Raw genomic sequence first — 71,015 nt, forward strand, 5'->3', positions numbered from 1 at the left:
GGACACTTACAAAAATTCAGCCAAAAATCTCATACCAATCTAAGCCAACGCAAAAAATGACTAAGAGTGGCAAAAACTCCAAAAAAGCAAAAAAGATGGGCCTAATCACGGTGAGAACCGGTGGGACACCCTCACCGTCGCCTGAGCCATCTGCCTCTAACTCTCCGAGAAGAAAAAATCTGCGCGAGGGATCTCCCTCCCGACGGGTTCACCAAGCTGGGAACTCGCCGAGAAAGAGCGATGCTCATAAGGATAGCCCTTCGCAAAGCATACATTCAACTCCTCCCACTGTTCCTTCGACTGAAGAGGTGGCAAGGGTAGTGGCTGTCTGCATGGAGTTCATGAAAGCCCTGGGTGGACGCCTCCCATCCGTGCATACTACTACTCCTTCACCCCCGCCGAAGCCGGAAAAGGAAACTGACCTCGGGAGCGGAAGGGCGGTTTCCACTCTCCAAGGGAGAGGGAAGCGGAAGGGCTGAAAGCCTGGGCAAGACAGGATGGGAACGACGAGGGGACTCCGGATACTTTAAAAATTCCCATGTCCGAAACTCAAAGGACGCCCCAAGCAGCCACAACGCTTCTCGCCGAAGCGTTTACGAGCGCCTAGGGGAAAGGGAGAAGGACAATCACAGTCGTCTCACCTATCCCGAAGGCTCTCACCCAGAACTGTCACGCGGAGGGACACCTCACTTCCACCTCTCCGAGAGGGAAGAGTGAGGTTCCTTCGGAAAGACAGAAGGGAAAAGCTGTGATGGTTCCTACCAGTTCACCTTTCCAGAGGTGGATACTGGAAGAACATGTGTCGACGGTCAAAATTCCGGCACACATCACTTACGATGGTACTTCGGATCCGAAGGACCACATAGCCTCTTACGAGGGGCATATGTACCTTAACCTCAGGTCCAAAGCTACCTGGTGCAAATACTTCCCCACAACCCTTAAAGGTGTTGCACAGTCGTGGATCACCAAAGGGTTGAAGGAAGGCTCTATAACAGGTCGGAGTCATCTCGCCAACAAGTTCAAGAGCAAATTTTCCACGGCTAACCGCCGAGAGAAAACCACTGCAGAGCTTATGGGCCTGCAGCAAGCGGAAGACGAAAGTCTCCGAGATTACTTGACTCGCTTCAGCAACGAGTCGTCCAGAATCACAAGTCTGGACCAAAGCCTAGCCGTATTTGCACTACGGAACGACCTACAAGCTGAAAAGTTTCTGGATTTCATGGTCATGCATCCCCCGCAGACCTTGGAAGAAACCCTCGATGCTTCGGATAAATTCATCCGAGCCGAGGAATGGAACAAGGCCAAGCTGCAATCTCAATCAGGGCTTGCCAAGCCAAATGGGCATCCAGCCGAAGTTCCAGGGTCGAGGAAAGGGAAGGCGAAAATCTCAGAACCTCCCTCGGCCACTGAGCCGAAAAAGGACAAGGCTCCCTATCTGGGAAAATTTGAATCTTACACCCCTCTCACCTTACCACGTACTAAGATCTTTAGTGCGACGAGAGAAGAAGGAAGATTCAAGAAACCAAAGCCGCCTCCTTGGCATCAGAAGAAAGGGAAGGATCATTGGTGCGAGTTCCACAAATCCCGTGGACATCGCACCGAGGATTGCCTTCAGCTGAAGGACCAGATTGAAGAGCTAGTCCAGAAAGGGTATTTAAAGAAATATGTAGCGGAGTGCCGCGAAGAAAAGAAAGCTGAGAGAGATTCTCGGCAGGATCTGGATTACCACCGGAAAAGGGATAAACCTCCCGAGGGGGGAAATCATGACATCCTAACCATTTCTGGGGGTATTTCTCGTAATGCACTGAAGCGCCATCTGAGGGGGCTGACCCATCAGATTCATCATGCCGAATTCCAAAAGCCGCGGTCTCCGGTGCCGAACATGATGTTCACATCCGAAGACTGCAGGGGGGTGGTATACCCCCATGATGACCCATTGGTTATCATGACGAGCATTGCAAACCACAACGTCTATCGGACACTGGTAGACGGTGGCAGCGGGGCGAATATACTTTTCCGAAAGGCATTCGACCAGCTGAAGTTGGAGAGCAGGCACCTAACTCTAGTTCCCTACCCGGTAACTGGATTCAACGGTTCTTCTTCATATCCAGATGGGAAAATTCTTCTTCCCGTCAGCCTCGGCCAAGAACGAGCAAGGCGAAGCATCATGGCCGAATTCTTGGTCATTGACGCCCCATCAGTGTACAACGTCATTATGGGGAGACCCCTCATCCATGATGTTCAAGGAGTTTTCTCGACGTATCATCAAGCAATGACCTACGTTTCAGACGAAGGACGCTCTGAAAAAATCTTGGGCAGCCAAAGAGAGGCCCGAGAATGCAATTTCCTCAAACCATCCAAGAGTCGCCGCAATGACAAGGATGATGAGAAAGAAAAAGAGAAAGAAAAAGAGCGAGGTACCAAAAGGCCGAAGGGCCTAAGTGCTTCAGCCCAGGGATCCCCATCTAAAAGAACATCTTTGGGGACTGGAAAGGCTAGTTCTTCAGCTGGGCCGAAAGACTCGGAAGAAGATCAGCCGAAGCAAGGAAGGTCTGCTGATATTGACAGTAGGCCCGAACCAGAAGAGCCTGGCTCCAAAGCAATGGAGTCAGATGAAAAAACTGAATCAATACCGTTGACCGAAGGAGATACCGAAAAATGTGTCAGCATCGGACTAGGGCTCGATCCGAGTCTCCGGGTTGAGTTAATCCAACTCCTTCGGAACAACCGAGATGTGCATTCTCAGCATCTGACATGCCAGGGATTGATCCGAACCTTATCTCTCACAAGCTTAATGTCGACCCAACATGTCGGCCAGTTAAGCAAAAGAAGCGGAATTATTCCGCTCAAAAGAACCAAGACATCGCGGCCGAAGTAAAAAAACTTCTTGACGTAGGGTTCATCGAGCCTTGCCAATATCTCGAATGGCTGGCGAATGTGGTGATGGTTCAGAAAGCTAATGGCACCTAAAGAATGTGCGTTGACTTCACGGACCTAAATAGTGCCTGTCCGAAGGACTTCTATCCCTTGCTGAGAATCGATCAGTTAGTTGACTCGACAAGTGGCCATGCTTTGCTTAGTTTCATGGACGCATTTTCTGGGTACCATCAGATCTTCATGCACCCCGATGACAGAACAAAAACGGCATTCGTTACAAGTGCCGGGTGTATAACTATAAGATGATGCCCTTCGGCTTGAAAAATGCCGGAGCGACATATCAGAGGTTGGTGGACCAAGTGTTTGCCGAAAAAACGGGTCGTAACATGGAAGTCTATGTTGACGATTCCATCGTCAAAAGCAAAGAAGAAAAAGACCATGTTGCGGACCTAGCCGAAACGTTCGCCACTCTTAGAAAGCATCAAATGAAGCTGAATCCGAAGAAATGTGTCTTTGGTGTGAAGTTAGGAAAATTCCTCGGCTTCATGGTCAGCAAAAGGGGGATCGATGCCAATCCCGCCAAAGTTCAAGCAGCTCTCGACCTTTCCGAGCCGAAAACAAAGAGGGACGTTAGCGTCTCACTATGAGGATGGCTGCCATGTCTAGGTTCATCTCAAAAGCCTTGGAAAAAGGGTTGCCCTTCTTCAAAGCGCTCAAACTTCCAAAATCTAAAGAGCTCATATGGGCAGAAGAGCAAAAGAAGCCTTCCAGCAGCTCCGAGAGCCCCTGGCTAATCTCCCAACGCTGGCAAGACCAGCCGAAGAAGAAGTCTTGTACTTATACGTGGCAGTTAGCCCTGCCACAGTGAGTGTGGTGCTGCTGAGAGAAGAAGAAAAGGTTCAGCAACCAATCTACTTCGTCAGTCATACTTTGACTGACGCCGAAACGCGCTACCCCTTACTCGAAAAAGTTGCATATGCAGTGGTGGTGGCAGCTCGGAAGTTAAGGCCTGATTTTGACTCACATCAGATAGTGGTCTTGACAGATCAACCGCTGGAAAAAGTCCTCGGCAAGGTTGAAAAGTCAGGCAGACTAACAAAGTGGGCCTTCGAGCTCACTGAGTTCAGCATAAGCTATCAGTTGAGGGCAGCCATTAAGGCCCAAGCCTTAGCAGATTTCCTAGGCGAATGTTCCTATCAGGAAACACTCGATGAGGGAAAGAAGATCTGGACTGTTTTCACGGACGGCTCAGCCACCGTGAATGGTTCGGGGGCAGGGGTAGTGATCACCTCTCTCGAAGGCAAAAACTTCGAGTATGCACTAAAATTCTCATTCAAGGCCTCTAACAACGAAGCCGAATATGAAGCAGCAATTTCTGGCTTAGAGTTGTGCATAGCCCTCGAAGCTGAACATGTCTGTTTGAAGACAGACTCTCAGCTAGTCGCCAATCAGATCCGAGGTGAATATGAGGCTAAGGAACCCTCCATGATCTCCTATCTCGCCAAAATCAAAAAAGTTATGGCAAAGCTGAGAACTTTTGAAATTGAGCTAATCCCAAGGGGTCAAAATACTCAAGCCGATGCACTCTCCAAACTTGCAAGTTCATCTCTCACAGAGTTGAACCTATCTGTATATGTGGAAGTGCGCCGAAACAGAAGCATCGACCAAGAAGCTGAGGTCTTATGTGTTGGGATCGAACCGAGCTGGATGGATACCATCCTCGCTTATAAACTTCAGGGAGAACTTCCCGAAGACAGAGTCTTGGCCGTGAAACTGAAAGGAATCGGATCAAGGTTCATCGTCTATAACGGGGAACTCTTGAAAAAATCCTTCTCAGCCCCACTGCTGAAGTGTGTGGGTCCAACAGATGCAGATTATATCTTTCAGGAGATTCACTTCGGCATCTGTGGAAACCACATCGGGGGAAGGACCTTGGCCCACAAAGAATTAAGGGCGGGATACTATTGGCCAACCATGATTTTGGACGCCAAGGAGCTGGTGTGAAAAATGCCAAAAATTCGCACCAGTCATCCATTGGCCGTCGCGAGACCTTCAGCCAATCCTAGCTCCTCTTCCCTTTGCTCAATGGGGATTGGATATCTTGGGACCCTTTCCTGAAGCTCCTTACCAGAAAAAGTGGCTAATAGTCGGCATTGACTATTTCAGCAAATGGATTGAGGCCGAAGCAGCTTCAAACGTAACTGAGCAAACTGTCAGGAAATTTATCTGGCAGAATATCATCACTCGCTTCGGTATTCCGAAGGTTTTTGTCTTTGATCATGGAAGACAATTCGACAACCTGCCGCCGAAGCGGTACACGGATCAGTTCGGCATTAAGCTGGCATATTTGGCAGTCTGTCATCCTCAAAGTATTGGCCAAGATGAAGCCGCGAATAAACAAATACTCAACGCTCTCAAAAAGAGAGTTGAAGACCAAAAGTCCAAGTGGGTAGAGGAACTTCCTGGAACTCTGTGGTTGCTTCGGACAACCGAGAAAGAGGCAACGGGGCGTTCACCCTTTGAATTGGTGTATGGATCCGAAGCTGTTTTACCAGTGGAAATCGGTTCAGAAAGTCTTCGAGTCAACTAGTTCTCAACCGAAGAGAATGAACATCTCATGAAAGAGTCTCTTGATTTCCTAGACGAAGTCCAAGATTCGGCAAGAGACAGAATGGCAGCATACAAACAAAGAATCAGCAAGTTTTATAACCGAAGAGTCCAAGCGAGGCTCCTTAAAGTTGGGGACCTTGTTCTTCCGAATGCTGCTGTTGTCCAGAAAAGTCGCATCCATGGAAAACTCTCGGCTAATTGGGAAGGGCCTTATGAAATATTTGATGAGCTCCAGCCAGGAACTTATCGACTTCGGCAGTTAAATGGAACCGAATTGAAAAACCACTGGAATGCTGATGTACTTAGGAAATTTCATGTGTAAAAGCCCAATGTGAGAGAAAAATCTATGTAACTACGTTTTCTTCAAATCAATGAAAGGCCTTTGAGCCGCCATTAGTTCAAGTTTTTGTTATGTCTTCATTATTTCTGTCTTCATCGTTTTTGAAAAATTCAAGGTTTACACCCGGTGCTGTCCGAAGTATTGCATAGTGATGCACTATACTCCGGCAAGCTGAAGAACCTGCCGATATGGGGGTAACAAATAGAACCTCGAGGTATTGCATAATGATGCACTGTACCTCGGATGGATCTGTTGGTCTCGGCAAAGAGGCCATAGGCTCGTCAAAGACATAACCAAAAATAGGAATTGATAAAGGGCCTGAAGCATTGCATAATGATGCCCAGTGCTTCGGCGAGTCAATTCCGGGTGATGATTACACCTCAGAAATACTGCATAATGATGCCTTGTGCTTAGGATGATCTTTGCCCTGGCAATGTGTCCAAGATAGTCGTTCCCTCGGATGAATTAAAACCAGGCAGAATATAAGAAACAAATATAAATGTTCAAACTATTAAGTTGCAAAAATTTATGCTAAGCCCAAACGTTCGGCTACGCTGAAAGAACGAAAGCAATAAACTCAGAACTCTGAAGACTTTATCTTCGAAGTTCTAGGGGGGTAAGAGGTACTCACATATCAAGCTCCAAGCTGAAGCTCAATACTCGGGAAATTTCAAGCAAAATCCGAGTAAAATGGGCAAGGCATAAAGGAATAAGAAAAATTTTCAGCTAAATATTTCCAAGCCGAAGCTTTGTACTTAGCCAAATTTTGAAGAAATTCAAGGAAAAGCAACTAGATTCAAAAGCTACTTAGACGGGAAAAATGAGAAGAAAGAGCTGAAATTCTATTCCATCCATTCAGAAAAGTTAGAGCTACAAAAATTCAAAGTCGGCAGCCGCCCACAAAGCGGAAAACACAACTGCCGAAAGTACACAAAAACAAGATTATAAAGTTTGTACAAGGTAGACTGAAGCAAAAGACAAGCAAAAGCAGAAACGGAGATCATCAATTTAAGCGCAATTCGATCCACAAGACTCAGAGGACAGCTGCCCGAATTCCTATGCTTCAGAAGTTCTTCTTCTGTGTAAATGCGGGTCTTGAGAAGTTCCTTCGCATCCTCAAGCTCAGACTTCTGAGCCTTCAGAGCTTCCTTCAGCTTTTGATTGGCAGCGGCCAAGTCACTCTACTTCTTCTCAGCCTCTTCCCGAACCTGAGCAAGCTGGCTCTCGTGGTCAGACATTAGGAGCCGCCGAGGCTCAGCATCCTCTTTTAGCTTCGTCTCGATCCGGACCTTGAATTCAACAATGCTTTCGGCCCCGTATTCCTGGATGAGGGCATGACCCTCCTCCAGCCAAGGAAAAATGGTCCTCTCCGGGTTTTGGCAGACTGAGAGGAAGTTGGCGCTCATGTCTTGCATGTCCATCTCAGCCCAGATGCCTCCTCTTCGGCCCTAACTTGCTTCAGCTCCAGCAAGTTCAGCTCGGGCTTCAGCCACTTCTGCTTTATCTGCTTTGCTCTTAAGCTCATCATACATTTCCACAGTAAGGAAATGGTTGTGCACAGCCTGTAAAGACAACAATCGCAGCTTAGCAGCTAGCCGAAGTCCAACACTTAGAAGAAGTTTCACAAAAAAAAAAAAAAAAAAAAAAAAAAAAAAAAAAACCGAAATAGTAAGTGTTGGAAGGTTACCTGCATCAACACCCTCTGATTCTCCATAAGAGGGTTCGGCACCTTCTCCAAAGATTCAGTGGCTCCGGTAGCAGCACCCAACATCCAAGCCCTGGCCCTGTCCAAAGTCGAGAGATTGTTCAGATTTCCAAAATAAGTGAGAGCTGAGTCATGTCTATCCTCAAAAACTGCTCGGGCATGTGCTGGAATAGGAACCATGGGCGCCAAGCCGAAACCCATCTCAGCGGATTGAAAGGTTTTGAAAGAGTTCGCAGCTGAGCTGGAGGGGATATCCCTAGGCTTGAGCACTTCAGCTTCAGCTAGCTGAGGCTCATTCTCATTAACAGCAAGTCCAGGATCTTCAACCTGGACACTCAACGCGTCTGCCTCGTGCCGAACCTCCTCAAAAAATGGCTCGGCGACATGGCGAGGAGGCGAAGAGCTAGTTTGCAGCTCAACCACCTCAACTACAACTTCCCGAGACGGGGAAGTGACTTCTGTGGTCGTCTCTTCCTGGACCTCCTCAAGCCGAGGTCTCTTAGCAGGTATCTCAGGCGCCCTGAACTGGCCAGGACGAACCAAGGGTCTTCTTCTCCCTCCAGCCATCGGTTCTTCAGGAGCAGGCTCGGGGACAGGGAAGGCTTTGGCTAAATCCTCTCTCTCTACTTCCTCTTCGTCGGACTGAAGCAGAAGAGATAGAAGGGGGCAGATACATGTGTGAGCCAATATAAAAAAAAATAAAAAAAAACACACATAAAGTATACACACAGGTCTCACAGCCGAAGCCTTATACTTAGCAAATTTACACAAGTCAGACAAATCACAACAAAAGATTGATAGAGTTTCTACAATGGTTCAAGTCCTAAACATGCTGAACAAGTAGAATGAGACATGCATCCGAAGATTTATACTCGGCGAAAATTCTTACAAGTTAAGAAATCTGGGTATAACATGCATACTTAAGCTGAAGCTACACACTCAGAAAAACTGTAGAATTTCTTATGAAGTAAAGTAGCCGAAGATCTTTACTTAGAGCAATTTCTCGAAAATTGAAAGTGCATTAGGAAACTCACCGAAGTATCTAGCAGATACTCGTCGTTGTGGGCCTCTTCCTTATTTGTTTCCTCTCTTCTGGCCTCAGCAGCTGAGGCAGAGGGCCCTGCTTCGGTCTGCGTAGTTGAGGCGGCTTCAGCAACAGCAACTTCTTCAGCCAAGTGGAGGAAGAGGGGGTCAATCTTCTGATGCCAGGCCTTCTGACTCTGATACTCTAAGGCGCTGACAATTTCAAGTTTCCTCGGCTGGAGGGCAAGTGGCTGATCTTTAACCTCTGTTATCTTCAGCATATAAGTGAGTGGTTCCCTCTCGTCGCTAATCCCGAGCACTTTGTAATCAATGCCCGAGTTCGCTTCGTACAACTCTGAAAAGTTAGAGAAAACGAAGATGAGTTCAGCTGAAAAAGTTAGGTTCATAAGTAAAAAAAAAAAAAAAAAAAAAAAAAAAAAAAAAAAAAAAAAAAAAAAAAGAGAGAAGAAAAAAGAGCATAAAAAGACTTCGTCCCTAACCGAATTCCCCTTAACGCCTTGGTATCTTCGGCTAAGGCTGACGACAGCGAGCATCTTCTCCTGGAAGATGTAATGAAAACAGGGCAACCAAGTGCTCGGCACGTTGGCCATTCGGCCAGTAACAATCATTTTATTTCGGCCAAATAACTCCATTTGGCGATGATCAAGTTCATTGAACTCATCAGGGCCGATGCTTGACATTCCGGGGTCTGGTTTTCTCAGGTAGCGGGGGGCCCCAAAATAATTCGGATGAGCTTCATCCGAGGGTACTCGAATCCAGATCCACTACCCTCTCCAATTTTTATCCGATGTGTCGTTCGGATAAGATGTGAGAAATCCCCTCTCATCTTCTATTTGCCACCACCCTAGTCCGTGCCATCGGCTAGATTGGGTGTTCGGCGCAAGTTTGTGGATGCACCGAAAACAGTGAACGCTCGGTTCAAATCCACAAAATAAACTGACCCAGAGATAGGTCATGATTCTTCGGACACTCAATGGGGTCAACTGAGATAAGGATATGTTGTATCCATTCAGCAATTTGATTACGAAAGAGTGAATAGGAAATCGGAGCCCATTTTGCAATTGTCGGGTGTAGACCCCGATGTACCCAGGTGGGGGCCGATGAATCCTGTCATCGGCAATAGGCATTCTACACCAATACCCATCCTCTTCCATGATGCCGTAATATATCTCGAGTTGTTTGGCAAAGTGGTACTAGGCGTCGTTCTCGATCCACCAAGAATAGGGCGCAACCCTCATAATGCCCTCGTTATCCTGGACCGAGGTCCACTCCCGTTCTTCGGGAGTCAACGGCCTGGATGCCGAAGCCGCGCTTCGGCCAGAGGTACTGGCCTCAGCTGAATCCTTGGGTGGACAGCTGGACAAAGGCACTACCCTTAACCCGCCGCCACTAGAAGTAGCGGCCTGAGCGACCCCAGCGTTAGGGTTTTGGCTGCTGAGAGGCGGCATCATCGCCAAAGGGCGATTCCGCCTCAGAATTAGCTGCGGCACCTCCTCCTCTTCCTCCTCGGCACTCGACTCGGGCCTAATGGGCTCTTTTCCGCGGTCGCCGGACATTTTCAGTTGGACGGAGGTTCGAAAATTGCGAAAAAGGAAAAATATTTCGAAAAGCAAAGAAAACCGAAGCGAATTGCTAGAAAATTACCTTCTTCAGACTCGGAATTCGCCGATCTACAAGTTCGGAGAGTCGGATTTTGAGTTTAAGGCTTCGGATTGCAAGAAAACAGCGAAAGAAAAGTTAAGGCGTTGCTCGAGTTTGGGAGACAATTGGATTTTAAGTGGCGAAATGGAGATTAAGGGAGTTCAAATCACTCTTAAGTACGTCCTGGGATCCAGTTTCCGGAATTAAAGAGGTATTAATCACCCACTAAGCACTATTTCAATTCGTGGCTACTCAAAATTCTTCCCACTTAATTGCAACCACCAAAATTAACTTCCCATTAATTTCTTTCCACTTCCCCATTACTCTTAATTAACTGTCATTGAAGTTAGTTAAGTGCAAATTAACGATTATTAAACCGTACAAATTTCTCAAACGAAATTCAAATTATTTTCATTTATTTCCCTCCAAATCTCTCGACAGCTGAAAACCCGACCCGTTATCCTCACGAATCGGGTCTGGGGGGGCAAGTTGTTTGGGGTCCAAATAACTTGTATTTGGGCCCAGTCCACAAATGAAAATAAACAAAGCCCAATAGGCAAGGTCCAACCCTCTAACACATGTGCCAAGTCAAAGTCAGCGGGGCCCAATCAGATGGCAGCCCAACTGATTCCTCAAGCCCACTCCATTCAATTAGACCAAGGTATAAATGCTCTATGTTGCCTCACTTACATTCATTCACTTATATCGCCTCAAGCATTAAACACTCTTGCATAGCAATTCTCTCTCCATTTTGCACTCGTACTGACTTCGGCATCGGATAAATTAATAAATTAATAAATTAAAATAAATCGTTTCAAAATAAATAAATAAAATAAAAATTAGGAATGATTTTTTGTTTAGTAATTTAAAAAAGCTCAATATCAGTTGAGCACCTGATATAAAACAACACGGGATATATGTATGTTTAGGAAAAAATTAGTATAAGTGGAAGTTATGTGGATCGCTAAACCACGCTCCCCTATTACTAGGTAATGCTCTCTTTTTGACAAGTATGTATGAACTTGCCCTCCTTATAAAATAGTCTCATATGGTCCCGTGTCACTATAATTTCATTATTCAATTTCCATATACTTTACCACATGCAATTGTACCTCCCTGACCGCCCCATTACAAACACGTCGTAATTCAAAATATTTTAAAAAACATTCTGCAATATAGTACGTCATTGAAGTTGCGTACGTAGTAAGAAACACCTGGAAATTTTGGAACTCCAAGGGGGAAATGCCTGGAATTTCCAGATCACCGTTTCCCCCTTTGAGTTCCAAAATGCCTGTTTAAACTTTTTTCCGTGAATTTATGTTTTCATATTAAAATTATTTTCTTAAGAAAAGCTTGGAAATTTTGGAAGTCCAAAGGGGAAACGCCTGGAATTTACATATCCCCTTAGAAGATCTGAAAATTCTAGGCGTTTCCCCGTCGAAGTTCCATAATTTCTAGGCGTTTGCCTGTTTAAACTTTTTTCCGTGATATTATTATTATTATTATTAGTAGTGGTTGTTAGTGAAGATCTAGTGGTGTGTGGATGTGTTCTAGTTTGTTTTTTTTTTTTCTAATTTGAATTTTATTGATTTTAGAAGAGAAAAGTGTGTAAATGTTAATGTTTTTGTCAGAATAGTGATGAAAAAGTGGAGTAAAAAGTGAAAGATGGAAGGAGATTGGTATATTTTATAAGAAGGGTAAATAGGTCCACTCAAAATAAAATGGGAGCGTTACTTGGTAAAAAGAGAGCGATGTTTTGACTATATATTTAAAAGGAAGTTATAGAATTTTATTTTATTTTGTTTTAAGTTACTACGTATTTATTTGGAGTTGTGGCCTTGTCAGAGTTATTTGGAAGTGATTTTAAAAAAAAAAAGACATGAGAATTGAAAGTTGGGATTTTGGAACTTTGGAGCAAATTTATCTTCAATACCATGAGGTCAGAACTTTGGGCCATATTTGTAGCATAAATTAGGCAGACGTGTACACTAGAAATTCTACGTACTTCACTGTTGGAAAAAAAAGTTTTGCTTGCCAAACATGAATAACATAACTAAATATTCTATTCAAACTATTATAAAATCACATTTGAGCCTTTTCATGATTTTGCAGATTGCACAAAGTATCTACAAATACACCTTTCCGGTTCAATAGTTCATTCCATCGCAGCCAGAATTCCAAAAATTTGGAGCAAGACTGCCTATAGAGTTCGACATCTGATAATTTTAAGATAACTTTGAGGACACAATATGGTGTTTAAGTCACCAGTAACATGGGCAGAATTCAGACATAGCTGTCGATTAGAGACTTCCTCATCTCATCGACAATGGCACTAGGTTGGGCTTCCCTCAATTTGAAAACACTCTCAATCACTGAAAGTTCTGTAGCAGTTGTGTCGGAACCACAGAATGCTGTCCAGTCATTCACCGTCAAACCAGCAGCAATTACTTCGCTTCCTCGGTTAACTGTTCCAGCCACCAGGGGAACCTGAAGTAGTGTAGATAGCTCATCCAAATCTTGAATTGAGGTGTGAGGATGGACCTGTGATATAAATAAATGGTCGCGTCATAAAAGATTTAATTTGTGTGAACAAAAATTTTTAACTGTCAAGAGTCGAAGGTACATACCAAACCACCTTTGTTAGAGAAAGCACAATAACTTCCCACAAGAATGTTTCCAGCAATTGTTTGCCTGAAAACCTCGACACCAAGAACATCTGCAATTATCTCCTCGGTTTCCTGATAACATAAATCAAAAGGCATAATCAGAGAAAAATTCAGCGAAGTAATGAAAAAAAGGCTCAAGCAAATATGAAATTCCAAAAGAAATACACACCTTATCAAGATCAGTGTGGGTGAGAGCAACATAATCATTGCATGCTATGCAATTTCCTAGAGCAGATAGCTTTTCTTCAATGCGTTGAACAACTACTGAATCAGGAAGACTGTTCCTTAAGTGCTGGAGTTCTTGATGACATAAAAACGAAGCATACTATCAATACTTAGTTTCAGTTCCCAAAAAAAAAAAAAACAAATTCAAAGGAAAACATAGGGAAAATTAAAAAACAAAAAATTGTGTAGCATATGTAAACACAACTCAGCCAGCAAGCAAAGCATATGGATAACAGGACCTGAGTCACGGTGAATCATGAAAAAACCAGCATACAAAAATTATAGAATTTGTATCTTCTCAATAAATAAGTGTCTTATAAACATCCATGCCAGACTAAAAGTCTACAAGTGTCAAACCACAAACAGTTCTTTCCTTAATAACCGAATTAAGTATCTAATTGTCACAGCTATTTGTTTCAGTGATGCCTTCTCACATCAAAATCTACAGTCCTATGTGCAGCAGAACCCTCCAAACATCCACAACCCTAAAGCCAAATACTACTAGTATAACATAACAAGCAAACAAATCAAATTTAAATTTAGGCAACATAAGAGTACCACATCCATTGGAAGGATATAAAAACTACATGATACTATTGAAGTATGTATGGTACTTGTACAGAAGAACAAACCCAGAAAATTGGAAGGGAGTTTCGACTATAATGGGGTGAATTTAACCTGGTGTACACTAGGTGATACTGATCAGAGACAAGTGCTGAATATAGGAATTCCTCAAAAGAAAAAAACTGCTTCTTCAACCATCAACCTTAAACCTCATAAAGAAACCTTTCCCACCCCCACCCCCCCCACCCCACAATTTTTCTCTTATCTCTAATTTTGCAATTCTCTCCTACTGCTACAAGTTACTTCCAACAAGATTGGGACTAAAAGGCACAACAGAACCTTAAAAACTCATCAAGCCTCACAGTATTAAATAACAGCCAGGCTTATTATTGCTACATATATGTACATTAGTAATCGACACAAGCACAAAAAACATGGAAAAGATATTATCTTTCTGAAAGAGTTGTTTCATATCCTGTAGATTAAGAGGTTATGACATCAGTAAGTCTTTCCTCCTTTAAAATGTAGTATACCTGGATAATCAGCTTAATGTTCAGATAATTTGGAAAAGAACATTACGGCATAAACAAATAAAACCTAGATTTTAGCCGAAGAAAGACATGGTACTGATGAAGATCACAAGTTAGCTATTTGATGATGGCAACTAGCTGGAAATCCAAACATAGATAAAAGCATTGAAGAAGAATCAAAGCACAGATAGACACATCTTATCGATTAATCACACTCACCCTGGTCAGTAGTCGAGTGAGGCACAAGAAGCCCGTTTTTGTTTCCTGCCATGAAACGAAGAAAGCATAAATAACATCTACATCAACCAATAACAGCTCCATTCATAGAAGACAAGAGAATACAGCAAAAAACAGTAATCCTTACCCGCACACATTCGGCCAATAATCCTAGTCCCACCAATAGAGGTCTTTACAACGGGAATATAATCCGCCAACTCGGATTCAAATGTACTGCAAACACACAACAATTCACAGTGTGACTATCAAAAATTAGCCTTATCACAAAATAACCCAAACCAAAGGAACACTAAACCACTAATAATCTCAGCAGCTTAAGCAAGCAAACCTGTAAAAGTTCTCAGACCCGCCGATTGCGACCAAACAATATGCATTAGTCAACTTAGAGAACACACCCACTTCACAATTGTTCTCAAATTGAAGCCCTACAAAATATCCATCATAAACACATTGAAGCAAACAAAAATTGACACTCAAATTCTTCCAATGCTTGAAAAAATTGACATAAAACCCATACAGTAATGCAATTTACAATAGAGAGATAACAACACTATATACATTAATTGAATAACATTAGCAAATACAACCCAAAAAAAAAAAAAATCCCAGGTCATGAAAAAGAGTAATATTACTGTGTAAACCAAACAAATTATTGAAAACACAACTATAAATATTCATTGTTATTTAATGTAGAAAGAAATTAAAAATTTATCAATCAAACTCATATAAATAAATAAATAAAATCGAAAAAAATACAAAAACACAAGAACAAAAATTGATTAAAATCAGAGAGAAAGAATTGCTTACTGGTAGCCATGATTAGACGATTGGAATAAACACAAGAAAGCGCAAAGGCAAAAACAGCTGCAGAAAATTAACAAAAAATAAAAAAGATAATAAATTTAATTAAATAACAAAACCCTAGAATGGAAAAAATAGAAAGAAGTTTAAAAAATCTTACAAAGAGAAGAAGGCGAAGGAGAAACAGAGGAGACGGTGTGGGAAGAGAGAGAGATGGGGCGGCGCGCGGCGGAGAAAGGTGAAATCGGGGAAATTTGCAGGAGTTGAATGCCAAATGTTTATGGAAGGGTTAAATTGGTAGAGTTTGTAGCCGCTTTATAAATGCCGCCTTTTCGCCTTTTTTTTTTTTTTTTTTTCCTTCTATTTTTTCCAACTAAAATATAAAATATAATTAGGGTACTACTTACTTGATTGATTGTGGTCTACCTAGGTGTGTTGTACTTTTTTAAATTTCTAGGGTGGTTAACGCGCTTGATATGCGCTATATTTATCCGTGTTTGGAAGCTTCTTTTGATTTGACTGTATGTCATAAATTTCGTTGTTGACAACATTAATGAGGGTAAATGTATGAACATGTTTTTAGGGGTATAAATATTTCGTACACTATTCTTAAGAGTTTTAAAAAAAGACAATTAACATTAATAAGGGCAAATAAATAAATAAACATTTTAAAAGATATAATTATCCAAAAAGTATTTATAAGAGTTATCTCATACTTGTAAGAAGGTAGGTATAGGAAAATATTTTTACATTTATATGATAAAATTAATGATATTAATCGTTGGTTATTACAATATTTGCAGCGCGTTATATGTGCGGATGGCCACACCATGTGACCACATGTAAAATACGTAGAAACAAACTAACCCTTGTAACATTGACCGAGTAACCTCAGTAACACCGACGAAGTAATCCCTGTGTGGCCAATCACATATAAGAATTTGTGATAAACAAATATTGTCATAAAAATTTATATATGGCTAGTTATACCGTATGGCCATCCATTATGGGATTACTCTGTTATGGTTACAGGAGTTACTGACATGGTTACAAGGGTTACTAGAGCAACTATAATGGTTGGCTAATTCATTTAACAGTTTGTCATGCCACATCATCTTTTTAAGCTACAACAATTCTAGCTATTTGTTACTCTAATGGTTAAGCTAGTTATAAATTAATGAAAAAATGGAAAAGAATAACCCCACCTTTGCTTGATCTTCCGAGAACAATTCCACCTTTAATTATTCCAGAAATAATCCCACCTTTGACATGGATCTTCTTTTAACGATCCTTGACCGGTTTGTAACTGGTTTTCTTAGGTTGTTAGCCATGTGTCGACTTTTCATAAGTGTATTTTATTTTTTATTTAATAAATTTAAAAGAAATTAAAATAAAAATCCTTTGTCAAAAAAAAATTAAAATCCCTCCAACCCAATCCCCGGCAACCCCCACCCTTTCCCAAGAACACAACTATAAAAGATGAACGAACACCGAGTTTGTTCAGGTGGTAAGGGGTTTTTGGGGGTGGTGGGCTATGGTGGTAGCCATGGAAGGGGGTGAGGAGGTTGAAGGTGAGAGATTTAAAAAAAAAAAAAAACATGTTTAAGAAGTTGTAGGTCAAGATCGTTAAAAGATCTATGTCAAAAGTGAGATTATTTCTAGAATCAAAGGTGGGATTGTTTTCAGAAGACAGAGTAAAGGTGGGATTATTCTTTTTCATTTTTCCTAAATTAATTTATTTTTAAATTAATAATTATTTTTATCTAATAAATATTTACCAAGCTAATTAGCTCTACAAAGCTAATTTGCTTGCCAAATCTAATCAACAAGATGTGCAACAATGGTATAGCTACTAGCTTAAGATTTTAAAAATTTGCAAACTAGTCCCTTTTTCCAACCATTGGAGTTGTTCTTAGTGTTGTAGGGGTTAATTTGTTAGTATAATAAAGCTACTATGTTAGTATTGTAGCGATCAATCTGTTAGTATAATAAGGGTTACTATGTTAGTGTTAGAGGTTACTTCGTTTTTTGCTGGCGGACATACAATGTAATTTATCGCACAAAAAATATGCTGATGTAAGAGTGATTTGTTACAAAATTAAATATTAGCAAGAAAGATAAAATAAAATAAAATTAATTAAGTTCCCTAAAAAAATATGTTTCCATTTTATGTGACCATTTGTAAACTACAAATATTTACTGTAGAATATTTTTTAAAATTTTTATATGATTTTAGGTGTGTTCTATTAACCTGAATTTACACTTATCTTAATAAACTCTAATTTACTAAAGTAAATATAGGTTAAGAGATAGGTTATAGAGTGAGTAAAATTTTGCTACTTATAGTTACAGATTACACTTTTTGGTTTTTTACTTCCTCAATTCTTTTTTACTTGGCCCGCTTTGACTTTTATATTATTTATCACCTTTCCTTTGACCGTCTTTTGCGATTAATATGTAAGGAAAAACATATTCATTTGGAGTGTTTTTAATTTCATCTCAATGAATACTATCATAATATATAACTTTTATAATTTTGACTTAAAAACAATTAAAGTTATTGATCGTTAAAATTTTACATTGACAAACGTGATAAAAGAAATAGGTCAAGTAAAAAAGAACAAATGAAGTATTTACTTAAAAGAAATACGTGTTCCCCAAGTTAATGCGGTCTAAGGATTGTGTGATTTGTGTCTCACCCCCTCTCTTCACTTGAGGCGCAAGTAAAAAGGTGGTTTTTATTTTTGGACTCGCAAACCAAGTCAAAGAGTGTTTGCTCTACGTCCAAGTGTTTTCTTGGAGACCAAGGGAACTTTTCAAAGTTCCAAGTAGTATGAGCATCTACTAATCCACGCATTTGCAACTTGTGACTTAAAAATTGCGTATTAGCCCATCTATTATTCCTCCACATTCCACAATACCTTTTTCGTTTTAGATTATTTTTACTATACTAACATTTAATTGTTATCTGTGTACACTTCTAAGGTATCATCCGTACAAGTTAGTACAAGAGAATAATTGTTAACATTTGTACATACACAACATGGCTTCTGCATCCTGTCAAAAAAAATAAAATAAAATAATAATAAAAAAAAAACCATGGCTTCTGCATAAATATTATTGTTATTGATTCCATTGAGTTGTGAAATTGTACACTTGATAATGGAATGGTAATGTAAATGGTATAATTGTACTACATACGTATACAATACAAGTATACTTTTGATTCCGACATCAGTAGCGTTAAGTTATGAAATTAAAGGTTGCTTTCCATACTAAATTACACACACCGACACACTTCATCGATTACTATAAGAAGCTAGCATGCATCTTTCCCTTTAGATCATGCCAACTCGGGCAAACTCGCCACAAGCGAATTGTCTATTGAATTGGCTGAGAAATCATGCCTTTAGATCATGAGATTCATGACTATCGAAGAAATCATCTGACAGCATAAGTATTAGAGCATCAACAATGGTTAGCTACACCCCTTTTAGTTTTGACTTGCTACATCATTATTCCCAAACTACATCAATTCAAGCTACAACCTTCACAATAGCAAGCTAAGATTTTTTTAAAAAGAGGAAATTAATGCCAAAAAAATAATCACATACAATTTATTCCTTTTATTGGACAACACATGCTTTGGGTATTGTTAAAGTACATAGCTCTGTTTCAACAAAGCAACATCTAATGTAGCTCCACATTGGCAAGCTAGTAGGTTAGTAGTTACAACTATTAAATAATTGCAAGCTAAGACTTATTTTATACCACTGTCCACAATGGCTAGCTATATATACATGTAGTTTTGGGTTGTCACATCATTATTCCCCAAGGTACGTGATTTAAGCTATAACCTTTAAAATAGCAAGCTACTTCCATTTGTAATAAATAAACCATAAAATAAATAAAAAAAAAAAAAATACATAAAAGTATTAAACAGATCAATATATGTGCATTGGATGGTGTGAACTAATTTGGCCTTAGCTACAACCTATGTAGCTCCACAAATGGCCAGCATATAGCTCTAATTATTTAAAAATTGCAAACATGTCCTTTTATACAATCATTGTAGATGCTCTTACTTCCAAATTAATTTAAGCCTATGCTAACTCAATCAACTCTTGTACTAGACAACAGAGACACCGAGTACCGTATGTCAGTATTTGGATTCAAATAATAAGCAACGAATCAAGCCACATGAAGAGAAATTGTCATCCATAGTAGTTGTTGATTCAAACAATCTCAATTTCTTTCAAGGAGATATGAAATCCCATGCGTTTCTGCCTTTTAAACGAAAAAAAAAAAAAAAAAAATCTTTCATCTGCCAGCCTCAGCTCCAAGACGCCTTTCCCTTTGTCGTTTCTTGGCATCTTGCTCCGGTGATCTGGTAGATCTAAGTCCTTTAGTGGTTGGTGGTGGCTTGTGGTGAAAACCTAGATCTAAGAGATTAGTAATTGTGGTGTTTTGAGAGAAGAGGTTAGTAATGGTGGTGGTGTAGTGTTTTGAATGAAGGGCGGTAAATAGGTGTGAATGAGGACCGGTTTTTATATGAGGGGTAAGTTTGTACTTTTAAGTTTAATTTTACGGGCGTTACCCGGAAATTTGCGGGCAAACAATCCCCTATATGAGCGAAGTTGATATTAATTAATTCTCCAAAACTCAAAATTCGATGTAATGAACCCCTGAAGACTAATCAATTCAGCATGCTAGCAGTAAAGTGCCACAGGGGTTCAATATCGGTAGCACACATATATGGGGTTGTTTACAGTTGCAGTAAAGTGCAGTAAAGTGCTATCAAAGACTAATCAACCACAGGGTTGTTTGCCCGAAGTTGATAAGGCTATGCCACTGCACCAGTGTTGCAGATATACCGTGCAGGAGTCCCACTAGTTCTGATTGCCTCCTCTACTCTCTAGAACTCACAACTGGAAAATAAAAAAAAAAAAAAAAAAAAAAAATTAACTACCTAAAGTGCTGCCCAGGGGAGCAAATAATGACCTATTGAAGTGGGATTGAACTGTCAGGAGGAATTGGTAAAAAAAACTGCTGGTGGCAATATAAAACCTATGGAAGCACACATAAATTTCACGTTTTGGTATTATATTACACAAGTCAGTAACAGCTAAAATGAGTTAGTACAATGTAATTTATCATTGCTAACTGCACGTCATGCTTTTCTAAGTTGATTACAAACTTTTCCAATTGCTGATAGCCTAGATGTAACAGAAAAGAAATCACCTGCACAAACACAAAAGATTGGCAAACAACATTACCATTATACCATAACAGTAGAGGACTAGAAGTGATGCTCAAACATAGCATAAATTTGATCAGATAGGAATGACCCGGGGAAAACTAAAATCCAAATACCTGCTTCCATCTCCAAGTATACAACTACTGTCACAGCTTTGATAGCAGCATTGCAAGCTCTTCATCAGATACCTTGCCTTCTATACACGCTCCTAAAGATGCAGCTAGTCTCGCAGCCAACTGGTGCTTACACTAAAATAAACCAAGAACTTTGTTATTCCTAAAACCATTTATATAGTTCATAATAGCACAACTTTAACATAACCATAGAGGTTCAACTTACACAAAGCTGTTCCCCTCGATTCACTATATCATAGAAAAATGAGTAGCATCCACAATAATGCTCGGCGAAACATAAATATTCTTCCTTCTTCCGAGATTCTCCAACAACCTAATCAACATATATGACTGATATGAGACCCTTATTTTCAATCAAATTCCACAATTATTGATTTAAATCTACCAAAAACTTCATATCATCCTAAAACAATCCAGGGACATTATTTGATCACATCTAGATAAAATTAAACATTATAATCATATCAATCATACAACCCCATTATAATAATGGAATTGAACTCAACTTGTAAAATTACTGCATCAAAATTTGCAACCCTCACCTCCTAGTTATCACATTATTAGTTCAAATTACACTATCAATGTGACTATTAATTTCAAACCGCGAGGTGAAATTAATCGACGGACCTGAAATATAGAGCGACCACTGGGTTCACCAGAAATTCTTTTAACACCTTGTTGATCCACAATCCTTGTAGCTCGCTCAAAATTCTTCCCGAACAAAAAATGCAACCTGGGTTTTAATTGTAAGCACAAATTAAGATTACCCAGATTACGAAATTTAAAAAATTAAAGGATAAATAAAAAATGTAATACTAGTATCAAATTACGAAGATTGAGGAAGAAACTTACACTCCCAGTTGATCATCGGTCACTATTTTACATCAATTTTTTCCATTGTTAAAATTTGTCGATTCCATTGTTCAAGAAATCAAAGATGACAAGAACAAATTGAAGTGAAATTGGGGTAATGTAGATTAATGAATTTACGATTGATAAAAAAGGGGGTTTGTTTATAGTAGAACCTGAATGGTTGGACTCGATATTCTTCCATAGTGCTTCAGCCACCATTGTTGTTGAATTCATTTTCGCAATTTTTTACTTTCTTTCTTCGGAGCGGGGAAAATAACTACTAGGAGCACATTTTTACTTGAAGCAGTTTGAACTTTGAAGGTACGTAACCCTATCCTTTTTCTTTCTCATTAGATAATGGCTTATTTTGCTACTCCGTAATGGAATCGAGTTCAAATAGATTTGTCAAATTGAGATTTTGAGTCAACAGGTTGGGTTCGGAGTTAAATTTCGAATCGTGCTAAAAAAACCATTCTCAAATAGTGTAAAAATATATTTTATTACTTAACACAGTTTTCATCTTCATTCGTTCCAGAATAATTGACACGTTGCTAAATACAAAGTTGGACCACTAATAAAAAAACATTTTCTCCCTCACTACCCCTACGTACGGGCCCTACCCCCACTTGTTATGTTTTCTTACAATATAAAAATACCCCTACCCTCACTTGTTATGCTCATAATCAACGTTGTGATAAAGATAAGTTTGCAAGTAGAAGTTGCAAGTTATAGGTTACCCATATGGGAAAAAGGGATGGAAGTTGAATGATTTGGAGTTAAAAAGAAAATGGGAGGAGGTGTTTGACCTTTTTTTTATTATTTTGATTTTTTGGACCAATAAACGTGCGACATGTGGCATATAAGAAAGATTTAAAAATATTAAACCTTTCAGCAGGTTGCCGGTTTTCGGGACTAAAGAAAGAAAACGCATATGAAAGTTGGGACTATTCAAGGTATATTGGACAAAGTTGGGATTATTAATATGAAATTTTTGTTTTTTCTAAGTGCATAATTTGAACCATTAATTAATATTCACAAATTTTTATATGTGGTTGGTCATACAGTGTGTCCGGGGGTTACTTTGTCGGGGATTACTCAACCGGTCAGGAGTTACTCGATTAGTGTTTGGTGTGTGTCAGCTTGCCACATGGTGTGGCCTGACGCACCAAAAAAAGGCTGTTAATCTAATTATTATCTTGGTTATTAATCATCAAAATTAGAATACGTATTTTGAAAATATACAATGAGACAAATGTATCAGATTCCGATAACATGATTTGATGACTATATATTATCTTACACTTTTACGGACCAAACAGGGATTGCAAACAAAGAATAACTGCGACCTCTTCATCTTCTACAACCTCTATACCCCTTGTTCTTTGACAAAATTGTACAATCTGAGTTTTAGATAACCATAATATACGTTACCAACAATGCTGTTTTCGAAATCACAACTAACAACAAAGAATTAAAAAAAAATGATTCCCACACACATAAATCAGATTTCGAACCATAGGGTGAATAACATACGAAAGAATGACAAAAACAAAATTCATTTACGAATTTTTATTGGGATTTTAGGCCGGATTTGATAATACATTAGCAATTAACAATTACTTTGGGAATGGGTGGCTAATCTATGACATGAATAAAGAACATTGAGGAACATAGATGAATAATTTTAATTTTGTGATTTTTTATTATTAGTATAATTTTGAAAATTAATTAGTATTATAAAAATAGATTTTCATAATTTATAATTATGCATTTCTAAAAAAAAATGTATTAAAAAGGAAACATAATATAAATACAATTGTAATACATCATGGACATTAAAAATAATTCAGAATGAAATCAAAATACTAAATACAGGCCAATCAAATTTCGCCATGTCAATATATTGTGGTGCCTTTTTTGAGGATTGACATTATAGAATTTTCACGCTAGCTAGTTACCATTGAATATTTGATAAAGTCCATTACAAGCAATAATGCATTATAAAAACTTGCCCACTAAACCTTATTTCTATTCTACTAGTACGTAATGCATGCATTAGACAGTGTAACTATTATAACCGTAAGACCTAATCAACACGTACGACGGACCAATTCTCATCAAGTTCCCATTTATCACCATTTCATATATATCAATATATCTTTTTCATGCATATGTAACACTCCTAATTTCTTTCTTACAAGCAAATACAGCTTCATTCTATTATACTAAATCTCCTTAATTAACTCTCTTCCATTCAAACTAATTAAACATGGAAAAACTATTAACATTTATTTTCTTTACCATACTATATTGTCTTTTCTTTCTCCCTACATCAATTATTTCCCAAACTCAAAACATTTCTTCCTTGTGTAATGGCATATTTTTACAGTACACGTACACCCGGGGCGAGCAACTCCCCCCGAACATCACGGCCTCGGACCCAACAGACCAACCATATAAGTTCCAATCAACGCTTTATATCCAAAACAATGGCTTACAAGAGTTGAAGTCATGGAAAGCTTTTGTAGGGTTTCGACACGGTGAACTTTTAGTGTCTGCCTCTAATGCTGTGCTTCTTGATGGCTCACCTTTACCTGCTAATGTTTCGAATGACACCGTTTTTACTGGCTACCCTACGACGGACTTAAAGACCGCGGTAGAGACTGCCGGGGATTTAGCTCAGATGAGTGTTCGAATTGAGTTGGTTGGTACTGAGTTTGGTGTTTCACCGGAAGATTTTCCTATGCCTTCAAATATTAGCCTTGCTAATGATGGTTTTATATGTGCTAGTCCTACTATGCAAGGTATGAAACCATAATCATAGCTTAAATTTTCAAATTCGATATATGTTCTATTAAAATAGTCGGTTGAGTTATTAGTTTTGGTGGAGATTTAATTTAATTTTTATACTCGATATATTTTAACAAATTAGAAGTCAATTACATTAGTTAAACTTATAACTAATTCATAATCGTTCCACTTTCCTACATCACTATAGCTCTAGAAATCTTAATAAATCTATTTGATTTCTTGCCAAGTTGCCATTATGTCGTGTTTGATCTGGTCATTTGTAACTTAATACTTATAATAACATTTGTGATTTTAAATAAACTAATTTACGCAGTACAATATAAATAAAATCAAAGTAAGATCAATAGGTCTTGGTCGAATATATACAACAATGTGTCAACAAGGTAAAAGTCATAGTAGAGGAAATAGCTTTAGTTATACCATGTAAAAATACAACCGGTTGTACAGTGTATTGTTTAACTACGGAGTATATACTAAGAGTGTTAATCACCCTTGATTAAATATAGAATAATTAGCTATTTGCAAAGTTGACTTTCTATGACTAAGTTTGTTGTATACAATATACTTTTCATTATTGTATACATAATAAATCTTGCCATGAATGCAGCTATATATGTGCTACGGAGTACTAATATATAAGCCATTGCATATTGCTTAGAAATGTTTTTGGAAGACAATTATAATCCTCTATTACGTTTTTTTTCATGGTCATTTATATATGCAGGGAACACTAGTATGTCTACATGTTGCATACGAGATCCTAATGCTAAATCAACCATAAATGCAACAGAGCAATTCCTACCTCGACAAAGTGGAGATTTGAGCATAATGTACGATGTTATATCAGCATATGAATCGAACTATTGGGCGCAGGTGACTATTTCAAACCAAAATCAAACAGGGCGCCTAGACAATTGGCAATTAAGTTGGGAATGGATGAGAAAAGAGTTCATTTATTCTATGAGAGGCGCTACACCTTACAAAATAGACTCCTCAAAATGCATCTTTGGTGACCAAGCTAAATTCTACCAAAGTCTTGACCTTTCGAGGGCCTTAAGTTGTGAGCATAAGCAAACGATCATAGATCTACCGCCGACTTTGGCAAATGATCAAACCCTAGGATCAATCCCTTATTGTTGTCGAAATGGTACAATTTTGCCTTCAACCATGGATCCAAGCATGTCTATTTCCGCCTTTCAAATGCAAGTGTACAAGATGCCACCTGACCTTAACGTGACCATTTTTAACCCGCCACAAAATTGGAAGATCAACGGAACATTTAATCAAGACTATCAATGTGGGAATCCAATTCGAGTGAGCCCTAGCCTCCTACCTAGCCCTAATGGCCTCCCGGTACAAGTGGAAGCAATTGCTAGTTGGCAAGTGGTGTGCAATAAGACACGAAGTAGCACAAGACCCCCAAAGTGTTGTGTGTCATTCTCCTCTTTTTTCTATGATTCCGTTATCCCTTGCAAAACATGTGCATGTGGTTGCCCTAATCCGAGACAAGAACAAGCTTGCAATGACACCGCGGATGCAATTGCCTTACCATCTTACGCCCTTTTGATTCCATTTGAAAATCGAACTAAAATAACCACCGAGTATGCAAGACTAAACCATATACCCATATCCAACAATTTATTACCTTGTGGTGATAATTGTGGAGTCACCATTAATTGGCATTTGTCATCGGATTATCGAAAAGGGTGGACTTCTAGGGTTACACTTTTCAATTGGGGTGATACCAATTTCTCCGATTGGTTTGTGGCCGCGGAGCTTGACAAGGCCGGAGGTGGGCTAGAAAGGGTTTATTCCTTTAATGGAAGTTCTTTGCCGGGAGATAGTAGCACAATTTTCATGCATGGTTTTCCAAGTGGAAATGATTATCTTCTAGGGCAAGTAAATGGATCCAATCCAAACAAAGATCCTAAGCGTCCGGGTACTTTGCAATCAGTGATTTTGTTTGATAAGAAGAAAACACCGGGGATTAATGTGGCTCGCGGTGATGGTTTTCCGACTAAAGTCATCTTCAATGGTGAGGAGTGTTCTCTTCCTACAATATTACCAATTAACTCGGCTTCCATGGTTAGTTCTACTAATGGCATGTATAGCATGCTTATAACCTTGGTTCTAATGTTTATGTTACATTAATGGTGAGATTTTATTTCTACAAATGAGACTTAAGTTTATTTTAAGAATAATTTATTTTAATTTAATCATGATTATCATGTACTGTGTATGATGGGAGAATGAATGGAAGTCATAATATAATGTTGAGGGCAACATTCATGTATATGACTGAAAAATCGATTGATTTGGATGTATCATATTAATATTAATATGTTATAATTTGAAAAGTAGTAGTAATCAACCAATACAAATAGTTTCAAAACACTAATGATTAATTAGCTCACAATTATCATCAATTGTGAACCCTAATAAATAATTAACTTATTCTTTGTACAATGCTTTATAGTAATTAAGATTACCTAAAAAATTAATATGTTCAAAACTTCCTTCTATTTTGTACCATTTCAATCAAAATTGAATGTGGTATCATTGTAACATAAATCATGTACATAACTCTCATATGTATTATTCGCTTGCTCCTCGATTGATGTAGTCTCCCCAGAGTTACAAGTATCCAAACCCTCCTCACTTTTAACATTGTTTTTCAGTGAATATGCATGAACTTTTGTTGAACAATAAGCATATGAAACAACAGGATGATATATAACATTACCACCATTTTCAACATGATGATGAAGTCTCAAGTTTTGAGGATGTGAATTCAAACTTGTGAAATCTCGTACTTGAAAAGATGACGAGTTTAGAAGAACTTGTGCTCGAAAATTATGCACATCTATAGGAGATATAAAAGTCTTGCCTTCATTTTGATGTTGGGAAATTTGTTCATATCTCTTATCATAAAGACGATATTTCTGCATCAAACCATTATACTTGTATAAAATTGTGATGCATCACAAATGAAATATAATTTAAATCTCTCAAATTGTAGTACTAATACCTGTAGCTGGCTAGCAACAATTTCTCTAGTTAAGCCAGGAACATTCATTATTTCCAAAATCTTTTTTGGAACTACCTCTGCATTCTGTTATAATTTTTAAAAGAAATAATATAGATCAGTAAACATGAATGTGTTCCAGAATTATAGTATAATAATACTACTACTTTTTTTTTTTTTATTTATTTATATTACAAATTAAAGGAACAGCAATAAGGAAAAGAAGCATATTATTCTTCAAAAAAAAAAAAATGATAAAAAATAATTAATTGTTTTCTTATTTGCAATAAAAACAATAATATAACAATAGTGGAAAATGATAAAAGATTTCTAATAACATGTTAAAAATTAGAAACATTATTTATTTTCATTTTTAAATAAATAAATGTTTAATAAAATTTTCAATTTTACAAATTATGGTAAAATATCCAACTATTTGCCAATTAATAACAATTCTTATTTTGTTGACAATCTCACTCTTTAGCCCTGAAGTTTGAATATACTCCGTAATATAGACACTAAAATTTGTAATATATTACAATGTATAATGTAACACATATTTCAAATGTTTGCTTTAACACATGAACGTTGGAGTGAAAATTAAATATTCTACTTTTGTTCAGTTAATTTTAATAAAGTAGTAAAAATGTTTAAAATACTCCTATGTTTGTTAAACATATTATTTTGGGATATTCTCAATGGTAACCCCCAACTTCTGCTACTATACATACCAACGGTAACCCCCTTTTTTTTTTGGATCATACAATATAACCCTATTGAATTAAACTGAACTGAGCTGAAAGGATCAAAACAAAACTGAAACGAACTAAACTAAATTAAATTGAATAATTATTATTATAATTAATTAGTATAATAAAAATTATAATTAAAAAATTACTATAATAATTAATGCATAATTATAGTCAAACTTTTTTAGCGGAGATTTTTAATTTTTTTTGGAAGATTTAGCACACATTTATTTTTTATAAAATGTGTTGTTGCTCATAATAGCAATTTGAGACACAAGCAAATCAACGAAACAAATGAAAACTCTAACCGGAGATAAACAAACCACATTGCAAAAATAATACAAAGACAAACAAATAAAAAAACCTCTAATTGGACTGTTGGATTGAATCGAATAGAATAATACCAGTAGTACTTCAAATATACACCAACCCATTAAGAAATTTTTTTTTTCAATAAACAAATTTCACATCACTAATTCTTTGAATAAAGTCGATATCAATTCATGTTTTTGCAAATATTATCGGTAAAAGTAGTGGGGGTGGTCATGCAATTGAAATGAAATTGTATTATCTATTCTTTTATATATTTTTATGTTATTACTAGTATAGTTAAACACACAAACGGATATGATTTCATTATAAAAACTTCAAAAGTATACTCACGTATCTAAATTATGTTTCATATTCATATAAGTGGAGGTTAACCTATTAATTGATTAAAGTTTTACGGTTGTAACCATCCTTATGAAGCTTTGATTATATCCTACATATTAGTAGACTTTTGCTTTCTTAAAGGCAAGATTTGTGTGATATTTACATGTATATATATAATTAAAACAATAACAGATTTTTTACAAATGGTTTGATCACCAAGAAGACGAGAAACCCTTTTAAGTATTGAACTTTGTCCAACCAACCTAGCTACATGCATGGTTCTTTAAACAGAAAAATCACTATTGTATCGCATTATTTTTTTTATTTTTTGGAAGTAAACCTTAATGGAATATAGATATCATCAACATTCAACAATACATCTAATTTTTACCCAATTAATAATTAAAGGATGTGAGTTATGTTAAAGATACTCAGGTGTGTTTGTACATAAATTATATGATTAGATATTTAAATTTTGTTCCTAAAACCTACTAACTCCCTTTTTTTTTTTCTATTCACTTACTCCATACTATTTATTGTGTAAAGTATAGAAAATTTTGACCATCCATTGCTACAAATGTACAAATCTAAAATTATCACTTGTGATTGTGTTAGAATTGTTTCATTGTGTAATGTCCAAATATCTAATTTTCATAATTTACTTTAGTATGCAATTAAGGATATAGTTGGTCAAACACTCAAACATGCATGTTGGCCACTGCACAAGTTGCAAGTGAGTAGAACAAAGACGGAGGAAGCATATATGTATCATACAATCTACACCATGGTTTTTTCAACATTAGTTTCTTAATTTAATTTATATACTAATCACTAATGAAATTCATCCATGATACAGGTCACATATAAATATATATTGTCAAGTCATACTCTATATATCATATTAAACCAATGAGCAACATACATATATAACATCTTTGAGTTTTTAAATTGTCCTGCTTTAATTGTCAATTTGTTAGGAATTACGTACGGTTTGAGTTTGTGTTTGAAATTATATTATTCTTTTAATAAGAAAGTAAAATAAACAAGTAAATAACGAGTTTATTAGAGAACTTACTTGCACTCCCAATCTGATTAATTGCTTCTACAAATTTAGCATGAAGCTCCTAGACCCTTTGTTTTTTCTTCGTAGTTGCATCATCATTTACTAGTTGTTTGGGTCCAATTTAGTCCAATTGGGCCTAGTCATTAAATGATCCAATTAAAAGCCCAAGGTCAAGGTTCAACTCTCCAACTGTGCTAAAGTCAAAGATCAGTCCTCAAGGCAAGTCAATTGGGCTAAGGCCCAACTTCTCCATATATGCAAAGGTATAAAAGCCATCAATATTACATTCGTACATTCATTCAAACAAAGCCTCAAGCAATTAATTCTCTTGCATAGTGCTCTCTTTCTACACACTGTAGTGACTTTAGCATCGGAGGGGCCTTCCTCGGCAGCACCCCCGAGGCTAGTTACGTGTGTTTACTGTGCAGGAAACCTTCGGCCCAACATCACTTGGACCGAATCCAGTCTTCTCCACTTCATCGGACCTTCGACAAGGTCCCATTGTTTTCACCCGAAACAATTTGGCGCCGTCTGTGGGGAAGACTTTCAAAAATCTTTAAGCCAAGTTTCTAACCAAAATCATCTTGCAATTATCTTAGTAGCAATGGCTAAGAACCGCAAGAGCAAAAGCCTCCGTCAAGGAGCAGGCGAAAAGCCTAAAACCCCTACACCATCACCCTCACCGGACCGGAACTCTCCCAAGGGTGCCACCTCGGGGGGAGGATCATACAGGGAGGATTCCCTTTCTCCCGTAATTCATAACTCTCATCATAGGCCGAGTCACTCTCGGTCTAGCAGGGGTCAGTCCGATCATAGGACACATTCAGTGCCCCAAAGCCAACCATCGACTGTGCGCTCTCATTCCCATACTCAGCCGAGGACCCCTTTGACGGGGCCCAGCTCGGAGGAGGTGGCAAGAGCGCTGGCAGTGCTCATGGAGGCAATGAGGGCACAAAATATGCCGCCACCTCGTGATCGAACTCCTCCACATACCCGGCATCAGCGGAGGAAGCTAGACCATGATGGTGGGAAGCTTCCTTCCTTCCGGGAACTGGAAGAGTGGGAAGAGGATACCTGTAAAACTGAAAAAGAGAGGAAAAAGAACCCTCAATTTTTCAAAGGATCCTCAACCTCCCGACCAGAAACGCATAAGAGCAGCAGCTCAGCTTCTCGGCCAGAATCTGCTCACCGAGAACAACCTGAGACTGTTCGCCGAAGCGTCCTCGACCGACTCGGCGGCAAGGAACCGAGCGTGCACAGTCGCCTCTCGTTCCCTGCGGCCGAGGCCCATACTTCCCAGCCAGGGACGAAAACCACTCCTACCTCTCTAAGAGGGCGGAGCGCGGTCCCTTCGGCCAGGAACAAGGGCAAGGCCGTTATGCTACCCGCCAGTTCGCCATTCGAGCAATGGATACTGGAAGAGCACGTGCCCACGGTTAAAATACCGTCGCACATCACATATGATGGGACTTCGGATCCGAAGGACCACATTGCCTCGTATGAGGCTCATATGCATCTTTGCCCCAGATCCGAAGCGACTTGGTGCAAATATTTCCCAACCACTCTCAAGGGGGTCGCGCAAGCATGGATCTCCAAGGGAGTAAAGCAAGGCTCTATAACAGGGTGGGATGATCTGTCCTCCAAATTTAGGAGCAAGTTTTCCACGGCAAACCGCCGAGAGAAGACTACTGCAGAACTCATGGGTCTGCAACAGGGGGAGACCGAAAGCCTCCGAGACTATCTGACCCGTTTCAACAACGAGTCATCCAGCGTCTCTCAGCTGGACCAGGGGCTAGCCGTTTTTGCAATGCAGAATGGCCTTCAGCCCGGGAAGTTCCTAGACTTCATGGTCATGCATACCCCGCAAACCTTGGAGGAAGCTCTGAATGCCTCGGATAAGTTCATCCGAGCCGAAGAGTGGAACAAAACAAAAACCCAACCTCAATCTGGGGGAGGGAAGCAAAAACAAACACCCTTGTCTGAAGGCCAAGGCCATAGGGCAAAGGGAAAGGCAAAGGCCTCGGAGCAATCTTCGGCCAGCGACCCAAAGAAGGAAAAATCTGCCTCATACACAGGCAGATACGAGTCCTACACTCCGCTCTCTCTTCCACGCGCCAAAATTTACAGCGTGACGAAGGAGGAGCAGAGTTATCGAAAGCCGAGACCACTCCTAGAGTGGTATCAGCGAAAAAATAAAAATCAGTGGTGCGAGTTCCACGAATCTCCGGGACATAACACTGAGGAGTGTATCCAGCTGAAGGACCAGATAGAGGACATGGTCCGGAAGGGATACTTGAAAAAGTACATCGCGGATCACCGCGAGAAAAAGGAGTCCGAGAAGTCAGCAAAGGACTCTCGGCAAGACCTCGACTTCCCCCGGAAGAACAGTAAAAAGCCAGAGGGAAAATTCTCTCCAATCAATGTTATCTCGGGAGGAATATGCTCTCGGAGGGAGCACAAGCGACACCTTAGGGCTCTGACCCACCAGGTGAACAACGCTGACATTCAGCCTCCCCAGTCGCCGGTGCCGAACATGACGTTCACAGCCGCCGACTGCCGGGGGGTAACGTTCCCTCACGAGGATCCGTTGGTGATCATCGCCATGGTGGCCAACCACGACGTCAGTAAGGTCCTTGTTGACGGTGGCAGCGGAGCAAACATTCTGTTCCGAAAGGCCTACAATCAAATCAAGCTGAAGCCCAAGCACCTTACGCCGGTACCCTACCTGGTATCCGGGTTCAACGGGGCTTCAACTTATCCAGATGGGAAGGTGACACTTCCTGTCACCATCGGCTGCGATGAGGCAGCCAGGAATGTCATGATTGAATTTTTGGTCATTGACGCTCCTTCAGTGTACAACGTGATTTTGGGGAGACCCATAATTCATGAGATCCAAGGGGTCGTCTCAACTTATCATCAGCTGATGATTTACGTCTCAGACGCTGGCTTCCCCGAAAGGATACAGGGCAACCAAAAGGACGCCCGAAGGTGCAACTACCTCAAGCCATCCAGTAGTCGCCCAGATGACGACAAGGATGAGGAGGAGAAAGAAAAAGAAAGAGAGCCAAGCACAAAAAAGCCGAAAGGCCTAAGTGCTTCGGCCCAAGGATATGTACCCAGAGAAAAAGGGCCCGAAAGGGAAAAGGCTAGCTCTTCAGCTGAACCAAAAGACTCAGAGAGCCAGCCGAAGAGCAAAATGACTGGGACACCTGCTGACATAGGTAGCAGGCCAGATTCTGAAGAGTCCAGTCCATCAGCAATGGACATGGACCAACAGACCGAAACAGTTGAGTTGGTCGAAGGAGACGTTGAGAAATGTGTAACAATCGGGATGGACCTTGATCCGAACACCCGCTGTGAACTTATTCAGCTCCTTCGGGACAACAGAGATGTGTTTGCTTTCTCGGCAGCTGATATGCCCGGGATAAGTCCAGACCTCATCTCCCATAAGCTTAATGTTGACCCAACGTGTCGACCAATTAAGCAAAAGAAGCGGAATTACTCCGCTAATAAGAACCGAGACATCGCAGCCGAGGTCAAAAAGTTGTTGGAGGCAGGCTTCATCGAGCCTTGCCAATATCCAGAATGGTTGGCAAATGTGGTGATGGTTCAGAAGGCCAATGGTACCTAGAGGATGTGCGTTGACTTCACGGACCTAAATAAGGCCTTGTCCGAAGGATTTCTATCCCTTGCCGAGGATCGATCAGCTAGTCGATTCGACAAGTGGCCATGCCTTGCTTAGTTTCATGGACGCATTCTCGGGGTATCATCAGATCTTCATGCACCCCGACGATCGAGCAAAGACGGCATTTGTCACGAACGCTGGGGTGTACAATTACAAAATGATGCCCTTCGGATTGAAAAATGCGGGGGCAACCTATCAAAGGCTGGTGGATCAAGTTTTCGCCGATCAAAAGGGCCGAAACATGGAAGTCTACGTCGACGATTCGATCGTCAAAAGCAAAAAATCTGAGGACCATGTTAAAGACCTGGCTGAAACTTTCGCCACCTTAAGAAAGCATCAAATGAAGCTGAATCCGAAGAAGTGTGTCTTCGGCGTGAAGTCAGGGAAATTCCTTGGGTTCATAGTCAGCAAGAGGGGGATTGATGCCAATCCCTCCAAAGTCAAAGCAGCGCTCGACCTTCCTGAGCCGAAAACAAAGCGGGATGTTCAGCGGCTCACAGGAAGAATGGCAGCCCTCTCGAGGTTCATTTCCAGAGCTTCGGATAAGGGGTTACCTTTCTTCAAAGCCCTGAAACTCCCGAAAACAAAAGAGCTCGTTTGGGAGAAAGAGCAAAAAGAAGCCTTTAAACAGCTTCGGGAGCATCTGGCTCAACTCCCAACGCTGGCTAGCCCAACAGAAGGAGAAACTTTGTACCTGTATGTGGCCGTTGGCCCAGCCACCATCAGTGCAGTACTGCTGAAGGAAGAAAGCAAAAGTCAGCAACCGATCTACTTTGTCAGTCATACACTGACGGATGTCGAGACTCGCTACCCTCTACTCGAGAAAGTCGCTTTCGCGGTAGTAGTAGCTGCTAGGAAGCTGAGGCCCTATTTTGATTGCCATCAGATAGTGGTCTTAACCGATCAGCCGTTGGAAAAAGTTCTCGGCAAAGTTGAAAAATCTGGTAGGCTAGCCAAGTGGGCTTTTGAGCTCACTGAATTCAGCATCAGCTACCGTCCGAGGGCTGCCATTAAGGCTCAAGCTCTAGCGGATTTCTTGGCCGAATGCTCATACCAAGAAGCGCCAGACAATGAAAAGAAAGTCTGGACCGTGTGTACGGATGGATCTTCCACCGAAAATGGTTCGGGGGCAGGAGTAGTGATAAATTCTCCCGAAGGCAAATCCTTCGAGTATGCACTAAAATTTTCTTTTAAGGCCTCGAACAACGAAGCCGAATATGAGGCAGCAATCGCTGGCCTAGAATTGTGCATCTCCCTGGAAGCCGATCATGTCTGCCTGAAAACAGACTCTCAGCTAGTTGCATATCAGATCAGCGGCAGCTACGAGGCCAAAGAGCCCTCCATGATAGCTTATCTTGCCAAGATCAAATCAGTCATTGCAAAGCTGAAAACTTTTGAGGTTCAGCTGATCCCAAGGGGTCAGAATACTCAAGTCGATGCACTCTCCAAACTTGCCAGTTCAACTCTTACTGAGCTGAACAGATCTGTATATGTGGAAGTGCGTCGAGAAAGAAGTGTCGACGAAGCACCTGAAGTGTGCTGCGCTGACCCAGAGCCTAGTTGGATGGACCCCATCCTAGCTTTCAAACTTCGGGGAGAGACTCCCGAAGATAGAGCTTTGGCCTCCAAGATGAAGAGAACCAGCTCAAGGTTCATTGTCTTCAGGGGGGAGCTTCTGAAAAATTCCTTCTCAGCCCCATTGCTGAAATGCGTGGGACCAACAGATGCAGATTATATCCTACGGGAGATTCACCTCGGCATCTGTGGGAACCACATCGGGGGAAGGACCTTAGCCCACAAGGCATTGAGGGCTGGATATTACTGGCCCACCATGATCGCAGATGCTAAGGAGCTGGTCCGGAAATGCGAAAAATGTCAAAAATACGCTCCAGTTATCCACCAGCCAGCAAGGGATCTTCAGCCGATCCTTAATCCACTCCCGTTTGCCCAATGGGGACTGGATATACTAGGACCATTTCCAGAGGTTGTGTACCAGAAAAAATGGCTGATAGTCGGTGTTGACTACTTCAGTAAGTGGATCGAGGCCGAAGCAGCCTCAAACATTACAGAGCAAACTGTCAGAAAATTTATCTGGCAGAATATCATCACTCGTTTCGGCATCCCGAGAGTATTTGTCTTCGATCATGGGAGGCAATTCGATAACTTACCGCTGAAGCGGTATACAGATCAGTTCGGCATCAAACTGGCATATTCAGCGGTATGCCACCCGCAAAGTAACGGACAAGCTGAAGCTGCAAATAAACAGATCCTAAATGCCCTCAAAAAGAGGGTGGAAGATCAAAATTCCAAGTGGCTGGAGGAGCTCCCTGGAACCCTTTGGTCCCTTCGGACAACTGAAAAAGAGGCAACGGGCTATTCACCTTTTGAACTGGTGTATGGTGCCGAAGCCGTTCTTCCAGTAGAAATTGGCTCTGAGAGCCTACGAGTGCACCACTTCTCGGCTGAGAATGAGCGACTGATGAAGGAATCTCTCGATTTCCTCGACAAAGTAAGAGACTCAGCCCGAGACAGAATGGTTGCTTATAAGCAGAGAATCAGCAAATTTTACAACCGAAGGGTCCATGCAAGGCCTCTTAAAATTGGAGACCTTGTCCTTCAGAATGCTGCTGCAGTTTAGAAAGGCCGAATCCATGGGAAACTCTCAGCTGCATGGGAAGGGCCCTACGAAATCTGTGGTGAGCTTTAGCCAGGGACATACCGACTTCGGCAGTTGGAGGGAACTGAGCTGAAAAATCACTGGAACGCTGATGTACTGAAAAAATATCATGTGTAAACCCTTCGAGGCAGAACAATCTTTGTAAGTACATTTTGAATTAATGAAAGGCCTTGGAGCCACCATTTATATAAATATTTGCAACTTTTTATTCTTTCGAAGTTTTCTTGGTTCTATCTACTCTTCAAGGGTTTTTTATTCAGCCTCGTCTGAAACCTTCGCCTTCGGGTAACTGGGTTTCAGATTGCTTACAAAACTCGTCTTTTTAAAGAACACTGGTCTTTCAGCTGAAGTCAAACTTTAGTAAGACTTGTTCTCCAAAGGCATGAGTCCATGGACAATTCTGGAATATTGCCTTAACTGAGCTTTATATTCCAGAAAGCCATTATCCGAAACATTGCCTTCAGCTGGCCCTGTGTTTCGGATATCCATTTTTTAAAGATAGACAGAAAATCAAAGATAACAGCAACTGTTGGAAATTGTTTATTCAGCCTCGTCTGCAACCTTCGCCTTCGGGTAACTGGGTTTCAGATTGCTGACAAACTCGTCTTTTTAAAGAACTTTAGTCTTTCAGCTGAAGTCAAGCTTCAGTAAGATTTGTTCTCCAAAGGCATGAGTCCATGGACAAGTCTGGGATATTGCCTTAGCTGAGCCTTGTATCCCAGAAAGCCATTATCCGAAACATTGCCTTCAGTTGGCCTTGTGTTTCGGATACCCATTTTTAAGAAATAAAGAAATTGTTTATTCAGCTGAAGTCATACTTCAGTTTCTGGGGGGGCAAGAGGCACTACCAGTGCAAGTTTATGTTCAGCAGAATTGAAGAAACAGTAAAGCATTCAAAGACAAAGCAGCTGAAGAAAAGAACATCAGTTTAATAATTCATGCTCAGAAATTGAGCTACAAGTTCAAATAAATTAAAAACTATATCGGCAGCCGCCCACAAGCGGAAAATAACAGCTGCCGAAATACGTACAGAAGCAAAAAATAAACTGTTTTGTACGACAAGGCAAGCTGAAGCAAAAAACAAACAAGGCAAAAATTCAGAAAGCGGCAAGTCTAAAGTTGAGCACATGATGAACCGCAAGATTCTGAAGACGACTGCCCGAGTTCCTATGCTTCAGCCCGAGGATCAGACTGATCAGCATTGTGGGGCCCCATGGTGGCCTCAGCCCCAGCATCAGAAGAAGCAGGCTTTGCACTCTGCCGAGCCTCCCTTTCCCTCTGTTCAGCTTCCAACTCCTTTCTCTCAGCTTCTTCTTCGGCTTCCTCAGCCTGAAGGATTTCAGCTTCGATTGGAGTTGCATATTTCATATGAGGGTCTTCGGGATCCTGGACCCATTCAGCCACATTTGGACCAGTCCAACTTCGGCTCAGCATGTAGGCAGACTCTTCGGCACACTCTGAACCCGTTTCTGAAACCCATTTCATACTCTTCTTGGGTATAGATACGGACTTTGAGTAGAGCCTCAGCATTAGCCAACTTCTTCTTTGTCTCCTCCAAGTCTTCCTTGGATTTCTTCAGCTCATCGGCGAGCTTGGAGGAGGAACCTTTCAGCTCGTTCAGCTCCTGCTGAACTTGGGAAGCCTCTGTCTGAGTCTGGGTTAATTCTTCTTTTTTGGCCATCAGCTGATCTTTAGTTTCTTGGAGCTTAGCTCTCTGAGCTTCAGCAGCAGCAGCAGCCTCTGAGAGTTGGACATTCCGGGCTTGGAGCATCTCTTCAGCAGCCATTCTGCTGGCTTCAAGAGCTTCCAGCTTTTGCTGCACTTCAGCTTGTGCAGCAGCTCCTTCCTGGATTCGGCTCTCAATGGTAGCCTTGAACTTGGAGATGTCCACTCCCATGTGCTCTTGAAGGAATTTTTCCCCTTCCATCAGTGGGGGAAAAACTTCCTTCTCCATAGCGTCGCAGAAGGTCTTAAGGGCTTCAGCAGCTCTTTTTTCATATTCTTCACCCTTTTGCTGCTTCTCTTCAGCTGCTGCTTGCTTCAGCTTAGCAAGCTTCAGCTCCTCCTCAGCTACCTTTTTGTCGTGCTCGGCAGCATCTACCCTATCTTGTAGGGTATCTACCAGCTCTACAGTGAGAGTCTGATTGTGCACGAACTGAAAACAGGAGCACAAGTCAACAAAAAATAATAATAATAATAATAATGATAACTGAAGCTGAATTGAAGAGCTGAATTGAAAAGGAGATAAAGGCAAGGAGAATCACCTGCATCATCAGCAGTTGGTTAGACCTGGCTGGGTATGGAACTGATCTGCTGGATTCGCCCATCCCAGCAGTGGCCTTCAGCGACCAGATTCTTGCCCTGTCTACTTCGGACATGCCAGCAAAATCGCCGAAGTAGGCTGCAGCACCTTCTCGGTTCTGACCCCATATGAGGTCCCAGATGTGATCTGGGATTGGAATTCGGGGGGCCGAGAAACCCATTTCCCCAGACCCCGCAGCGTTTGGAAGGAAGGGAAGGATGACGAGGGAGCTTCTTGAATCTTCGATGGCTCGGCATCCCCCTTTTTCTCAGAAGAGTCAATTATTATGACTTCTTCTTCTTCAGGTGTGAGGAAGAAGGCCTCAACCTCTCTTGCAATGTCCGCCGTGAAACCCTCAGCACTGGGCATCACAGCATCTTCATTTCTGTGCTCAGCAGCACTCTCTTGAACTTCCTCTTGGACCCCTCCCTTAGGTTCGGGAGTTTTCTGATCCACCTCCATCTCGGGAGGTGGCGGAGGGGTCTTTGGAGGTGATTGAGGTGGTGGCCGGGGAACCCTCGGCGATCCATTTCCTTCCTCGGGTTCCCTTATTTCGACGCCGATGGTCATCGGCCTCCGCTGAAAGTCATGCGGGCCGATGATGGCCATTCGTCGTCGCCTTTTCTGAAGCGGCTGCTCGTCCATGTCTGAGTCTGAAGACTCTTCTTGTAGCTGGTCTTCGGGACGAACAGGGGCTTTCCCTTCTCTATGTCTATTACTCTCTTCGGACTGTAAAAGACAGGGGGGAGGAAGAATGTGAGTAAAAAAAAAAAAAAAACAGAAACAGACAAAGCTAAGTCTAAAAGCTCACCGAGGTCTTCAGCAAAGCCTCGTCTTCTTCAGCTGCCCTAGCTGCAGCTTCTTCTTCAGCAGCCCTGGAGGACCCTTCTCCTCCTTCACAAGCTTCGATAACCCGTGCAACCTCTTCGGCCGTACGGGCAGCTTCAGCTTCTTCGTCTAGCAGCTGAAACCAGGGATCTCTCTTCTTCCACCAAGGCTTCTGCCTCTGATACAGAGCAACAGCCTCAATTTGGAAATGGGAAGAGTCTAGATGAACTTCCCTATGCCTCGGTTCAGTGATAGAGGGGGCCCGATCAGTTACAACTCGTTCTCGGTTGACGCCAAGACGAGCGTAGTTAATGCCGACGTTGGTCTCGTCCCGCTCTAAAAAAGAAGAGGGAAAAAGTCAGTTCAGTTAGGTTGGCACAGCATAAAAGAACGAAGTGAAAGAGGAAGAAAAGAGATAATTAAAAGGCCTCGGCCCCAGCCGAAGAAGCTTACCATCCTTAAACTTTCGGCTGAGGCCGACAGCTGCTAGCATGTTCTCTTGGAAAACATAATGCGTATCGAGGAGCCAAGTCTCCGGGATATGCTACATTCGGCCGCTGCCCCCCCCCCCCGGTTCGGCAGCTTGCCGAAGATGTTCTGTTGATTAAGGTTCGGATCTGGGCCGTTATCTTCGGGGGGACCTAAACTTCCTATGTCGGGATCAGGCTCAGCAAGATACCTGGGAGCGCTGAAGACGCAAGGGTGGCCCGGGTCCGTGGGTGCCCTAACCCAAATTCATTGACCTCTCCAGTCCTTGTCTGAAGAGTCGTTCGGCCACATGGTTAGGTACTGGGGCCGAGACTCAATCTGGTACCACCCAGAACCATGACTTCCGTGCCCACTTTGAATATTTGGCACTAGCCGATGGAGCTTCTTGAAGCAATGCAGGTTCGGCACATACCTGAAGAACTTGCAGACCCATAAGTATGTCATCACCCTTCGGATGCTAATGGGAGTTAGCTGACATAAGGAAATGTTATAATGGATCAGCAAGTCTCGGACGAATACGTCCAAAGGGAACCTCAGCCCATACTAAAGTTGTCTTGTGTACACCCCCACATACCCCGGGGGTGGACGATGGATTCTATCGGATGCCACGGGCATTCGGCACCAATACCCATCAGCTTCAAGGATGCCGTAATGCAACTCAATTTGTTCGGCAAACCGATACTGTTCAGCATTCTCCACCCACCATGAGTAGGGGCGGTTCTTTATCATGGCCGAAGCTACTTCGGCATCCTCCCACTCCGAAAACCCGGGAAGGATATCCCAAAGGACAGCGGGAACTTCATCGTCCCGCCCAGAAGCGCTCGACCCCTCCGTTCCCTGAGGAGGAGCCGAAGAAATGGGAGTCGCCCTAATCCCTTCAGTAGGGTCAGACTCTGCTCTTTGTCCATTCCAGGTCCCAATCCTGTTCCTAGGATCGGGAATTGGCCTTGCTCTTCTTGGAGCACGGGCTCTACCTCTAACTCCTCTCACCATTGATGAATTTCGAAGGAAAAAGTCGAAAAAAAAAGGGAAGGAGTTCAAATTCGAAGAAAAATAAATTAAAATCAAAGGAATTTACCTTAATCTGAAGCGAAAGTTGCCGATTTACGAATTGGTAGTGACGAGTCTCAGTTTCTAAGCTTAATGCTCGGGGAATTTGCGAAGTTTTGATGCGGGTTCTTGGGCTCTCTCGAGAATTCTGGGTTGGTGTTGGTGAATAAGTAAGGAGAGATGACGCGCCTCTAATTATATCTCCAGAAATGGGAATACGGGGAGTCCGCGTTTCAATTTCTCTTAAATACCCCACTAAGTAACCGTTAAACACATGACCTTGCGATTAAACCGCCCATTATCCGTCCAACTTCCACAATTATTCGCCTTAACTGTTGTTATCTCATTAATTACGGTTTAATTACGGTTTAAATTCAAATTTTTTGGATTAATTAAATCATTCACTTCCCTCCTTTTCTGATTAAATCAAACCCGACCCGTCATCCTTCCAAATCGGGTCTGGGGGGCAAGTTGTTTGGGTCCAATTTAGTCCAATTGGGCCTAGTCATTAAATGATCCAATTAAAAACCCAAGGTCAAGGTTCAACTCTCCAACTGTGTTAAAGTCAAAGATCAGTCCTCAAGGCAAGTCAATTGGGCTAAGGCCCAACTTCTCCATATATGCAAAGGTATAAAAGCCATCAATATTACATTCGTACATTCATTCAAACAAAGCCTCAAGCAATTAATTCTCTTGCATAGTGCTCTCTTTCTACACACTGTACTGACTTTAGCATCGGAGGGGCCTTCCTCGGCAGCACCCCCGAGGCTAGTTACGTGTGTTTACTGTGCAGGAAACCTTCGGCCCAACATCACTTGGACCGAATCCAGTCTTCTCCACTTCATCGGACCTTCGACAAGGTCCCATTGTTTTCACCCGAAACACTAGTAAATCTCCCAACTTACTTGCATGCTTCCTCTTCTTCATGCATTTCTCATCATCTTCGCCGTCACTACTAGCAACAATCGAATCGATTTTCCAGGAATTTATGCTAATCTTTTGAAAGTGATTCTCCCAAGTGTTAGATTCATTCATGTCATTGGCTATGTGGCCAGAACTACTAGTATTTCCACCCTTTGATGTCTTTGTTTCCAATACGCGTATTTCCATAAATGTTTCACATTCTCCATTGGAATTGGCTTAATTAGGAAATCACAAGCTCCATGTATTAGCCCCTTCCTTATTAGATCTTCATCATCAGTTGTCGAGGTCACTAAACAAACAAATTTTTTAAAATTAAAGATACGGTTAGTCTAAAATGTGTTGAATTAATTACACTATGATAAAGGGTAGGCATATAGCCGAATAATTTAGACCTTAATTCATCATTAAAGTTGTGATGACTCAATGAGGTTCAGGCCTACTGGTTAACATTGAGGGTCTGTGCATGACACACGGGTCAAGTCACATTCAAATCCCCCTCCTTTATTAATAGTTTGTATTGCTCTATTGCTTATCTAAAAAAAATAAAAAAAATTATGCGAGAGGGTAATCTGATTTTGTTGTTGATCAAATTCAAAGTTACTACCTAAGTTTGTTACCTCTATATATCCGTTGCTAATTTTTAGGCTAGGACTCTGGATTTAGTCTTTAGATAGTAATTGAAACTCCTTTCTCTTAGTTTCTTTGCTCATTTTAGTCTTCAGATAGTAATCGAAACTCCTTTCTCTTTGCTCATAGTATTTTCTAATTAGTCAACCAATATGTGTAATTGAATATCTAGGACTAATTCAAGGGCATTTTAAAACATTATACTACGAGTAACAATAATTATAACCGTGAATAAAATTCACACATAATTAATAAAGAAATTCAAAATCACTCCCAAAATTATAATCGTAAAAATCAAAACTGAACTGAAGCGTATAGCATTTATAGAAACGGCGGTAATACTTACTTAAAACGGGGATATCCATATCTAATCCAATGCACTTTAGGAGCTCAAACCCATCCATGTCGGGCATTTTGAGATCAGTTATAACAACATCAAATCTATTTCGTTCTTCTTGTAGCACAGATATTGCTTCCTTCGCATATTGGCACTTTGTCACTACAAAAACAATCTTACATAACATTTTATTAAAGTCCATTTTCAAATTATTAGAGTGTATGCATAAATTGATATTTTCTAAGTATATGCGTTAAAAGTCCCTTGATTTCACCCGAAAATTTACAAGATTATTAATAATGAAGCTCTCTTGATTGTCATGACATGCGACCGTCTCATATGTATAAAAATTAATCTGTATAAAATCTAATCATGGAATATATGAACTGATGTACGTCCTAAAGTTAAATTAAAATCATGATCATAGTTTTAACAAAGAAAACATACCCTTGAAATGGTTAAATTGCAGCATTTTTTCCAATCTCAACAAGTGATTAAGATCATAATCCACAATGAGAACCTTCCATTTGCGATTCATGAATTCTTTTACACTGAAGAGTGAATCTATATTTGCTATTAGATAAGAGTGAGTGTGAGATAGAGAGAAGATAAAAGAGTGTTAAAATGATCAAGAAGGTTGTTATAAGTGTAAGAACTTTCCACGTTTTTGTAAAACAATTAGAAAAAACTAAAATTTAAAAACATTATCACGTTGAAAAAAATATTGGTTTTCAAATCCTAGATTTTTTTTTTCTTTTTTTTTCTAGTTTTATAGAATGAGAAATATCTTGACCATTATTATTTAACTTTATCTAGTTTACCATGGTGTTTTTCTGTTTAATGTCTTCTACAATAGTTATGATATCGGTCATATCTAATATGACTAACATCCAAGAGATATTCGACAAGAAAATGTATTTGTAAAGTTGTTAGTTGTGGTAATATTGTTAGTAGGTGCAAGCGATTATAAGAGCAACTCCAATTAATTTAAGAATAACGACAATGGTTGTAGCTAGGTATTTGCTTGCAATTTTCAGAAGTATCTAGCTACTAACTTGACCAATGGAGCTATAAAATACAATTAGCTTGGCCCAAGCTAATTTGCTTGAGGAAAAAGTTTCAAAAAAATTTAGAGATTAATATATTAAAATAATTTTATTTATAAAGCTAATTGAGAAAATAAAGCTTATTTGAATGACGGGCTAGTAGCTAACCATTGGGACACAAAATAACTACAAAAAGGGTTAGCTTGAAATCATATGTGGCATGGCAAGCTAATTTAACAATTAATATACCATTAGAGATGCGATGCTCTAAGAATTTACTTGCAATTTTCAAAAACAATTTCATTGTTTGTAGATAGAAACTTGCTTGTAATTTTTTTGAAAGCAAATTTTCCTAAAAAAAAAGTTTTCCAAAATATATGAGATTAATTTATTAATAAAGTAAAATTTTAAAAACTAATTGATCAAGTGGGACTCATTTGAATAGCAAACCGATACTAACTACAACAAAGATTTGCTTAAATTCCTATATGGCATGACAAAGTAATTTTAGCTATTAGTTTAACATTAAAGATACTCTAGCCACTTTTGTCAAATACTTATAATATATAAACCTTACTTTGACAGAGAGCACCAATAAAAAAAAAAATAATAATAAATAAATAAATAAATAAAAATAAATAAACACCTTACTTTTATGGTTTAGCTCTACCCACCACTAATGACAGCTACTCGCTATTCTTATAACAATTTGCTACTCGGCCTCTAAAAACTACCAGCTACCGTTAGTTTTGCCCAACACACCTTCGAATCTCAACCCTTTTTTTTTTGACATGAACTTTAAACTCTCTTCCTCATATCATGCTTCATACAAACCAGACACCAAAATAATATGTTTTCGCAAAAAGATTTACATGTATACGGAATACATTTCCTGAAAGTCTATAGATTCACTAAACTAGCTTGCACATTCATGCTAACTGATACAAAAGCAACACCTCGCCACCGACGAAGATGTTCCTTCTAACATTCCAATAATAATCAAGAACACTACCGATCAAGGATCATATACAATGGGGAGTTCATACCCCGCTGAACATTGTTACAAAAATTGTTTCTATAGCGATTATCCAAAATCATCAGAAAATGAGGTTTTCGTGTCACCATCCCTGCATCAGAACCCAGAAAATAATCTATGCAGTGCTTGTATCTGTGGTTCCCAAGGTAATTACAATGAACAGATTTCTTGATCTCACTGAACGTCAGTGACATTTAGCTAAGATATTCCATGCCAGTGCTAGCAGACACATGAGAAAAGTTTCTAATTGGCTAGAATATTATCTCTTTTAGAACAAGAAGCACCAACATAACAAAACACATAATAATGAGAATTGTTGCGCACCGTGCCATACCCCCCTTTTGTGACCTGTCCGCCTGAATTAAGAAAATACAGTGTAGAAATTACAGACTGACCAACAATACTATAAACAGAAGAAACAAATGTTGCATGAGAGATTAACTTATAAACAAATCTATAAACAGAAGAACAAATTTAGTGCGAAACAGGAAAACTACAGTCTCATAAAATGCAGGAAAAGGAAATGCCAAAAAAAAAGGTTATTTACATTAAACTTATTCAAGCTCTATGTCAAATGAGAAGTTGCTTAAAATGAGAATGGTGTGAAAGTGCACTTGTTTTGAGCTGCAAGTACGTCATTTTTAGGTATATTACTCCGTACTTTTAAAATGTAGTCACATTCCATTGTTTGATGAGTAATGCTAAGTCACAATTGCCTACTCAAGCACAGTTTAGTGAGGAAAGATAGGAATGGTTGCACAAAATATATATATATATATATATATATATATATATATATATATATATATATATAAAATTTGCAGTTGGGGATACTAGGGTTCTCACAAAGCTCCTTTAAAGAAGCTGCCAAATTTTAGTTCTCAAAATAGTTTTTTTTCTTGCTTGCCCTTTTTCTTGTATCTTGCATGCACAGAGTAATATGCAGTATGCAAAGATCCTAGTAAATTTTTAGTGACTCCAGAGAGTATTATGTAATCCTCATTTTCTCTCCTGTCATATATTCTAAAAACACAAAGAACACTAAACTCTTGGTATTCCTGTGATGACTCCTTCCTACACTATGTTTACCTATGGTAGGATCATTTATCATCCAATACTCCTTGAGCCAACACTCCACTAATATGCTCCATTAGTAGAGCTTTTTTCTAGCCAGATCAAACCTGCGACTAAGGCATGCTTCTCTAGCATAATCACTTTGTTCAAGAAATATAATTTCTTTAAAGAATCTCTTCCACTCAACTGCTGGTGAGTCTTTGATCATCTTCTTTTGGGGATAATTACAAATCCCACTGCTCGAATAAGGGGCAAATCTCATACACAGCTTAAGGTTGTCTTTGAAAAAAGACGGAATCCACTAGAGTAAAGAACCCCTAACTAGACATCAGCAATCTAAAGACAAGGTTCCTCAAAAATATCTAGACATTTTCTACCAGAATAAATTAATATTGCAAAAGCATAAGTTGTACGAAGCTTCAGGGAAACTTGGACATAAACAGTACAAGAGGCCTCCACCAGGCACAGGCATTAGCATATGATAGATAAAGAACATAATTTTTTTTAATAGCATCCAATTTTTGACAAACAAGAGCTGTGCAAGAAGGGGGTGGGAAGACAAGAGGGGAGAGTATACTTTCTGAAGCTGTTTGAAGCCCTCCTCGACTGATGTTGCAACATTCTGAATGTTGTAATCTATCCGATCAACAATAGTACCCTGAAAGAAATGGCAACTTCAATCACCACATTATTAATGGAAATAAGTGAATAAATACATAAACATGGTGTGAGAATAACCTGGTCAATCACAAGAACTGATAGGTCTTTCATGATCTGAGCAAGTTCATTTACAGATTCCACAACCTATAAAGTTAACCGAATTCATCAACAAACAAATGCAGCAGAAGTCAGTAACAGGCAATTGTGTATTTGTGTAGCTTTAGATAAGAGATAAGAAGTGGGGATAAATGTTACCTGAGTGATCTCTCTTTCCCTTTCTGCTGTCAAATGATCACTTTTTTTGAACTCAGAAATTTGATGATTGTCAAGACCCTATACAAGAAGAGCTCATGTAAACCAAGACAGAAATAAACAATATGTTTCAACTGCTAAGTGAAAAGTTACACCTACAATGAACAGCTCAATTTTAAAAACTCAATTTTACTAGGGGCTCAATTATGTTGAACGACTAGAAATCCATTGGAATCAATATCAAAGATCCAGGTCGCAGGCATACTCCATTGCTTCTCATAACTAACAACTACCAAGAGTGGAATGTAGACAACACATTCATGCTATAAAACGTTTGGGTTGCATCTCTTATAAGTTAGATCAATACCACATTATTACACAAGTTCTGTATCAACTGCTTGTATCATGAGCAACTGTAAACATTAAGCAACATGAAATAATGTACAGGTGTATCAGAAAGTGAAATCATATTGTATTATAATTATTATTACAGTATACGGTATGCATTTTCTTTAAGCATTCAAGAATGTATCCTTTAATCATCATAGATCAATCTGCAAAGCTTGAATAGCTAAATACATGAATTTCTTAATTTCTATCTCCATATCTTCACTTGTAACCAGCTAAAACCAGATACTTTAAGGTTTGGTCGAAAATAATCAACCAAGTTTTAATCGACAAATAAACAGTCATACAAGACCGATAAATGCTATAGTTTCAAGCAATTCAGCAAAAAATGATACCATGTCACTGAATTCATCCTCATCGTCTTTCAGCATGTTCCCATTTAAGTTCATTTCCAAGTCAACACCATCAGTTCCCTGTACCAAAGAAAAAAGAAGCAAAGGTTCTATAAAAAAGATGCAAAGTCAATTAGCCAAATACAAAATGAAAAATATTGAGGAATGCGCATTACCTCTTTCTGTTGCCTAAGTCGCTTCAAATATGTTGACTGCTTCTTACGAAGTTCAACAGAAAGGTTCTGAAGATCTGTAGCAAGGGAACGCTGTCACAGAAATATTCAGAAGTAAATCATTTGTTCTGATATCTTGAGAAATCTTATTTAAAAAAATGAACAGAAGCATAAAACTTTAAGAGGATCAGGAATCTTCATAAGGAAAACTACTCCCTCCATCCCTAAATAAAAGTCCCCGTTTGTCTTTTGCACACGCTTTTCAGGAAGCTGAATAAAGATATAAGATATTGGGGATTGGTTGATTAAAGGTGAAGATTAAAAAAACAATATTGTGGGTTGGTAGATCAAAAGTGAATAGAAGAGTAAGTTACTACTCTTACTAGGGTTTGGTCAATTAAAAGTGAATACAAACCAAACAAAGATTCAATGGGACTTTTATTTAGGATCAAGATTTTTGGCTGAAATGGAACTTTTGATTGGAGATGTAGGGAGTACTGAAAATTAAAAATAGCTAATCTCACTCAACTTCACCTAAACAAGAAAACACACACAGAAAAATAACAAAAGCTCCTAATTCCCAACTAAAATTTCTGCTCAAGATAATCCGGTCATTCATCACCAACACCCAAGGTACATCCTTGCAATCAAGCCCACCCCAATGTTTTCTTCACTACAAGTAATCCAATGCACCTACAAATCTTCCATGTGGCAATGAGCACACCCAGTTGACCTCCATAATGACAAAACAACCTATTACACAAAAGAGGCCATGCCATAATGCACTACAAAATGTGACACCAAAAACTCTGCACTACTAAGATGTTTTTTTCCTGAGTAATGTAATGGGCCACGGTCTGAGACTCTGAGCTCTGACACTGAAACAAGGATCCCCCACCCGTTGTATCCCAAAACCTTTGGTTTAAGCCAGGCAAAAATGTTTGAGCGTCACCTTAGCCAAAGAGTACTAGGTCATGGTGGTGATGGTCACCTTAACCCAAGGCATAATTTGTAGGATAGCCACTGATTGGGCCTCTGTTATGTATCAGTCTATAACATGTGTTAATTTTCTTCAGGACCTTGGTTTTCCAAAAAAAAAAAAAAAAAAAGAAAAAGAAGCCGAAAGCAAATGACATGGCTATTTGTGAAAGAAGCTACTAAAAAAGAAAAACAGAAGCAAGCTCTCCGCTCTAGCGATAGAAAGAGAACCTAAAACCTAAATCTTCTAAAAGTATAAATTTCATGAAAGGCTTGGACCCTCACAAGTCACAACCAAACAAAAACAGTAGTTAGAATGTAATGCAAAGGGGAAAAGTGATAAAGATGAGGGATGGAAATGAAAAAAAATATATCTAGACATAGCCTTTTTCCAAAACCGAATCCTCAACCTCAACTTCTTATATGACCATGGCAGTGTAAAAAAGAGATACCACAGGGAAAAAAAAAATCAAGAATGGAGCAGAAAGCATGGTTGCATGTTAAATTGCAAGAACATCTATCCATTACCCTAAAGTACATACCTGTATGGCTGTATCTAAGAACTATTGTGAAAGCAAATTGTGTGCATAACAGGAGCAGAATAACCACTCATCCAATATGGAAACATTTTAAGCCACCAAATTTCCGAGACCTTGACCACTCCTCTCCCAAGGCTTACAATCCTCATCCCACCCCCACAAGATGATCTATTCTGTCCTCTCCTACCGCAAACCAAAGGAGGTCCTCCATAATTTTTCAATACTCTTATCACCAAGAGGAAGGCTAAAAAGAGAGAGGTAATACATTAGGGTACTAGATAACAGGAATAAATGTTTGAATATGATATGACATATAATCACCCCTCCATCTTTCTGCAATATAACACAAGACTGATAAGAGAATGGTACAGGAACAAGGAGAAAGAAAAAGTACAAAGAGTCGCAAAGAAAGTGAATGGATGGGTGTGGCCAGTGTGGGTTTAACTTAAGAGAAGAATTAGGAGAAAAAACTTACTAGTATTATGTCAACTTATAATTGGGGTAGACATTATTAGGTCAACTTTCTACTGGGATGAAGGGAGTATCTTCAAACATTTTTGCCAAGCTTTAGAAGTTTTTGTAAAAGTTCTATTTTTTACAAATATTGCACATACCCAAGTACATAAAGAGCACAAGATGTACTCAAAAAGTAACAGAAGAACACTACTTAAGATTAACCCAATTTCTTTGTGTCTCCCCTGAAGTATAAATTGGGGAAAGCCCCACAGTCGCTTTAATCGATGAAGAAGCTAACCAACCCCCCCAAAATGAATCTGTAACCACTCCTGTACAATAACAATATTTTTTTACAATGATGTCAATTTCCATTTCATGCTTTGAAGGGTCAAGTGCACCTATACTAACTCTGATGTGTACCATATTGACCTGGCACATTTGCCAGCACCTACTTTTTATCATTTATAACTTCAATTGTCTATAAGGAAAAATTATTAAAAGTTGATATTATAGAAATAAATATTGAGAAAAATCTAACAAGATCTCAAGTAGCTATGTTTTTCCTAATGTATAAACAAAAGTATTATATTGAAAAGAGAGTTAGAGAGAAAGGGCCCCACCCTTCCCTTGAATGTTCTTCCCTGACCTCTTTTTTTCAAGACATAGGATAGAGGTACTAAACTGTAATAAACCTCAAACCTAAATACATGCGCTCATGCATGCAAATTGTTCAGTTAGGAAGTGAGAACTGACAACAATAATAAAAATCACGAATATGTCAACATATAAATCAAGTTAAACGCTTAAACCACATGATACATGTAACCACTATAAGTAGAAAATTTAAATCAAAAATCACAAAATAGTAGTGCTGGTATAAATGCCCACCTGTACATTTTTTCGAACACCAGAATCCTCAGAAGGGCCGCGTGCTGAAAGTTCCTTCAATCTTTTCTCTGATCTCCTCAGTATATCAGTAATATCTAAGGTAAGGCCTTCAATCAGACGCTGATCTTCCCTACCATCTTCAAAGGATGGCATTAAAGCCTTGGAATGAGCCTTCACTAGCTCTGCCATTTTGAGTCTAGCACGTTGAATATTTGCAGTTATCTCTTCTGCAATGTCTACCCATGCTGGTGGTAGACCCACTGTTAATGCGTCCCGGCTGTACCAAAGAAATAAATTTCACAATAAAAAAAAAAAATAATAAATAAAAAAAATCACACTCAGGTCACCACAACTAGGAGTATAAGTTAATTCTGAATGGCGTAATTTAAAACTTATTCTGTACAATCTGATGATGATGCCATTCAGCATGGTTGTTCTCCAAAATCTTATGTTTGGTCAACCTACTTTCAAATAAGTCTACTGCTTCAGAAAATCAGGGAATAAGTTCATTTAGTATGACTTATTGGACATATCATTGATCAATATTGGAGTTAATCTGATTGATTATAATTATTTTCCTTCCCGTACAATCTATTTCATATCTCACCCAATAAAGATAATAGAGGAAGAAAACAAAAGGTAAAAGGTAAGCAATTAGTAACTTGAAAGTCTCCACGAGTAATGGGTTGAATACAAGCATGAATATTTTTGAACAAAACTTACCGGGGTAAAAAAAAAAAGGCAGAATAAAATGTTACTACTCTTTGGCTTCAGTTTAAAAAAGAAAACATCAAAATGGCTCATTAAACTTTCAATGGTCCTTCTATAACGTGAAATAACATACAGTCATTGCGTTTAGGCAAGAGGCATTAAGATAAAGTTGATTTTAATGTCTACTCTGTAAACAAAATTATTTTTGACATCAACATCCAAACCTTGACATGACAATCTCCACTTGGGAATGGTGATAAACTTAGCATCTCCTAAACATAATCTGTACAAAATCGATATCTAAACATCCACCAACCCGGTAAAAGGAAAAAAACAGTGTTGGAAGTTAAAACCGGTCAAGGTAAAGAATAGAACAAACTCAGCATCGAAGGTTGATTTATGATTTTACATCTAAGACAATGAATGTGGAGGTATCATATTATTTCAAGATAAAAAGATGCATTTGGCCAATGTTCCAACTCCTCCATCCCTCATCTTTTTACCCCTAAACGTTGACAACAGCTTTACTGCCAAATAACTTTGTTTTATAAAGGGTCTGGTTCCAATTAGCCTATACACAATAAATCAGCCGACACATACAAGCTTTCCAATTTGCAGGAACAGTAAAATAAAAAATCGTTAAAACAATGTAAAGCCTATAAATTTACAATAGCTTTTTCGCTCTATGCAAAGTTACCATTATCTGCCCATATCACCATTTTAATGACATAGGAGGTATATTTATTCACCAATTTCTGATACAGCCTAATTACACTATAGCATACAAAAAGCTCCAATGTAAATGGGAGCAAATGGCCATGAGGCATGAACTCAAAAGTATTTGTTGCAAGAGAAGTCTCATTACAATGTCTACAATAATGCAACTTGATATCCAAGAATGAGTATTTCAATAAAAAAAATTTATTTCCTCATTACCAACTCTAGATGTGGTATTGAGTGATAATGAAAATTTATGAAGCACAGACTTGGAGGTAGAGAAGCAATACCATGGACATTGTCATGGGGACTTTCTTGCAAATTAAATATAAACTCATTACCATTACCGCCTACAAAAACCGCAAAATCACACCATCACCTTATATGTTAAAACAGGTAAGTTACCATTATGATTTATCATATTTCACACATGAATCTGTGAAAGAATAATGCACACTTCAGCACTTCCAATATCCTTAAAACCTAAGACACTCTAGAACTGTTGAATTTCAAAAAGTTATACGCCTAAGGAACATTTCACCCAAACATTCTTGGACCATTGTCTTACAAACAACCATATAAGCTCACCTCATGACTCTCCCATTCTTGTACAGCTGTTCTTTATTCCCACTCCATTGATGTACTAAAAGACCATACATTTATAGCAATGGGTATTGGAACAAACAAAGTGTTCTCTGTCACGGTTACATCAAAATCTATGTGCTTGTGAACATAATTTATTTCAAGTTTCATGTGCATGAAATGTTACGAAAGGCATCATGCATAGTGCAAAAAAAGGTATAGGACAAAGGCACAAAGCATTAATTCATTACTTGTTTGTTGTAAATCAATGTGCAATTTGCATAATATGTTTGTTCGTCTGATGCAAATTGCCAACATGTTTGTTTTCATGTATAGTACTAATCATAGAGGACAAAGTATCCTCTAAAGAGAAATCAATACATGAAAACAGCATCTAAGGAAAACCCAAGAGAAATCCCATTGAACGGCACCAAAGGCCCAAAGAATTCGGAATTTTGGAAAGTGAATCACCAACCCCTATCATAAACCCTTCAAAAAAAAAACCCAAGGTATCCTCCTAAGAAAAAAGACAGGCTCAAAGGATCAACAAACAAAATGAACAAAACAAAGGGATAGGAGACAACCTTGACTCATTGAGAGCCAGGCCAAAGACACTAGAATCCACTTCCACCACCTAAACCCAAATTCCTTATTCCATCACTTTATCAGAGAGAGAGAGAGAGAGAGAGAGAGAGATTGCCATATGCTATCTTCAAAGTCTAACTTCAACATAATACCCTTATAATCCCTAAGAAATTACCCAATCTATAACAACGGACCTTTGCTAATATTGTATACGAGACATTAAAAGGTGTATATTCCATAACTTTCAGATTGGAAATGGGAATTATTAATGTTGGGTTCATACCCATGTCAACCACATTAGTCTCATTAAACTGATAACACCGTTAATTATCAACTTCCACCAAATCATAAGATTCCAAGAAAGACGAGGAGCCATTACAGCTCAGGGAATTACCTGGGTTACCTCACTCTGTAATGAAAACAGCAATGTATATCTTAGCATCATTAAATGGCTCTATATTATAGCACTTTCAGCACTTAAAATACAAGAATAATCCAATCTCTCTATCATATGCCTTCCTTAAACCCTCGAATATAAGAACTCTCAAAGAAAGTAGTGGTCCCCTCACCAATGGCCTCTTGTATCTTAACCTTACACCCCTGAAACTCATTCACCTCCTAGACTCCTACCATAATACAAGGTTTAATCAAAATAGGAATGAGTAATCTACTTCCTTAGCCATATCACTTCATCTATTGATTCATACTCTTCTCTTTTAAGGATAAATCCTTTAAAGAAGTCCTTAGGGGGCAGGGCTTCCTATCCAGCTCAGCTATCATTTACAACTCCCTCTTTAGTTTGAGTTACTTGGCAATCTTTCCTTTCTCGCCTTTTGGACAATGAGCTTCCTTAGTAATGACTAATTTACAAGTACATTATTCACATTCAGTCAATTATGTGGAAAATGTCACAAAACCCCCTTTATAAGCAAGATGAAACAGAAAAATTATAGCAACTTAGTCATTAGTCATCATACCAAACACATATACACATATTCTGTAGTGATGTCTGAATCCCAATATAGAAGCTCTAAACAGCACTATTATCACAGCTCTTGACCACATTATTTGAATGTTTACGTATTCAATACACAAATTGGGCATCAACCCCACAGAAGCAATGGAAACAAAATTGTTAGACAAATAAAGAATGCAAAACAATGATTTGTTCCTGATAATTTATTCATACACCCTCATTTTATCTTCCTTTTACTTCATCCCTCACTCCTCATGACCCTCTCATTCCTTCATTTTGATTCTCCATCAGCCTCCAATCTTGACGAGAGTTTTATTCCAATTGCAACAAGATAATGAGCTACAGACAATAATTCAATCTCCGAGCCAAAGCAAACCAGTCAGCAAATCCAATCACTATATTTCTCTCTGTTTACTCTCTTTGCCTCGCCAAACAGCAATGCGTGAGAAAATTCACATCTCCTCATCGCAACGAAAACATTATCAATTTTCCAAGTAAACCCTTATCACCAAACATCAGTGCTAAATTTGAACCCAGAACAAGTGAACAAACTCCATCATCCCAATTTCTATTAACATTTTTCAGTTACAACATTTGTAAACAGAAGTTGAGTTCATTCTACATACAACTAGCACTAACTTTCCTTTTGATCTCGAGAGCCACAAAGGACAATGATGTAAACGGGATTCGATCCGAGCTCACGAGCAACCCCTCCCCACAATAAGCTAAAATTGCAATCATAAATTCATAATTACTCCCAAAAAAAACAGACAATTTACAGAAATCAGATAAAATGTAAATTACAGTAGGAGAGAGAAAGCAAAAAACCTGGAAGTAGAAGGATCTTCAGTATTAAGGGGAGTGTAAGAAGAAGAAGATGCATTCGAATTTAAGAGTGAAGTCATCTCGATCACCGGACCACCACTTCCGCCGCCACCAACGCCGCCCATATACGACGAATCCGGCATTTTAACTGCTTTAATTGCATCTCTATGCTTTCTGAACAGTGTTGTTCGATTTCTTGTCGCCATCTTTCAACAAAATCAATTGGAATTGAGAAATTGGGGATTTTATGAGTGTGATTGAGGAAAAATTAGGGTTTATGGGAGAAAGAATTAAAATTAATGAAGATATCAATTTCAAGAATGAAGAATTGGAGAAGGTGATCAACTTTTTTTTTTTGGTTTTTTTTGGTTAGAAAATATTTAATTCGGGCCTTTCTATCTTTCGCTGAGTTACGTTGGTTAGCCTCGAAGCAATCGCGCAATTTTTTTTCTTTTTTCTTTTGACCATAAATTATTATTAATCGAAGGCAGTAAGAAATACAATAATATAGTCATGCGAAGTTTTATGCATTTCAATGCTTACTATAAATTTTAAAATTTTTTATAATTTTGCGTAAACAGATCAAAAGATTGGAGGCTCTAAGAAAATTGTTTTTTAGAATATTCATAATCGGGTTTGGAAGAAACTCAAAGGTTGGAAGGAGAAATTTTTATCTCAAGCAAGTCGGGAGATTCTTATCAAGTTTGTGACTCAAGCTATTGCTACTTATGCAATGTAGTGCTTCTCAATTCCGATGAGTATCCTTAAGGAGGTCGAAAAAATGTGTAGAAATTTCTTTTGGGGTCAAAAAGGTGAGGAAAGGAAGTTGTGTTGGGTGGCTTGGAACAAAATGTATAGGGCAAAAAATAAAGGTGGTTTGGATTTTCGGAATATGCAGCTCTTTAACAAAACAATGTTTGCAAAACAGGATTGGAGAATTTTAACAAATGAGAATTCTCTAATGACTAGAGTGTTAAAGGGTATATACTTCCCCTCTTCGAATTTTTTTTAATGTAAAATTTGTTCCTAATGCGAGTTTTACTTGGAGATCTATTTTGAGTGTCCGTCATGTTGTGGAGAAAGAAGCAAGAAAGATTGTTGGTAGGGGGAGTAGCATAAACATCTGGGAAGACCCGTGGGTACCTAAGCTTCCTGATTTTCGCATTTTGTCAACTAGAGGTGTGGGGAATAATGTGCCAAATTTTGTGAATGAGTTGTGGGAAGATAAAAAATGGAATCTGAGTGTGTTAAATGATCTTTTCACATATAGGGAGGTGAGCAACATATACAGTATTCCTATTCCTTTTTTTTATGAGGATGATGGGTGGTTATGGTACCACTCGGAAGATGGGTACTATAATGTTAGAAGTGCGTACAATCTGTTGCTAGTCAGTGTTTGTTCAATTGGAAGGCTATTTAGCATGCTAGCATTTCACCTAAGATAAAGTTCTTTGCCTGGCATTGTGCAAAGGAAAGTCTGCCTGTGAGAAGCAATCTGGTGGTGAGAGGTGTGTGTTCTGAGATTCGGTGCCCCATGTTGGGAGAGGTGGAGGAAACAATTATTCATATGCTGCTGTTATGTCCGAATGTAACCCCAATTTGGAGGTACTCTGTGCTTAGGCTTAACTTAAAGATGGATGAGGATAGGATCTTCAGAACATGGTGCAATGCAGAGATCGAGAAAGTCAAGAATCCTAAGTGGTGGGATATTTTCTAGTGTATGGCTTAGGGAGTATGGATGAGGCGAAATAGGTGGGTTTTTTATGGGAAAAAAAATGCCTACGCAGGAGATTGCGCACAAGATTGTTAGCATTGTTGGAGAATTTGAGGATGCGAAGGAGAGGCTTGCCGTGAATCAGCCCCTGCAGCAGCTTGGTTCGGTGTGGACAAGGCCTGCTACTGGCCTATATAAACTCAACACTGATGTAGCATTTTTTTTAGCAGAATTAGCTTGGTATTGGGGGTGTCTTGCAGAATGCGGTTGGCGATGTGTTGTTGGCTTATTGCTCATGTATTGGGGGGAGGGGTTTAAGGTGGATGTAAGGGAAAGCTAGAGAAGCGGGGTTTAGAGACTTTGTGCTTGAAACTGACAATATAAAACTGTTTTAGCATATGAAGAAAGGCATCACTCCTCCGAATGCGTTTGGCAATGTGGTGAAGGACATCCTAATGCTATCGAAAGACTGTCAAAACTTACAATTCTCCTTCATTAAGAGGACCAAAAATGTTGTGGCTCATAGATTAGCAAAATTAAGTTGCAATTTTAGTGAGTGTCGTATTTGGCTAGAAGAGTACCATCTTGATATTCAAGAGGCTTTACGTAATGATTTGCAAACTGTATGATTTAATAAAAGGCTAAGCTAGTGGGGTAAATAGATAGAAGCAAAGGGAGTATTTACTTAGGTTTAGAAATTTTTAATCTCAGTCGCAAAATAAGTGTTTTACGCCCTCTGTGGCTCTATTTCTGAAAATTGGTTACATTTGTCATTATAGGTGTTCCCTTTATTGGCTATGTTTCAATTATTTCTAGGTGCTAAAGGTTGTAACGACGATGTATGAATATACCAGAAACCTAAATTAGTTTTCTCGTTGACCTTATTTTGAAACACGAGCAATTTATGATGTATCACTATGGATATTACTAGGAATGTTGGACAACCTTGGTACTTTACGTCTGTATATGTAAGTCTGGATCCTTCACAATGGCAAAATTTAAAAATTTTGCTTCCATTCATAATAAACCTTAGCTTATCGCTAGAGACCTCAATGAAACTTTATTATTTTCAAGAATGAGACTAAAACATTCCCAAACCTTCCACTAAGCGCACTTTGCTTTCAAAGAGTGGCATTACTGCACTCACATAGATAACTATGTAAGCTTAGGATCTCCAATGCAGAGATCCCAAACCCACCATCTCATCACCCAAACCCTCCTAACCCCCAATTAGACGTATGGGAAGCTCCACCTCTCAACTCTTCCAAACTCAACTTTGATGGTTCGGTCAAAAACAACTCAACAATCGCTAGTCATTATTAGAGATAGTGACTGCACACCCATTACAGTCCGAACTTTCAACCTTGGCACCAACAACAATGTATTCATAACAGAAACTTCAAGTCTTCACAAGGGAATCATCCTTGTCCTCCAACAGGGAATACAAAGTCTACACATTAAAGGAGACAACCTGCTAGTTGTCAACGCAGCAAAAGTTATTTGGTCGGTCCCGTGGCAGATTGATCACATTATAGAAAATATCAGGATCTTACTTTGCAGATTGTCCCATTAGAAAATTTGACATGTTTACAAAGAAGCAAATAAAACAGCATATTAGACTGCAAATATTGGGCATAATGTTGATGGATATTTCTTTTTGTTACTCTTCTGCTTTGTACCCTATTATTTCCTTAGAAGCTTTTGGATCATCTGTTTTTTTTTTTTTTAAGGACTAATCCTTTTCAAAAAATTTTGCGTGCAACCGACTTACAGTAAGCTTAATGTAAGGCCTAATTCACACGTGCCATTACGTATAAATAGCAGTCGCACTTCTTCTCTCAACTTCGTCTTCTTCTTCTCTCAAATTCGCAGCCACTCTTCTTCTGTCAAATTCGCTGTAAATTCTCTGCAAAACATCGATGGATTCCCTAATTCACAAATTATTACAATCTCAAAAACAAATTCAAGCTGCAATTTCATACGATCTGCAAACTTCAAAAGAAATTGAAGTTGATTCTGCAATTGATGTTGATTTAAACAACGATTCTATGCAACAAACCCTAAATTGCAGGCAATGTGGCAATAATATTGACCTAAATTGCGAAATCAATGACAATGCAATGCATCAAAACCTCAATTCAGGTACGTAATTTTGTATATGAATTTGTACAAATTTACCAAAAATAGGTAAACTGGTGATTGAATGAATTACGATCAATGCAGATTCATATGAGAGTAGAGTTATTCTCGATGAAGAACAAATCTCAGCTGATGAAGTGCAAATCTCGGTGGATGAAGAGCAAATCTCAGAGGATGAAGATTCAACTTCTGAAGGTAACATTAAGCTTTTGAACAGTTGCAGAATTGTTTAAATTGAAGTTTCTGCTTAATATTGAAAAGTACAAGTAAAATTGAAATTGCATACTTGTTTAATTTATAGTGTAACTTTAAGAAATAGAAGTGTAACTTTAAGAAACTAAGTGTAACCTTAAGAAATATAAGTGTTGTTTTGTTTATGGCATAAAAGTTATAGTTATTATTGTTAAAGTTACATAATATGGCTTAGAAGTTATATTATATAATTTAATAAAATAGTGAAATTAGTGATAACACTGTCAAAGTTACCTGATATGGCTTAAAAGTTACTGTATTACTGAATTATAGTTACACTTTTTTCATAAAACTTAAATCTACTATACTGTTTATATTGCAGTCATTGAAACCAATATTGATGTTGGGAGAACACTATTAGGCATCAGAACAAAAACCTTAGAAGAAATGCATGAGATTTACAAAAAACATGCATCAATTGTAGGATTTTCAGTAAGGAAACATACAGGTAGGACTAGGGATAAAACTGGAAAAGTTATTGTGGAGAAATACTATGTTTGTTCTACACAAGGTAAAACAAACACTGGGGAAAGAAAAAAAGAAAAAAATAGAAGCAATTGTGGAGAATGTAGAAAAGAAAAAGAAAAGAAAACCTAGGCAAGTTCCTATCACAAGAACAGATTGTAGAGCTTGTATAAGAGTCAAGATGAATGAGGATGGATTGTTTGAAGTAGTACAACATGTTTTGGTACATAATCATGAACTCACAAGAAAACAATGGCACTATTTTCATCGATCTGAAAGAGAGATGACAGAAGAAAAGGGACAAGTAATAGAAAACTTGCAAAAGTCAGGACTTTCAGCTATGGACTCATATCGAGCTATGTGCAATGAAGCTGGAGGTGAAGAAAACTTGGGACACACAAAGAAAGACCATCTGAATTATTGGAAAAGGTTGAAAATGAAAAATATTGAAGGTGGTGATGCACAAGCAGTCTCTGAAATAATGTACCAGGAACTTGCTAATGATCCTGAATTTTTCTTTAGATTTAGATTGAATAAAGAAGGCAAGTTAAGAGCACTATTTTGGAGAGACTCGATGATGAGAGAAGATTATAGTATTTATGGAGATGTTGTAGTGTTTGACACTACATACAGGACAAATAGATACAATTTGATATGTGCTCCTATTGTTGGAATTAATAACCACTGGAAAAATTGCATGTTTGGTTGTGCTTTTATTGGAGATGAGAAAATTGAATCATTTGTATGGATTCTTGAGACATTCAAAAAGTCAATGAGAGGGAAATGCCCAATCTCAATCTTCACAGACCAAGATCAAGCAATGTGCTCTGCAATAAAGAAGGTAACATTTAAAGTTATACATAAAGGTGTTAAAGTTACCTTGTTTCTATTGTGTAGTTACCTTTTTTTTTCTAAAAATATATCTGATTATAATTCAGGTCTTTCCAGAGGTCAGACATAGATTATGTATATGGCATTTGGAACAAAATGCTATGACAAGATTTGGATCATTGAAACGAGACAAGGATTTTAAGAGAACATTCTCCTACTGTTTGAAACGATGTGTAACTGAAGTTGAGTTTGAAACTGAATGGAACTCAATGATTGAGAAGTATAATTTACAAGAAGATAGTTGGTTCCAAAGAATTTATGATCTAAAAGAAAAGTGGTGTCCAGCTCTAAGCAAAGACTTCTTCTCAGCTGGTATCCTCTCTTCCCAACGAAGTGAAAGTACCAATCATGCAATTGGGTTTAGAGCAAATAGATCAACAAGCTTGACTGAATTCTATAGCATTTTCAAAGCTTGTATACAGCGTTGGAGAAGCACAGAAAAACATGATGAGTTCTCGTGTAGTAAATCAACTGCATCATCAGCAATACCATTATCTGGTTTGCTGGAACATGCATCAGAATTCTACACTTTGTCTTTATTCACAGATTTTGAAGAAGAATTTGGGTATTCCATTGCAACTACCACAAAATTGCTTTGGCAAAATGGTAGTACCTTGTTCTATTTAGTGGCAATTGAAAGTGAACCTTGGTCGCAACAAAAAGTCACTTTTGAATCTAATAGCAACCAAGTTAAATGCACTTGCAAGAACTTTGAAGCTTCTGGATGGTTATGCTACCACTGCATCAGAATATTACACTTACATTCAGTGATGAGAATACCAGATCAATATATAAAGAAGAGATGGACAAAGTTTGCAAAATCATCAATTTGGGAAAGACATGACAATGAAGAACCTGAACAACATCAATACACACCTTGGCGTCAAACCATGGCTAGAAAATTCTATAATCTAATATTGAAAAGTCAATTGAATGAAGAGGCGAGAACCCTTATCGAGGACATTTATGCTGTTAGCCTTTCTCTTGTTGAAGAACTACTAACAACCATCAATAACACTACTGAAGCAGAGACTAACCAAGCTACTGAAGTAGAGACCAACCAAGCTACTGAAGCAGAGACTAACCAAGCTACTGAAGCAGAAACCAACAAAGATACTGAAGCAGAGACTAACCAAGCTACTGAAGCAGAGACTAACCAAGCTACATCATTAAGTACATCAACTGATGCACCTCTTATATTAGATCCTGAGCGTACAACAACAAAAGGAAGGAACAAAAGGTCACGAGGACCACTGGAGAAGAAAAGAAAGAAGACTGCAGTACCACCACTTGAGTTTGGAGCTATAACCCCTAATTTGAGACTATTTTGATTGATCTTAGATACATTGTTCTTTAATTTTGAACTATATTCATTGATCTTAGACTATTTAAGACTATTGTATTATTCTTGAACTTTTAAATACAATGTATTGATCTTTTTTTTTACTGTATAAGTAATGATATATGACTTTTGCTTAAAAAAACCTATAACTTTTAGTAGAATTACTATAACTAATATAATAGTATCCTTAACTTTAATTTGTATTATCCATAACTTTTAATAAAAATACCATAACTATTACAATAATTTTGATTCTAACTTCTTTTTACAAAAAAAAAGTTTCCACAACTTCAATGGCATTGACCATAACTTTTAATGGAATTACATTAACTTTAACAGAATTACCATAATATCCAACCATTTCATAGACAAAATATTAAGTATGTAGTTACAAAAGCATGGTATTAACCAAACCAAAATTTCCAATTAAAAAATAGACATACTTCCCCTTAGTATATACTTACAAAAGCATGAAATTACTGTAAGTTCTAACTACATTAGCTTCCCTTTAACAAATCCTACTGTTGCTAATATAATATTTACTTCCCCTTGGCAAATTTTTCTTTCTTATTGGCATCTTTCTTTTTTACTTCTTTACTCAAATTTTTTGCCGCAGTTTCCTCTTTCCTTTTTTGTTGCATCATCAACTTTCTCCTTTTAGCAAATTCAGGTGCTAGCTCCTATCGACGCGAATTAAAATTGCATAAAGAATTCAACACCAATTGTCTGTCATCATTCATATAAGACGATACCAGTATTGCATATATCTCTGCTCGAAGTACAACTCTTAAACTTACCTGTATTTAAGAATTATATAAATTAGTAAAAAAAACAAAAAAAAAAACAAAAAAAAACAAATTAACTAAAAAAATTGCAACTAACCCGCATCAACGCATCACAACTAAAAGCAGCACCTTCAAACAACAACATACATATCATAGAATATATTCCACAATCTTGATCATGTCCTTTATTATTCTTCCAACTGAACATCACCTCCTCCATTGCATAATCTCCAACTTCACTAAATTCAGGATGACCAAGACTATTGAATAATGTGCTCAAATTATCACACTACAAAAAGAAGAACAAAGTACAATAATTAAACATATAATAAAAAAAATGTAACTTTAACCAAAATAAGTGTAACTTTTACAAAAACAAGTATAACTTTAACAAAAATTTAAACAATTACCAATATTGCAGACAAATGCTTAATTGTTTCCATAGTAGCTTCTTCATAAACCAAATTGTCCAATAATTGCATGGTTTTTTTTCTTCATATTCAACGCAAAAACCCAGAAGTTGTGATACGCATAAATAGGAACAAAAACCTATCATTTGTAATTTAAAATACAGAGAATTAGAAATTAAAAAAAAATGATGACACATGTGAATTAAAATACACAACAGTAAAAATAATTATTACCAAATCAACAACACTGATATCAAAATTGTTGTTTGTGACTTGAATCCATTCCTTCCAACAAACTTGAAGTTGATCCATAACATCAATATCATTTTCATCATCCCAAAGCTTTACCAAGTTAGCCTAAATAACAATAAGACAAAAAGAAATCCAAAAGAATTAACTATACAAACATCAATTAAAAGAAAAATACATATAGCTTTACATAAAACTTACACTGCCTTCAACACCAAAACAAAATTTTTTAGGACCTCCGTCGCGCATTCTTTCATTCTCATTCAGCAACATTGCCCAACACTCAATAACAGATTGGAAAATCTCCAAATTAGCAGCTAAAGACACCATATCTTCTCTTGGAACACTATGACTAAGATCAAACCACACCAAACACTCCCTAAATAAACAAAAACCAGCTAAAAATTAAAAAAAAAAAACAATAACTTTAAGAAATAAAAACATAACTTTAACAAAAAAAAAATATAACTTTAACTAAAATATAAATAACTTACTGATTCAGCACTTGAATATCATCTAAGAAGCAATAATCAGCAATCTCCTGATACAACTTTGGTAATTTTTTCAAAGACTTCTTATTGCTTTTCATCACATGTCAAACAAACACAACATCAACATCACATGGCCCACATCCAACAGATATTTTTGCCTTACCATTACCCAAAGCATTCATGATTATAGATGAGAAAGAACTTTCACCATACTCCAGGTTAATCTTTTCTATCACATTCTGAACAATATTACTAACAAAATCACCCCCAAGAACATTTTCCGCCCTTCCACCATTCTCCCCACCCCCGACATTCATATCACAAGCAATATCTGAAATACCTCCAAGAAATTTCTTCATTGATAACATAATATCAACAATTTCATCAATAATCTCAAACATTCTTGGATCATAATCCTGACTTTGCAAGACAGGAGATGAACTACTAGAAGCACGAGCCACATCACGCTTCTTTAAACTTTCAACCTTCTTCAAATGATAATTTGTAACAACTTCCATATTCCTCTTCATCAACAAAAAATGCTCATGAATAGCCTGAAAAATAATAAGTGAATAATTAGAAAGATAACTTTAGCTACAATAAGTATAACTTTTAACATAAAAAGTATAACTTTAGCATTAATAAGTGCAACTTTTAACTTACATCAGTAGCAACATAATGAATTTCTTCATCAGATGCCATACTATCAGGAACATAAAACTTAATGATCCTTTTTCCTAGTGATGCATCATCAGCATTGTCACCTTGAGAAACTTCAGTTTGCTTAGCTCCTTCAGTTGAAATTCGAAGAGGCAGCTGATCTCCAAACACAAAATTCTGAGATATAGGGTATGTAGTAGTATCCAAAATACCACAACCAAAGGACTTAGCCTCAACTTCTTTTTTCACCTTATCACTAATTTTCTTATCAGTCCAGTGTTTGATAAGAGGCAAACTACAATCTTGTGCCTCATTCCTGAACTTCAAACGCTGAAAATACACAACCTCCAACAATAAAAGACAACCACCAACACTGTCTTGACTCTTACTTTTCTTATACTTCAAAATAGCCCTACACAATCTTTCATGAACATATTTACACCAATTGAAATTCTTAATTTCATCAACATTTTCAAGAGCTTTAACAAAACTCAAATCGGCAGTTCTATTTGCAACAGGTGCTAGAAAGGTAGCAAAAGCAACCATCACAAATAGTCTCTTAAACAACTCCCCACCATCCTTTAACTGAACAATCCTAGCCTCTAATTTATGCAAAGGTATGCCTGCACTACCAGCAACATCAAACATACTCCTCCATTCTTGTTTCAATTGAAGATCAGTACTTCTAGTACTCTCTACAACATCCATCCCATTATTCAAAGGTAACTCAAATACATCATAAACATCATAGGGAGAAATAACAAATTCCTTCCCAGGACTTATAGAAAACATCCAACTAACAGGATCAAAATGATCAACCAACCAAGGAAGTAAAGTTGTAACAGTTCTAGTCAACTTTAAATCTAACAAACCACCAAATCCTATTTCAACAACAGATTTAACTTGCTCATCAGAAAAATCTTTCATGAGATCTACTAATGTGTGCGGTCTGCAATGGGTACTGAAAAACCTATCCAATCTGAATCAAAAAAAGAAGAAAGGAAAAATAGAATGAACAACTATAACTTTGAAGAGAATAAATACAACTTCAGAAATAATAAATGCAACTTTAGCAAGCACAAAATTATAACTATAAATAAGTACTAAAATATAGCTTTAATATCATTATCCATAACTTTACATAAAATTATCCTAAATATTGTATCAGCATATAAGTTAATTATCACTTTATCTTACTAACACAATGTCCATAACTTTAAGGGCATTATCCACAACTTTAAGGGCATTATCCATAACTTTAAGAGCATAATCCATAACTTTAGAAATAATAACAATAACTTCAGAAAAGGGTACTTACATTTCAACATCAGAATCAGAATCATCTCTCTCTGATATACTTGCAACATTTTCATCTTCTTCAGCATCAGCATCTGGTTTGTTTCTATTTTCAATTTTGACAGCCTTGTCAACCACTCTCCGCTTCTTCTCAGGATACTGTCCTTCACCATTTTCCACTTCTTCTCAGCCGGACGACGATAATATTTTTTTCGTTTTTTCTCAACAGAAGCATTATTGGATGCCTTAGCTAGCTTATTCTCAAGACGACGATAATCCTTTGCTGGATTTTTCTTAGCTGGACGCCGATCATCCTTTACTACCTTCTTTGATTTCACACTCAATTTTCTTTTTTTTTCTTATTTCTCTCTACAGATTCTTCCTCACTTACTTCTTGGTCAGAATACTCCTCACTTCCCTGCTCATCATCACCCTCATCCTCTTCTGAACCCTCCTCATCATCACCACCATCCTCTTCTGAACCCTCCTCATCATCACCTCCACCCTCTTCTGAACCCTCCTCATCATCACCTCCACCCTCTTGTGAACCCTCCTCATCATCACCTCCATCCTCTTCTGAACCCTCCTCATCCTCACTTTTATCCTCCATCACTGCACCCTTCTTTACTACAGCCTCCTTCACTGCACCCTTCTTTACTACAGCCTCCTTCACTGCACCCTTCTTTACTGCAGCCTCCTTCACTGCACCCTTCTTTACTGCAGCCTCCTTCATTGCACCCTCCTTTACTGCTAACATAACTTTTATAAAACAATCAGACATATGATACAACATAAAGCATAACTTAAGCAAACATTTATATAACTATAACAAGCTGACAATGCTGAAGTTTAAGATTAACATAACTTTAACTAAATATAGTATAACTATAACTATAATAAACATAACTTTTATAAATCAATCTGACATATAATAAAACATAAAGCATAACTTAAGCAAACATTTATATAACTATAACAACTAATTTTGTAACTTTAACTATTGTACAAAAATCAAGAAATTGTAACTGTAAATAGAGAAATTGGTAAAACCTTGAGCATCATCAGATCCACCAACAGAGCTTCGCAAACCACGTCTCCTTCGAAAATTCGAAAGACCACCTCTAAACTTCACCATCGCAAATTCAAGAAATTAAACCCTAAATTTCAAAATAAGAACGATTAATTAATTAAATACTGACATAAACAACAAATTGAACGAAAATGCAAGCAAAAACTGAAAAAAAACTATGATGAAAAACAAAATATGAACACAATGAACCAGGAAACCATAAAATATGAACAAAATTACGATCAAAAACAAAAAATACCAAAAATCAAACTAATATACTTACGAATACAACAAATTACAACAAAAACAAAGAATTCTACTTAAAATTGAAATAAATTAGAGAATTACAAGTTAATAATACACATGTAAAATGAAAAACCATAACAAATCAACAATTACAACAACTAATGAACAAATTATGCGATTAAAACCAAAAATAATTTAAAAACTAACCTCAAAAACCGATGAGAATCCAAAATTCAATTCGTCAACTAAAGAAAATCAACAAAACAAAGGAAAGATGAAGAGAAATTGCAGAGAAATATGAACAGAGGAGTGAGAAATTGCAGAGCAGAAAATAAATGAAGAAGACGCGCTAAAATGAAAAACAAAAAAAAAAACGGAAAAAAGAAATAACCGCTGGACTGCACATGTGAGCCCAGTCCAGAAGAGAGAAGTGGGCCGATTTTACACTAACTTAGTGTAAGCCAGCCTTTTTCAAGAATTTGTAAATCCTTTTTTTTTTTTTTACTTATCCATAAATTGAAGAAAAAAAACATTTATCACAACAAAGCACTTGAAATAAATAAATAAATACGGAGTAAAATAAGAATCGTCACTAAAAAGTCCTTTCCCTCAAATCAGAAGCCGTGGAGGCTAAGTATCGAAACAGCCCCTTACTTCGGCTTTGGCCCCATAAATTCTCTCTCCTCTTTCCTATTTCCACAATTACACATTTTCGATAAAAAAAAAAAAAAAAACCTCAAAACCCTCGCATTGACTTGTTTAAATATTCAACTTTTTTGCATTCAATCAAACCTATTGCTACAGATTACCCAAATTTCAGTTAATTTTGTTTATTAATTCATCAATGGATGATCGAACTTGGAATTTTTCCCTCTCTACTTCCTCTTCCAAGTACAATCAGTCTTACTCTGGTAAAGCTCTAAACTTTGTTGAATTGGGTTTTTTTAATTCGTGTTTTTTGGGTGTTAATTGAGTTCAATTTGGTTATGATTAATGGGTTTATGTTGAATTTTTCTGGGTATTTCTCAATTTTAATTTTTGGATGGTTCAGATAATTTATTGGATTATGAAGAATATGATGGAGATACTGATATTGAGGTAGATTATCCATGCCCCTTTTGCTCTGAGGATTTCGATATTGTTGGATTATGCTGTCATATTGAAGAGGAGCATTATGATGAATCTAAACGAGGGGTATGCTGTTTTCTGTTGTTTGTTAATTCTTTCAATTAGTTTGATTGACTGCTAATTGTAGGTTGTATGATTGTGATTTCGTGTTCTTTTTATAGGAATTTAGATAGATTAAGTTAAGTGTATTATGGAAGTGCCCATTCTTTTGATTTATCATGTTGCTAGCTTCCTAAGTATCTTCGAGCCCTATTAGAGATAGGCCCATTGCTGGTAAAATTAGTTGGGGATTTCTTTAAGATTACAGTTAGGCTAAATATGATTTGATGATGAATACTGAGATACTGAATTATGAAGGGAGGGATTTAAAGTGGGTTTTGACTTCTGACGTCATCTTTGTAGATGAACATTCTTGACTGATGATTGCTATGTAAACTCAACATAGTTTTTTTGACTGACATTTAATGACCTTTGTTTTGTATAATTTGCCATACAATTGAAGTCCAATGTGTTTTATTGTATTTTGTGTCATGAATTTGATGTCTAGTTTAGGTATAGGCATTTTGTTGCCATAAGTATTTGCTTGAATATTCCATATATGGTTAGGTCCTTAGGAAGCTGAGGTCCTCCCCACCCTTCTACTTTTAGCTTTCATGGAAATATATAAATCCACCAAGATTGCTTTGATGTAGGCTTAAATTGTTGAATGTCAATGATTGTATAAGCTTGAGGGATTTGCACAATTTCCTTCTGTTTAGAAAGCTATAATTTATATACTACCTCCGTTTTTTAAAGTTTGACTCACTCACTATTCATGGGGTCAAAATAAAATAACTTTCACCACATTTAATGACTTATACAATATAAATAAATTAGCATATGAACTCTTATTAAATTCCCTTATTATATTTCAAATATCAATTTTTTATAATTTTCACTTATTAATAGCCGAAAATATTCATGGTCAAAGATGTTCATTCATTGGAGACCGCGCAAATGCAAAGCGAGTCGAACTTTAAGGAACAGAAGGAGTATATATTTTATGGTCTTAGTTGCATTAAGGCTATGAGAAATTCTAAAGTTGTGAGATATACTCTCTTATGTGCGCCTATCCCTCGAAATTTCTTTCGGCATTTTTGGTGGAATTTACAGGAAATTGAACAATATTTAGAGGATTTTTTGGGGGTTTTGGGGAAGGTTAAGGAAGAAATTAGCTAGGTTTCTTGTTTAATTGTATAGAAATTTGTAATTAAAGGGGGAAATGAATGAGGTGGATTTTTGTGTGTTTGATAGTCTTGTTTGAGAATTGAGTAGGGAACAAGAATCGTTGTAGGAAGTGACATGTTTGCAGTGTCCCAAGTTTAGAGAGAGAGAGAGAGAGAGAGAGGGGGGGGGGGGGGAGTAGAAAAGTGCAGTACTGCAGTTTCAAAACTGCAGCTTATATTTAGTAGTAGTTAGTGTGTGGTAGAATTGTAGTAGACACAGTCTGATTATCCAAGTACAAATTATGTGCCTAGTGCTTACAGCCTGCACTAGTTTCCCTTGTCATATTTTCAAATAATTTGAAGCCCTCCTTAGTTCCCAGAAGCTATAAGGTCAAATAAACAACAAATTAATACCGCTATTGAAAATAAAAGTTTGCTATAGTAGATGAAACATTGCAAGATTGAAGTATTTTCCAAATAAGTAAATTTTTGTAAAGCTTGATTAAATAGTACAATGACAAACAAGGCTATGGATCTTTGCCACTCGTGCGAGCCTTGTGGTAAGTACTGCAGGTCAGCAATAGCCCACGTAGTTTGCCCTGATATGAAAAGCCTAAACTTTTCTAAACTTCTTTGCCACCAAATTGCATGGCATTCATACCTATGGTGTATATATTCTCTCTACTATTTGCCACAAAATTGCATGGCCTATATGTATACCGAGCCTTGTTCTTGGTCGTCACTTGCATAAATTTACCCAATGCTAAACCTAAACTTTTTTCAACTTAAGTGTCACATGATTGCATGGCCTTTTTGCCTGTGGTAATCATAGTGAAAGATTGCAACTTACTAATTTCTCTTTCACTTCAAACTCGGATGTGTAGATTTTAATTATGTTGACACTTTTGACAGGTTTGTCCCATATGTGGCACAAGCGTTGGAGCAGACCTGGTTGAGCACATAGCTTTTCAGCATGAAAACATCTATAAGATATCCTTCTCATTAATTTGAATGCTAGTGGTTCATTGTGCTTTCAAAATAAACTGTACACTGTGCATAGAAAAATTGCAAAAACGGTCATGTTTTCATGGAAGCAACTTGTGACGAATGAACAGAAAAGATCACAGTTAACACAGTTTGAATTCTTTTAAAAAGTCCACATAAGCTTTAAGCCTTGTTTACAATTTCTGAGTTCAATAAGTACTACCACTACTATGTATAATTTTAATAAACAAAACTATCATAATATGGGTGGGTAACATATTTGGTGAACACAAAGTCACTTGAGATACTATGTTCTATGAACTGCATGATAACGTACTAAATTATTTTTGGTCAATTCAAGTAAAAGATGGATGTAATGGCTAAAAATTCGTTCTAATGCGGCGGAGTCCCCATCATGTAACAGGTAATATGAGAGTAGAAATTATAATAAGTTGATACATAGTACTAGGAGAGTAGTTACCGAGATGAATTTAATGAGACCCCACATGGCTACGCTTTCCCTTGCGTATGAATCACAATATTTGGTTGAAGAGAAATGTGTGAAAGAGGAAGTTTATTAATAGGCCCATTCACGCAAGGGTTAACAAATTTAAGTCTGAGCTAATTTTGTTTTGTCTATGTGAACTTTAATTTATACTAATCAGACTACATGTACTCCACTGCATTCTGTGGAACCTCATTTTCGTACCTGAATGGTTGTTTGCGCTTACAGCATTTGAAGAATAG

At 38.2% G+C, this 71,015-nt stretch overlaps 7 protein-coding genes across 9 annotated transcripts in view; 4 read left to right on the forward strand and 3 right to left on the reverse strand.

The window, feature by feature from the left end:
• Nucleotides 1–751: 751 nt before the first annotated feature.
• Nucleotides 752–2,878, forward strand: LOC110689871. The gene has a single exon (XM_021866703.1). The coding sequence runs from the start codon at nt 752–754 to the stop codon at nt 2,876–2,878; it is 2,127 nt and encodes a 708-aa protein (XP_021722395.1).
• A 9,349-nt stretch (nt 2,879–12,227) lies between these two features.
• On the reverse strand, nt 12,228–15,592 carry LOC110689769 (eukaryotic translation initiation factor 6-2). The gene is made up of 8 exons (XM_021866570.1): nt 15,401–15,592; nt 15,247–15,303; nt 14,768–14,864; nt 14,567–14,652; nt 14,422–14,466; nt 13,053–13,183; nt 12,845–12,955; nt 12,228–12,758 (listed from the first exon to the last, which is right to left on the reverse strand). The coding sequence occupies exons 2-8, from the start codon at nt 15,254–15,256 to the stop codon at nt 12,501–12,503; spliced, it is 738 nt and encodes a 245-aa protein (XP_021722262.1). The 5' UTR covers nt 15,257–15,303; nt 15,401–15,592; the 3' UTR covers nt 12,228–12,500.
• A 4,709-nt stretch (nt 15,593–20,301) lies between these two features.
• Nucleotides 20,302–22,139, reverse strand: LOC110689770 (zinc finger SWIM domain-containing protein 7-like). Of its 2 annotated transcripts, XM_021866571.1 has the most exons (6): nt 21,657–22,135; nt 21,484–21,505; nt 21,259–21,364; nt 20,837–20,944; nt 20,614–20,745; nt 20,302–20,481 (listed from the first exon to the last, which is right to left on the reverse strand). In XM_021866571.1, the coding sequence occupies exons 1-5, from the start codon at nt 21,715–21,717 to the stop codon at nt 20,644–20,646; spliced, it is 399 nt and encodes a 132-aa protein (XP_021722263.1). In that variant the 5' UTR covers nt 21,718–22,135; the 3' UTR covers nt 20,302–20,481; nt 20,614–20,643. The 2 variants fall into 2 exon arrangements, with proteins under 2 accessions (XP_021722263.1, XP_021722264.1); XM_021866572.1 differs by lacking the exon at nt 21,484–21,505 and having other exon boundaries at nt 21,657–22,139.
• A 1,439-nt stretch (nt 22,140–23,578) lies between these two features.
• Nucleotides 23,579–26,649, forward strand: LOC110689771 (COBRA-like protein 7). The gene is made up of 2 exons (XM_021866573.1): nt 23,579–24,287; nt 25,019–26,649. The coding sequence occupies exons 1-2, from the start codon at nt 23,753–23,755 to the stop codon at nt 26,443–26,445; spliced, it is 1,962 nt and encodes a 653-aa protein (XP_021722265.1). The 5' UTR covers nt 23,579–23,752; the 3' UTR covers nt 26,446–26,649.
• Nucleotides 26,650–44,542: 17,893 nt separating this feature from the next.
• Nucleotides 44,543–55,519, reverse strand: LOC110689773 (syntaxin-41-like). Its single transcript, XM_021866574.1, has 8 exons — nt 54,946–55,519; nt 50,547–50,823; nt 47,689–47,778; nt 47,516–47,593; nt 46,776–46,853; nt 46,599–46,664; nt 46,438–46,518; nt 44,543–45,142 (listed from the first exon to the last, which is right to left on the reverse strand). The coding sequence occupies exons 1-8, from the start codon at nt 55,146–55,148 to the stop codon at nt 45,038–45,040; spliced, it is 978 nt and encodes a 325-aa protein (XP_021722266.1). The 5' UTR covers nt 55,149–55,519; the 3' UTR covers nt 44,543–45,037.
• A 3,056-nt stretch (nt 55,520–58,575) lies between these two features.
• On the forward strand, nt 58,576–61,734 carry LOC110689872 (protein FAR1-RELATED SEQUENCE 5-like). Its single transcript, XM_021866704.1, has 5 exons — nt 58,576–58,798; nt 58,880–58,990; nt 59,370–59,558; nt 59,668–60,353; nt 60,451–61,734. Exons 1-5 carry the CDS (start codon nt 58,576–58,578, stop codon nt 61,732–61,734), a joined length of 2,493 nt encoding a protein of 830 aa, XP_021722396.1.
• A 5,908-nt stretch (nt 61,735–67,642) lies between these two features.
• Nucleotides 67,643–71,015, forward strand: part of LOC110689774 (protein DEHYDRATION-INDUCED 19 homolog 4-like) — a 7,146-nt gene continuing 3,773 nt past the window's right edge. Inside the window, exons 1-3 of one of the 2 annotated variants that reach the window (XM_021866576.1) lie at nt 67,643–67,862; nt 68,003–68,145; nt 70,197–70,274. In XM_021866576.1, coding sequence (XP_021722268.1) covers nt 67,796–67,862; nt 68,003–68,145; nt 70,197–70,274 — 288 coding nt within the window. In that variant the 5' untranslated portion in view covers nt 67,643–67,795. The remainder of the gene's footprint in view (nt 67,863–68,002; nt 68,146–70,196; nt 70,275–71,015) is intronic. The other variant, XM_021866575.1, reaches the window with a different exon arrangement.

The sequence above is a fragment of the Chenopodium quinoa genome, unplaced genomic scaffold (assembly GCF_001683475.1).
Source record: "Chenopodium quinoa cultivar QQ74 unplaced genomic scaffold, ASM168347v1, whole genome shotgun sequence".
Lineage (NCBI taxonomy): Eukaryota > Viridiplantae > Streptophyta > Magnoliopsida > Caryophyllales > Amaranthaceae > Chenopodium > Chenopodium quinoa.

Excerpts from the sequence above, each read along its gene's own strand:
- LOC110689871 (XM_021866703.1), top strand. The coding sequence starts at position 752 with ATGGTTCCTACCAGTTCACCTTTCCAGAGGTGGATACTGGAAGAACAT.
- LOC110689769 (XM_021866570.1), bottom strand. Across the intron at positions 13,184-14,421 it reads TCACTCGACTACTGACCAGG|AACTCCAGCACTTAAGGAAC; the intron begins GTGAGTGTGATT and ends TATGTCATCAAG. Across the intron at positions 12,759-12,844 it reads TCTCTAACAAAGGTGGTTTG|GTCCATCCTCACACCTCAAT; the intron begins GTATGTACCTTC and ends TTTATATCACAG.
- LOC110689770 (XM_021866571.1), bottom strand. The coding sequence starts at position 21,717 with ATGAATTCAACAACAATGGTGGCTGAAGCACTATGGAAGAATATCGAG. Across the intron at positions 21,506-21,656 it reads TATCGAGTCCAACCATTCAG|TGACCGATGATCAACTGGGA; the intron begins GTTCTACTATAA and ends GATGTAAAATAG. Across the intron at positions 20,945-21,258 it reads GTGGTCGCTCTATATTTCAG|GTTGTTGGAGAATCTCGGAA; the intron begins GTCCGTCGATTA and ends TATGTTGATTAG.
- LOC110689771 (XM_021866573.1), top strand. The coding sequence starts at position 23,753 with ATGGAAAAACTATTAACATTTATTTTCTTTACCATACTATATTGTCTT. Across the intron at positions 24,288-25,018 it reads TGCTAGTCCTACTATGCAAG|GGAACACTAGTATGTCTACA; the intron begins GTATGAAACCAT and ends TTATATATGCAG.
- LOC110689773 (XM_021866574.1), bottom strand. The coding sequence starts at position 55,148 with ATGGCGACAAGAAATCGAACAACACTGTTCAGAAAGCATAGAGATGCA. Across the intron at positions 47,594-47,688 it reads GACTTAGGCAACAGAAAGAG|GGAACTGATGGTGTTGACTT; the intron begins GTAATGCGCATT and ends TCTTTGGTACAG. Across the intron at positions 46,665-46,775 it reads GGGAAAGAGAGATCACTCAG|GTTGTGGAATCTGTAAATGA; the intron begins GTAACATTTATC and ends TTAACTTTATAG.
- LOC110689872 (XM_021866704.1), top strand. The coding sequence starts at position 58,576 with ATGGATTCCCTAATTCACAAATTATTACAATCTCAAAAACAAATTCAA. Across the intron at positions 58,799-58,879 it reads GCATCAAAACCTCAATTCAG|ATTCATATGAGAGTAGAGTT; the intron begins GTACGTAATTTT and ends CGATCAATGCAG. Across the intron at positions 58,991-59,369 it reads TGAAGATTCAACTTCTGAAG|TCATTGAAACCAATATTGAT; the intron begins GTAACATTAAGC and ends TTTATATTGCAG.